The sequence below is a fragment of the Triticum urartu genome, chromosome 3 (assembly GCF_003073215.2).
Source record: "Triticum urartu cultivar G1812 chromosome 3, Tu2.1, whole genome shotgun sequence".
Taxonomy (NCBI): Eukaryota; Viridiplantae; Streptophyta; class Magnoliopsida; order Poales; family Poaceae; genus Triticum; species Triticum urartu.
In genome coordinates this window covers 381,189,386-381,261,474 of record NC_053024.1, presented here as the reverse complement: position 1 = coordinate 381,261,474, position 72,089 = coordinate 381,189,386, and positions in this window count along the sequence as shown.

Sequence of the window (72,089 nt, the reverse complement as noted above, 5' to 3'; positions counted from 1 at the left end):
AGCCGTTCTGGCACCCTACCGGAGGGGGAAACCATCACTGGAGGCCATCTTCATCATCCTGGCGGTCTCCATGATGAGAAGGGAGTAGTTCACCCTCGGGGCTGATGGTATGTACCAGTAGCTGTGTGTTTGATCTCTCTCTCTCTCTCTCTCTCTCTCTCGTGTTCTTGATTTGGCACGATCTTGATGTACCGCGAGCTTTGTTACTATACTTGGATCATATGGTGTTTCTCCCCCTCTATCTTCTTGTGATGAATTGAGTTTTACCTTTGAGGTTTCACTATTATCAGATTGAATACTATTATGGATTTGAGAACACTTGATGTATGTCTTGCGTGGGATACCCGTGGTGACAATGGGGTGTTCTATTGATTCACTTGATGTATGTTTTGGCACTCAACTCATGGATTCCCGAGGTGACATTGGGGTAATCTATGCATAGGGGTTGATGCATGTTTTCATCCTTGTTTCTCCAGTAGGAATCTTGGGGCACTCTTTGAGGTTCTTTGTGTTGGATTGAATATTATGAGTCTGAAGTTGTTTGATGCATATCGTATAATTGACCCACAGATACTTGTGGGGACATCGGAGTATCTAGGTGACATTAGGGTTGATTGATGTGTATCATATGGTGTTATTTTACTACGAACTCTAGGGTTGTTTGTGACACTTATAGGGATAGCTCAACGGATTGATCGGAAAGAATAACTTCGAGGTGGTTTTGTACCCTACAAACAAATTCATCTTATGTTCTCTGCGATAGGAACTTTGGAGTGACTTTGTCGCACGTTGAGGGATTTCCATATGATTCAATTTTGTTATCACTGTTGAGAGAACTTGCACTAGTGAAAATATGAACCCTAGGCCTTGTTTTCAAGCATTGCAATACCGTTTTCGCTCACTTTTACTACTAGTTACCTTGCTGTTTTTATATTTTCAGATTACAAAAACCTATATCTACCATCCATATTACACTTGTATCACCATCTCTTCGCCAAACTAGTGCACCTATACAATTTACCATTGTATTGGGTGTGTGGGGGACACAAGAGACTCTTTGTTATTTGGTTGCAGGGTTGTTTGAGAGAGACTATATTCGTCCTATGCCTCCCACAAATTGATAAACCTTAGGTCATCCACTTGAGGAAAATTTGCTACTGTCCTACACAACTCTGCTCTTGGAGGCCCAACACGAGTCTACAAGAAGAAGGTTGCGTAGTAGACACCAAGCTCTTTTATGGCGCCATTGCCGGGGAGGTGAGTGCTTGAAGGTATATCTTTAGATCTTGCAGTTGAATCTTTTATTTTCTTGTTTTATCACTAGCTTAGTCTATAAAAGAAAACTAAAAAAATGGAATTGAGGTTGCCTCATATGCTTCATCTTTTTAATGCCTTTCGTGAAAATGATAGAAAGGAAAATTGTGCTCAAGTGTTAGAAGAAGAAGAAGTCAGTAAAATGTTTGGCTCTAAATCGTTGAATGATAAACATGATTGCAATGTTGTTAGTGTGCTTACTATGAATATTCATGATACTAATGATGATTTCACTAGTCATGATAAAGAAGTTTCTTATAAGCATGTCAATTTTTGTGGAGTGAATAAAGTTTGTGAAGACATGCCTGATAGGGATGATAGATATTGTAAGAAGCATAAATATGATGAAACCAATCGATGGCTTAAGGTGATAGATAAATTTGCTACACAATTATGCTCTCTTCATCCCATTACTGGTGAACTTTGCAATAGAGTTGGTCATCTTAATTTTCAATGCATACTTTTTCATGATCGAATCGTGACCAAATATTGCAATAACTTGATCACCCTTGAACTTTATAATGAACTCTACTTATTTTTGTGGTGTGAAGAATTGTCACATAAAAATAGTTGGTTTGAAGCATTCATATTCACCGACCATGCCGAGACTACTCTCAAAGAAATCTATATGTTTTGCGTGGTAAATTGCAATGAGAATGCTTATATTGCCAATTATAGAAAGATGGGGAAACCAATAGAATATAAAAGAAATACTAATGAAAGGGTAAGGCTCTCCACTTTCCCTCCTATTGTCTCTCGTGATGAAACATGTTATGAGAATGAAACAGCACCACGCGCAAAGTTTCCCTCCACATCTCCAAAATTTTCGCCTACCGCCAAAATATCTACCCCCGCCCCCTTCCTCACCCCCTTTTCTCCCCGACCACAAGTAACATTTCCCATGTTTCCTCATTCCTTCCTTCCTTGCTAAGCTATAGCCGCTTCCTCGCTCTCGCCGTCTCGCATCCTACCGCCAGGGTCGACATGGTCTTCTTCAAAGACATCTCCAGCGGTTCCTCCTCCGGCGACTACTCCTTCACCACCCGGGTATGCCTCTCTTATATCTCTCGGGCTATGACCTGGAATGAAGGATTTTTACTCGGAGGTCGATTTGAGTCGTTTCTTCCTCTTGTAGCTCCCTAAGACCATCAGTGGCAACGAATGGAGCGGGGTGGCTGAAGATCTATCTGCTTGTTGTCACCATCAATCTCCATGCATGAAGCTAGTTGCGTTTGATTATGTGGACAGTGGGAGGAGGTTTCTGGCATGTGCAGAGAAGGTTAGACCCTCTTTCGTTGTTAGATATCATTTGTTAGATGTGATTCAGACACTTCATGGTCCCAACCCATTCATACCACACCTTCAACCAAACACATCCTAAGACAGTCTCACAGTTTGTACCTAGTATCTTAAATTGTTGTCATCTCATCAGTGGTGCCATTAGAAAATTATTTGGCACCGCTTCAGTAGTTTGTGCAGCCAACTTTGGTCCACACATCTGAGCAGCCAAGCAGTAATCTTTATGGCATGAAGGAACTGGGCATCGGAGCAACTACGTGCTCCGGAGTCCGGGTCCCTGATTTTTTTCCGCTACATCGGCTCGCCAGTGCAGGGCACTGGTGTGAGATGTAGGAATAGTTTTTTTACCCTAGTTTTGGCATACATAGTGGACGGCCTTAGTGCTATTAGTTCTATGTTACTAAATTTGTGCATGTACACACCTGTTAGTATCAATTTGCTGTCATCCAAACACTGTCGCTATGCTATTGCAGTTATATTTACCTTCCTCATAAAATGTTCAATTTGTTATTTATTGTACATGAGTAAGAACTTGTCGCATCGTTGTAGTTAATTATAGCTTCTGATGTTCCAGAATTTGGTTGTTGTCTCAGTACCAATTATTTCATTTGCACATTGATCTTTTTGAGAAGATATGTCATAATTAACATGTTTCTTCAGTTTTTCAAAATAAGCATTGGTGATTTTCTATATTGCTATAAACCCATTTCCCCTACAATTGGTACTGATCTAGTTTTAAATATTATAGGATGAACGGAAGTGTTCTTACTTGGAGTGGGTTGGTCAAGAGTGGCCACAGTCTTTGAAGATGTGCCTACCGAAGCTCTGGAGCATGTATGAGGAAGAGAACACACGTAGGCTTAGAGAAAGTCTTGTCAACACTGAAGCATATTCCAAGATGCGGGATAAAAAGTTGAAGGTGGAGAATGACCTCAGATTTTTTAAATCAGACTTTGCTAAGATGGTGTTGGCGAAGGAGGAGGCACTTTCCCAGTTGGCCCGTGCAAAACAGGTTCTTACTAAACTGAAAGCAGAGGTGGATAAGACGAGCCTCCATGATCTCGATTAGGGAAATGAATATATTGTTCTTATGAAGTTGAACTAGCTATATGTTGTACTGTGTTGTTTTCATGTAGCTACCGTACTGTGATGTTATAATATATTTATGTGCCTGATATGAAATTGGCAAACAGTTGTTCGATATGAAATGTGAATTTGCGTAATACTGGAATTATTAATTGTAAACAAATAAACCTGATAAATGTGTCATGGATCTTTGCAAACAGTTCTAGCAGTAAAAGTGCTTGCGATGGATAGCCCAATGCCACACAATTTTCTTCATCAAATCGTGTGTGATATAGTTGATAAAAGCAAATAGTTAACCAAGGAAGACCGTGTGTGATAGTTATACCTTTCAGACACGAGCCTACACATAAAACTGTGTGGGATGTACGCCCGAACGGAAACGTTTTCCCTGGATTGACTGTGTGGGATGTACATAAGAACGGAAACGTATTCCTTGGATTGACTGTGTGTGATATACATACGAACGGATATGTTTTTCTGGGATTCACCGTGTGGGATGTACATACCTATGGAAATGATTTCTGGGATTCACCGTGTGGGATGTACATACCTACGGAAATGATTTCTAGGATTCATCATGTGGGATGTACATACCTACGGAAATGATTTCTGGGATTCACCATGTGGGATGTAGATACCTACGGAAATGATTTCTGGGATTCACCTTATGGGATGTAAATACCTACGGAAATGATTGGGTTTCGATGCCTCACCCGATGGCATACGACCCCAGCCTGGTGTCCCAGGAGGGCCTATCCCCTATGATTTCTGGGTTGTGTGGGAAGGACACCCTATCGCACACACTCACTTGGCAACGGCTCCAAATGCCGTCGCGGAAAGGGGTTAAAAACCGTTTGTTTAGGACCGACGCGCACCAGTGCAAGGCTATCGATCAGATTCAAGCACCCAAGTGATACGTCTCCAACGTATCTATAATTTATGAAGTATTCATGCCAATATATTATCATTCTTGGATGTTTTACAATCATTTTATAGCAACTTTATATTATTTTTTGGGACTAACCTATTGACCAGTGCCCGGTGCCAGTTGCTGTTTTTTGCTTGCTTTTTACATCGCAGAAAATCAATATTAAACGGAGTCCAAACAACGCAAAACTTTTTGTGGACCAGAAGACTCCCGATGGGCCAAAGCAGCACCTGGGGGGTGCCCCGAGGGGGGCACAACCCACCAGGGCACGCCAGGGTCCCCTGGCACGCCCAGGTGGGCAGTGCCCACCTCGGTGGCCTCCCGTACCCCTTCTTTGCACTATAAATTCTCAAATATTCTGAAACCCCTCGGGGTTAACCTATATCAGAAGTTTCGCCACCGCAAGGCTTTGTAGGCACCAAAAACCAATCAAGACACTTTCAGGCACCTTGCCGGAGGGGGGAATCATCTCCGGTGGCCATCCTCATCATCCCGACGGCCACCATGATGAGGAGGGAGTACTCCACCCTCGAGGCTGAGGGTTTGTACCAGTAGCTATGTGTTTAATCTCTCTCTCTCTCTCTCTCGTGTTCTTGAGATGTCACGATCTTGATGTATCGTGGGCTTTGTTAATATAGTCGGATCATATGGTGTTTTCCCCTCTCTATCTTGTTGTGATGAATTGAGTTTTTCCCTTTGATATTTTTTTGTTATAGGATTGAATACTTTTATGGATTTGAGGACACTTGATATATGTCTTGCAATTGTATACTCGTGGTGACAATGGGGTATCCTATTGATTCACTTGATATATGTTTTGGCACTAACTCGCAGATTCCCGAGGTGACATTGGGGTAATCTATGCATAGGGGTTGATGCATGTTCTTGTCTTTGTTTCTCCGGTAGAAATCTTGGGGCACTCTTTGAAGTTCTTTGTGTTGGATTGAATATTATGAATCTGAATTTGCTTTGGTGTTATTTTAGTATGAACTCTTGTTAGATCGATAGGAAAGAATAGCTTCATGTTATTTTAGTACGAACTCTAGGATAGATTGATCGGAAAGGATAGCTTTGAGGTGGTTTTGTACCCTACAAACAATTCCGTCTTATGTTCTCCGCTAGATAGGAACTTTGGTGTGATTCTTCGTTGCATGTTGAGGGACGGTTATATGATCCGAGTATATTAGCATTGTTGAGAGATTGCACTAGCGAAAGTACGGACCCTGGGCCTCATTTTTAAGCATTGCAATGCCGTTTTTGTGCCCATTTACTATTTTCTACCTTGCTGTTTTTCTTTATTCAGATTATAAAAATACATTTCTACCATCAATATTACACTTTTATCACCATCTCTTCGCCGAACTAGTGCACCTATATAATTTTCCATTGTATGGTGTGTGTTGGGGACACAAGAGATTTCTTGTATTTGGTTGCAGTTTTTTTTGAGAGAGACCATCTTCATCCTACACCTCTCACGGATTGGTAAACCTTAGGTCATCCACTTGAGGGAAAATTGCTACTGTCCTACAAAACTCTGCGCTTGGAGGCCCAACATGTGTCTACAAGAATAAAGTTGCGTAGTAGATATCAAGCTCTTTTCTGGCGCCGTTGCCAGGGAGGTGAGTGCTTGAAGGTATATCTTTAGATCTTGCAATCGAATCTTTTAGTTTCTTGTTTTATCACTAGTTTGGTTATAAAAAGAAAAGTACAAAAAATAGAATTGAGGTTGAATCATGTTATTGACCATCTTTATAATATCTTTCATGAAAATGATAGTTCGGAAAATTGTGCTCAATTGTTAGAAGAAGAAGTCAATAAAATGTTTGGCACAAAATATTTGAATGATGAGCATGACTGCAATGTTGTTAGTATAAATTCTTTGAATATCCAAAATGCTAATGATGATTGCACAAGTCATGAAAAAAGTGTTTCTTATAAGCATGTCAAGTTTTGCGGAGTGAATTGGGAATGCATTTGCACACCAAAAAGGGAAGATAGATTTTGTAAGAAGCATAAATATTTAGAAATGAAAAAGTTGCAAGAGAGGCTAGAAGATTGTGCTGAAAGATGTCATATTTTTCGCCATCCTTGTGAACTTTGCAATGAACGTGGTCATTTAAATCTCCAATGCAAATTGTTTCATGATCAAATCGTGCCCAAAAACTGTGATAACTTGATTTCCCTTGAGCATCATAAAGAGCTTAGTCTTATTTTGGGGTATGAAGAAATTAAACGTATAACTAAGGGTTTTCCAAATCCCGAGAGATTTCTTGATTTTGATCTAGAGGAAATTTATATGTTTTGTGTGGTAAATTGCATTGAGAATCCTTATATTGCCAACTATCTAGATACAAGAAAACAAATGGAATATGAAGAGAGTACTAATGAAAGGGAAAATATTTCCCATTACCCTCCTAGTGTTTATTATGATGAATCAGGTAACGAGGAGGAGCTTCCTATCCAATCAATCTCTTCAACAAAAAGCCTGAAAGAATTAATTAAACCCACACATGATGAGGTGAAGAAGAAGAAAAGAAGAAACAATAAAGATAAAAAGGTATGTCTCCCAAACAATGTTGCTCCTACCATTGTGCCTCATGAAAGTGAATCAAATATGTTAATGGAGGATGATGATATTGAGCATAATTTTGTGATACCTACTACTTTATGTAATGATTATGATTGGGAAGTCAACGATATCAATTATGATCTTGAAAATCTTTTTAGCACCTGCTTGGAAGAATATGATAATAATGTTTGCTATAATATTGGTGCCATTCATGCTATTGATAAGAATGATTGTGATGTTATGCAAAACCACAAGCTTGGGGATGCTATGTTTGAAGATTTATTTGCTGGAAATAATGTTTGCCCTAAGCTTGGGGATGCTTTGCTTAATGAATATGATCCTTTGATTCCTTCTACTTTCGATAAGAAAATTTACTATGACGATAGCATGCCTCCTATTTATGATGATTACATTGATGAAAGTGGGTTTGGAAGAGTGTCAACTCTAGGTAGTAGTGATCCCACTATTTTGGAGGGTGCTGAATCTTATTACAATATTGATGAAAGTGGATTTGGAGAGGTCATGACTTTATTTAGTGATACATCCACTATTTTGGAAGAGTTTTCAATTGACTATGACAATAAAGTTGCTATCTATGATGATCATTATGATGACATGTACGCCATAAAGAGTGATAAATCTTCTATGCTTGTGCATCATGAAAAGAGTGTTGTATGTGATAATTATATTGATGAATCCATTCATGATGTTTCTGAAAATTATTATGAGGGAGGAACTTATGCTCTTACATATCTCAATAATATCAAGTTTCTTCTCTATGTGTTGATTGCTTTGAAGTTGCACTTGTTTTGCCTTCCTATGCTAGTTGATTCTTGTTCCCATAAGTTGTTTGCTCACAAAATCCCTATTCATAGGAAGTGGGTTAGACCTAAATGTGCTAGTCATATGCTTCATGATGCTCTCTTCATGTTTCAATTCTTATCTTTTATGCGAGCATCATTGAAATCATCATGCCTAGCTTAAAAGGCATAAAAGAAAAGCGCTTGTTGGGAGACAACCCAACACTTTTACCTATTGTTTTTATGTGTTCACATGATTATGCTACTGTAGTAATCATGTTTTATTTATTTTTTCAATAAAGTGCCAAGGAAAGCCTTTAGAATCCTGTTGCGTGATAGTTGCTTTGATCTTACTGAAAAACAGAAACTTATGCGCTCACAAAATAATTCTTATTTCTAAGAGAAGAGTTCTTTTGAGTTGATTCTTTTTGCATAAGTTTAATATACAATTTTCCCACGTGGTCTTAATTTTTGTATAAAACTAACGCCCACATGTGTGGCATCTTGCACATCGCCCACACACCTCCTTTAGCACTCATTTTGCCACATGTGAACAGATAACATCAGCGGGAATCTTTTTCGGTTTCGGCTTAAAAATGTTTTATCTCCTAATTAAAAAATTAAATTAAAAAATCGTTTTCACTATTAAATCCGTCTCGACGAGATCGTCAAAACTAGACCCCATGTTGATATGTTTCGACGAATTTTTTTCTTCCCAAAAGTTGCCATGATGTTTACATTTTAGTTGCCATAGTGCTAAAACTAAAGTTGCCATGTGGCAGTTTCAGTTGGTAGAGCATGTCAATTTTAGTATTTTGATGATGGCAACTCCAGTATTTTGACCATGAAAATTATTTTTTGTATGAACCATGGCAATTTTAAGTGCATGTATCATGGCAATTTTAGTTTATGGTTCATGGCAAGTCTAGTTTCTTAATTTTACGTTTTATAAATGACAAAATTTACTTTTAAATGTAGAAGAAAATAGCTGAAACATATCATGGCAACTTTAGTGTAAACACCATGGCAATTCATGTGCAATAGACATGGCAACTTTTAACCAAAAAAATTTGTCGAAATATATTGATATGAGATCTAGTTTCAAAGATCTCATCACGAGGGATTTAATGGTGAAAACGGATCTTCAATCGGATTTTTCATTTAAGAGATAAAACATTTTAAAGCTGAAAATCCAAAAAATTCCCACATGCATGCATGCGGTGACATGGCGCAGTCTGTGTGTTATAGGACGTGTGGGCGGGTTTCGCTCCAACGATACGTGTGGGCGTTAGCGTTGTCCTAATTTTTCATAATTTTTGGAGTAGTAGAAGTATGGTTTGAGTATAGATTACTACAGACTGTTCTGTTTTTGACAGATTCTGTTTTCAATGCATAGTTTTCTTGTTTTCTAGTTTCTATGGCTTATATTGCTCAATATAAATTGTGGAAATGATATGCCATAGTAGGCATTGTGTGAGAACAATTATGAATCTTGTCTTTGACAGTACCAAAAGTGAAATGGTTTGCTCTTTATCATACTAACCTATCTCACAAAGTTGCGTTAAGTTTTGTGTGATTGGAGTTTTCGAGTTTTGGGTGAGATGTCAATATGAGGAGAATAAGGAGTGACAAGACCCTAAGCTTGGCGATGCCCAAGGAACCCCAAGGTAATATTCAAGGAAGATCCAAGCAACTAAGCTTCCGGGGCATCCCCTCTTTCTTCTCCAACATTATCGGTAAGCTCACTTGGAGCTATGTTTTCATTCATCACATGATATGTGTTTTGCTTGGAGCGTCAATTTATTTTGTTATGATTTTCTTGTTTCTATTTAGAATAATATTTTGCATCTTTATTTTCAATAAAAATTTCAAGTGTAGCCTTTGCCATGCTTATTTTGCAAATCTACATGTTGTTGTTTGAAAACAGGAAGTTTACCGATGTTGCAAAAATTCCCTAGAAAAGTCAGAATGTGATAAAATGTTGAAACTTTTCGCAAAATGAACTCTGATAATTTTTTTTACAGTGTGGTAAAGTTTCATAACTTTTGGAGTTAGGGAAGTATTAATACTCTTGCATTCTTTACAGACTATACTGTTTTGGTAGATTGCTGTTATGTTTGCATTGTTTGCATATGTTTGCTTGTTTAATGATTCTATTTGAGGATAGGACTATTAAATATGCAGAGGCATTTAGTGTGCAATGTTGAATAATAATTTTAGTGATTTGCTATGGTAGAGAATGATAAGGTTTTTACATTGGTTTATACTAACTTATCTCATGAGTTCTTGTTGAGTTTTGTGTGGATGAACCTTTTGAGATCTAGGAAAACCGTGATATGAGAAGAATTAAGGAGACACAAAAGCTCAAGCTTGGGGATTCCCAAGGCACCCCAAGATAATATTTCAAGAATTCTCAAGAATCTAAGCTTGGGGATGCCCCGATAGGCATCCCACGTTTCCTCTTCAACAATTATGGGTTAGTATCGGTTGAGCCTAAGTTTTTGCTTCTTCACATGAGTTGTGTTATTCTTAGAATGTCATTTTATTTTAATTTTTCTTGCTGTTTTAATAAAATACTTGGATCTGAAAGTTTTAAATAAAATAGAGTCCTCAAATAGTTGCCAAGGAGGCTAAGTAAGCGGCATTCACATCCCGTCAACGAAGCTCTTTCCCATGTCATTTACTCTTGTACTTAACTTATATCCTATGAGCAAATTGTTGAATAAATTGAATGTCATGAAGTTGAAATCATATCATGCCTAGTGGTAGCTTCACATTGGGTTTAGAAAGTGAAATCTTTTGAGGCTTGACAATCACAGTATTGGTCATACAAGCAATTCACGAATAATTAGTATAAGGAAGAGAAATTTCACATATAAATACACCATCGTGGAAATCTTTTGTGATTCTGAGCCCCCATCAAAATGTTATATGCCAAAATTGTTGACGTTGGACAAGGAAGACAATGTAATGGTTTATGTTTGTTCATATTCACATAGAAGTTATATTGTCATAGATCCTTCAACATGTGGTGCTTGCCCCCATCTTTGCTAGCCAAAAATTCCGCACCAAGTAGAGATACTACTTGTGCATCCAAAAATCCTTAAACCCAAATCTTATTTTCAAGAGTCCATCATACCTACCTAAGGATTGAACAAGATCCTTCAAGTAAGTTGTCATCGGTGCAAAAAGGTAATAAATATTGCTTCTAAAAATGTGAGATCATTTAGTGTAAGAGAAAATTGAGCGTTGCACGAACTTGTGATGGTGAATAATAAAAGTGATAGACTACATAATAAAGGTTGCTATCACCAGGGGCAATGTAATGTGACGTTCTTTTGCACTAAGGGATTGAGCATACAAACAAATAAGCGCATGGCAACCTCTGCTTCCCTCTGCGAAGGGCCTATCTTTTACTTTTATGTATTTACTTTTATGCAAGAGTCAAAGTTCTTCTCTCTATTCCTTTTTATTTTTCTCTTTTGGCAAGCATCATGTGGTGAGGAAAGATCTAGGCACATATATCCAGTTGGATATGGGTAGCATGAGTTATTATTGTTGACATCACCCTTGAGGTGAATACGTTGGGACGCGAAATTATAAGCCCCTATCTTTCTATGTGTCCGGTTGAAACATTTTGCTCATGTGTACGAGGTGAGTGTTAGCAATCATAGAAGACTATATGATGGTTGAGTATGTGGAGCTCTTACTTAAACTCTATTGAATAAGTTGAATTGCAATTGCTTGGTGACCGAGAACATAGGTTGTTGGGTTTCCAGAGAATTCACTGTTTGAACCTTAACATTTGAATTGCTTGCTAGTCTAACAAGGGAAGTTTTATAAGAAAGAATTGTTGTTATGATGCTAGGAAAAGTGATTGAAATTATCATTAATCAAAATTGTGCACTTTGCTAGCATTCACACTTCATAAATTATTTCTTTTATCATTTACCTACTCGAGGACGAGTAGTAATTAAGCTTGGGGATGCTGATATGTCTCCAACATATCTATAATTTATGAAGTATTCATGCCAATATATTATAATTCTTGGATGTTTTACAATCATTTTATAGCAACTTTATATCATTTTTTGGGACTAACCTATTGACCCAGTGCCCAGTGCTAGTTGCTGTTTTTGCTTGTTTTTTACATCCCATAAAATCAATATTAAATGGAGTCCAAACAATGTGAAACTTTTTTTGGATTTTTTATGGACCATAAGACTCTCGATGGGCCAGAGAAGAACCTGGGGGTGCCCCAAGGGTGGCACGACCCACCAGGGTGTGCCAGGGCCCCCTATCATGCCCAGGTGGGTCGTGCCCACCTCGATGGCCTCCCGTACCCCTTCTTTGCACTATAAATTCTCAAATATTCTGAAACCCCTCGGGGTTAACCTAGATCAGAAGTTCTGCCGCCGCAAGGCTCTGTAGCCACCAAAAACTAATCTAGACCCTTTTTGGCACCCTGCCGGAGGGGGGAATCATCTCCGGTGGCCATCTTCATCATCCCGGCGGACACCACGATGAGGAGGGAGTAGTCCACCCTCAGGGCTGAGGGTTTGTACCAGTAGCTATGTGTTTAATCTCTCTCTCTCTCTCTCGTGTTCTTGAGATGTCACGATCTTGATGTATCGCGGGCTTTGTTAATATAGTCGGATCATATGGTGTTTTCCCCTCTGTATCCTGTTGTGATGAATTGAGTTTTTCCCTTTGAGATTTCATTGTTATCAGATTGAATACTTTTATGGATTTGAGAACACTTGATATATGTCTTACAATTTAATACTCATGGTGACAATGGGGTATCGTATTGATTCACTTGATATGTGTTTTGGCACTCAACTCGCGGATTCCCGAGGTGACATTGGGGTAATCTATGCATAGGGGTTGATGCACGTTCTTGTCTTTGTTTCTCCGGTAGAAATCTTGGGACACTCTTTGAAGTTCTTTGTGTTGGATTGAATATTATGAATCTGAATTTTCTTTGGTGTTATTTTAGTACGAACTCTTGGTTAGATCGATCGGAAAGAATAGTTTTGTGTTATTTTAGTATGAACTCTAGGATAGATTGATCAGAAAGAATAGCTTTGAGGTCGTTTCGTACCCTACAAACAATTCCGTCTTATGTTCTCCACTAGATAGGAACTTTGGAGTGATTCTTCGTTGCACGTTGAGGGACGGTTATATGATCCATTTATATTAGCATTGTTGAGAGATTGCACTAGCGAAAGTACGGACACTAGGCCTCATTTTTAAGCATTGCAATACCATTTTGTGCCCGTTTACTATTTGCTATCTTGCTGTTTTTATTTATTCAGATTATGAAAATATATTTCTACCATCAATATTACACTTTTATCACCATCTCTTCGTCGAACTAGTGCACCTATACAATTTCCCATTGTATTGGGTGTGTTGGGGACACAAGAGATTTCTTGTATTTGGTTGCACGGTCATTTGAGAGAGACCATCTTCATCCTACACCACTCACGGATTGATAAACCTTAGGTCATCCACTTGAGGGAAAATTTCTACTGTCCTATAAAACTCTGCACTTGGAGGCCCAACATGTGTCTACAAGAATAAAGTTGCATAGTTGACATCACCAAGACAGTTAAGGACGTAAGGCGTTTGACTGGATGTGTTGCCACGATAAGGAGGTTCATTTCCTAGTCTGCCGAGTGTGCCTTGCCGTTCCTCAAAATCTTGAAGAAGGCAGGACCCATGGAGTGGACCCCGGAGGAAGATGCTGCGCTGCAAGATTTGAAGGCCTATCTTTCTTCTGTGCCCACTCTGGTTGCTCCCAAACCACACGAGCCATAGTTTATATAGTTAGCGGCAACTAATCAAGTGGTTAGCGCAGCACTGGTGGCATAGCGGGAAGTAGATGAAGCAGCAACCATAGCTCGGGAGAGGAAAGTGAACATGTCCCGACAAGGTCAGATGCAGTTCAAGACAAGGGAGAGCAAGCCAGTGGAGACAGTCCCAAGGTTGCAGCAAGGAAGAAAGAAGTGCAGCGCCTAGTGTACTTCGTCAGCTCCCTATTGCAGGGGGCTAGATCGAGGTACTCTGGTGTGCAAAAGTTGATTTTTGACCTCGTCATGGCCTCAAGGAAACTGCACCACTACTTCCAAGCCCATGAGATCACGGTTGTCGCGCACTTTCCTCTGCAACGGATACTCAGAAACCCTGAGGCCACCGGCAGGATAGTGGAGTGGGCCTTGGAGTTATCCATCTTTGGTTTGAAGTTTGAGAGCACATCAACTATTCAGAGCAGAGCACTAGTAGAGTTTATTGCAGACTGGATGCCAACCTCTGATGAAGAAGTGCTGGAGACAGTTAATCCCAACAAGGAAGAGCCCCAAGAATGGATTATGTATTTCGATGGTACCTTCTCCCTACAAGGTGCAGGGGCTGGCGTGCTTCTCGTTGCTCCCACTAGGGAACACCTAAAGTACGTCGTCCAGATACATTTTCCCTAGGAGAAGGCTACGAACAATACTTCAGAGTATGAAGGGCTCCTTGCTGGGCTTAGGATTGCAACAGAATTGGGGATCAAGAAGTTGATCATCCGCGGAGACTCGCAACTTGTGGTGAGACAAGTGAACAAGTATTACCAATGTCCATTGATGGAGGCATACGTTGAGGAAGTGAGAAAGTTGGAGGAGCGCTTTGACGGATTGGAAACAAAGCATGTACCCCATGCGGAAAGCAACATTGCTGATCATCTCTCAAAGTGCGTTGCACAAAAACTCCCTGTGGAACCAGGGAATTTTGTTCTCCATCTTACTCAGCCCTCTGTATCCCCGACAACAATGGCCAGAAATAGGAGGAAATTGGACTCCGACAAGCCTCTCCCGGCAGAACCTCCCGAGCCTCCCGATTGAGAGCTTGATGGGAACAACTCCCCTTTGGTCGCTGTGCTACACCCTCCCGCCAGACCACCAGTCCCCGCGGTCGAGGAACACACTCCACGAATGGGGGAGGTGCCACTAGTCCTTGTTGTCGAGCCTTAGGCTCCGACTTGGGCACGACACATAGTCCATTTCCTCCAAACTGGAGAACTTCCTGAAGAGCAAGAACAAGCTGAAAGAGTAGCCCGGAGGGCCAGTAATTATCAGTTCGTTGACAACACGTTGTACACAATAAGGCCCAACGGTGTGAAATTGAGGTGCATTTTCCGGGAAGAAGGAAATGAACTGTTGGCAAAGATACATAAGGGTATGTGCGGCTCACACATAGGATCGAGGGCTCTGGTTGGAAAAGCTTTCCGAACAGGATTTTATTGGCCCACAACCCTCCAAGTTGTAGTTGAGTTGGTCACCAAATGTGAAGCCTGCCAGTTCCATTCCAAGAATATCCATCTGCCTGCCCAAGCTCTTTCAGACAATCCCTTTATCATGGCCATTTTCAGTCTGGGCGCTTGACATCTTGGGCCCCTTCCCCCGTGCTACCGGGAGCTTTGAATTCTTGTTCATTGCAATCAACAAGTTTACAAAGTGGCCGAAACTAGAGACCGGAAGAAATGAAGCTATCAAGTTCTTGAAAGGATTGGCGTGGCAGGCGATGGATCAATGAGCTACCAGTGGTTCTTTGGTCCCTCGGAATGACACCAAATCAAGCTACCGGGCAGACACCCTTCTCCCTAGTTTACCGGGCAGAAGTAGTTATCCCCACGGAACTCATTTATGGGTCACCTCGAGTGCTTGCCTACGATGAAGTAGCACAGGAACATCATCGGCATGATGACGCTGTGCTACTCAAGGAGAACCGTCTCTAGGCTGCTACGTGTGTCGCACGCTACCAGCAAGCCCTACGTTGCTATCACAGCTGCAGGGTTCATGCCCGAAGTTTTGAGGAAGGCGACCTTGTACTTAGGCGTGTTTAGTCTGCCAAGGGTACAAACAAGTTGGTACCGAAGTGGGAAGGCCCTTACCAGGTAGTACGAGTAACGAGACCTGGCGCAGTCCGTCTGGAGACCAGAGATGGCATTCAGTTGCAAAACTCATGGAACATTGAGCATCTCCGTAAGTTCTACCCATAGGGCGTGGCTGTCGGGCCCTGCCCGGTAGCCACCCTTTTGTATAGGCCTTGCCAATGTTGCATGTAATCCCTTGTACAAAGCCAGGCCCAGACCCTGAGCAACAGAGAAATGAATGAAGTGCTTGGGGGCCCCGACAAATTGCATGCATGCATAAGCATAGCATGTTCATGTAGATAAGATCGCATGTGGCATCATTTTCATCTGCATTTAACTGCAGGCTCTTACCATGGACTTGGTCCCGAAGAAGAGAAGAGAAGAAGAGCCCACATTGCAATCCCCGGCAAGCCAAATAGATAAGTTCTTTTCTTATCCATACGTGTTCTATAAGTAGAGACTTGTGCATATGAAAACCCTGTCACCTTCGAAACTTGGGTGCTCCCACCCCTTGACTTGAACATTGCTTCAGTCAGGATGGTTGCAGTGGCCTTTGGAGAAAAGGTTTGGCGGGGGGCTGACCCCTCTTTATGGTTTATGCCTGGCAGGCCTAGCTCCACGTCAACAAACTGAGGGTACCGGCAGGATAGACTGCCAGGGAAAACTTGTTTACTTGAATGTGTAGAGGCGTTTCACCTCTGCATGCACACATTACATGCACAAGTACCCGATAAGGTTTGTCTTTTTCATTAATGTGCTGATTAAGAAGTACAGATCTTACAGAACACAAACATGGGTAGAAAAGATTACATAATTTAAACTAAAGTTTGGCAAGTGCCTACATATTTTAGATTGAAAAAAGATAAGTGCCCCGTAATCCTCCTTTCCGGTCCTTCTTCTCCCACATACTGCGGTGGGAGGTGAGGAGGCCAGGAGGAGCGCCTGAGTGGAAACCCGACCTGATCCCACCAAGAGCTTACCGGGCGCAGCCTGACAAGACTGGGAGTGGCGAGGCTGCGAAGGAGAGGGGCAGAAGGAGCAGCTCAGCGGTGCCCTGATCACCGCCTCCAGGACCAGCGAGAAGCCCCAACGCGAGCACCAGCAGGGAGAACCACCGGGACTCAGCTGGAAGACTGCTGGAGGAGGCGAAGGCACCGAGAGAGTGGCCCCCTCCCCAGCAACCAAGAGGCCGATGATGATGGTGTTGGGGAGGGAGGGGAAGAGCGGAAAGACGAGGGGTAGGTCGCCAATACGAGACGAAGGTGTCGGTGCCATCGTACTTCGACCTAACGCCCTGCCACCCACCTTCTCCGTCTTCCCTCGTTCTTTCTTCATCACCACCACTCCAGGAGGACGCCGGCTCCTCGAGCTGTCACCTCCCCCGGAGAAGCAGCAGACAATGGCAACATCTGAGACGCGCGAAGGGCATCGCTCCCCTCCTCGGGGGACAGGGATATGCCGCCGTCTTCAATGTTCGCCCCAACTCCACCAAAGGGAGCAGTGCTCGGATTACCACAGGCCCCGAGTGCCACACCCCAGACGGGCACCAAGGACCCTAGGGGCTCCGGCGTTAGTGTGCCAAGCCGCAGCGGCTCGCAGCAAGACCCAGCACTCCCCACTAGATGGGCGGACCGAGTGGAGGAGACAAGCATCCCACCATAATGGGAAAGCTTGATGTATCCTGCACTACAAGCGGCTCGCTCGCCGCATCTCCTCAGGGCCCGGACTAGACTCACTCCCCAAGCATCAATACAATCATTCAACGTCATCAACCCCAAGCTTGAGCCCGGGGCCTGGCGCCGGCCCCTTGCTTTTAGCATAATCAGAAGAAGGCGGGGAATGGAGGAGGAGAGGTGTGTGGGTAAACACTCCCTCTCCTTCCCCACCCCTCTTTTATAGGCCGATCAGGGCTGGGAGCTGATCCCTCGACGGGTAACCGCCGCTCTCCTCCACCAATCCAAGAAGACCGGGCCCCTGCCTTGACTCTCTCCCGCACCACTCGCCTCCATTTCCTACCCCACTCAATGCATGCGGCATGCGTGGCCAAGGATAAGAGCGTGGTGGGAAGAGTGAATTGGCAGTTACTCGCATGTGCGTTAAATTCATTCAAGAGCCATTACAAAGGTGGCCCCACTATAATTGGCGTTACGCGATGCACAGGAGAACCGGAAACTGACCAGGAATCAAGGTTAATGAAGAAGCAAAGAAGATCTCAAAGGACAAGCAACCGCTATCCTATTGCATGTGCACTGGATAGGGCCTACCCCGACGATGCCCGGCAGTGTCTTGGACCGGGGGCTCCTGTCGGTGCAACAAACCCTGGGTCTATCGCCTAGACCGCGCACATGCCTAAAGGGCAAGATTACAACATCCAAGACCAGACCAAGCACCAGATATCAGCTCTTTGAGGGATCAGAGTGCGGATCAAGAAGACCAAGTCAAGCCAAAGGAGCATGACATCGCTAAGGGGAAACCTCCCTTGCCAGGCAGGACAGCCTGGCGAGGTCAAGGTTACCCCGAAGGAAAGCCCAAGACCATCCTGGCAAGCCTGCCGGGCCCTACGGAGGCAAACTACCCCACCAAGGCTCCACCGCTCCACCTCATAGCGACGCAAGTCATCGATCGGTGCGGCCAAGCCCCCAAGTGACTAAGTGGTTGCTTTTTGCCACATGGTAGCCACTTCCTATGGAAATCACCTCCAAATGACACCCGTCCAGCGATGCGTCAAGCAGGAAGACAATAAAGTGGCAGAACATCTCGGCAAGGCTTGCCGGGCATGGCATGATGTGACAGTAAGCGGCGCATTTAATGCGCTCTGCCCTATTTGCAGAGTTAGGTATGATAGCATTGTTTGCTATCTAATTAGTGCACAATGACTGATTTGCCATTATGGTCACCCTTTGATCTGTAAAAGGAGGCTCGTGGCAACCATAGAAATGATTTGGACCCTTGTACACTCATACACCCGTAGCTGCCCTCGCCCCGAGGCAACCCTGCCGGGCTAGAGCGCTGTGCTTCCACCACAATCCACCATCAATCCACTAAAGCATGAGTAGGGTTTTACGCCTCGCAGCGGCCCGAACCTGGGTAAAACTACCCATGTGATCTCTGCCCTGCTATGCTACGCTTCTCCACTCTTTGTGCAATGTGCTCATCCCCCATGCCGAACCACAAGGGGCTCATGGCCCCATAGGTCGCCGTGGTTTCCCATGACATGAGACAACCCAATATTTACACCTACTATTTTTGCGAGTTCACATGATTAGGCTACTATAGTAATCATGTTTTATAGCTTTTGTTTCAATAAAGTGCCAAGTAAGACCTTTGAAATGGTCTATGGTGATAGTTGATTTGATCTTAATGAAAACAGAAACTTTTGCATTCATTGCCAGAATTTTAAAATTCACAGAAGCGTACTTTTGATCTGAATTTTTACACAAGATTGATATACAAATTGCCTAGATTGTGCTAATTTTTTAGAATTTTTGGAGTAGCAGAAGTACAGTTGTTGTTCAGATCATTACAAACTATTATGTTTTTCACAGATTTTGTTTTCAATGCATAGTTTGCTTGTTTTAGTGTTTAAATAGCTTATATTAAGTGATATAAATTGTCGAAATGATAAGGTACAGTAGGCATTGTGACAGTGTCCTGGACTAGGGGGTACTCACCACGTCGTCTCCCGGTCAGTTAGATTGGGCCGAGTACCCCTATGGCCGTATACTCATGGGCCAGTTCGGACAGCTGCTGCATACAAGGAAGATTCCACAAGACTTGGTGGTCACGACAAGGACTCCTCCCACACAGGCGTATTTCGCTAGGACTCTTGTTATCCTAGGCCTCTGGTGCATTATATAAACCAGGGCCAGGCTAGTCGATAGATATACAAAACAATAATCATATCATATGCTAGCTTCTAGGGTTTAGCCTCTATGATCTCGTGGTAGATCAACTCTTGTAATACTCATATCATTAAGAACAATCAAGCAGGACGTAGGGTATTACCTCCATTAAGAGGGCCCGAACCTGGGTAAACATCGTGTCCCCTACCTCCTATTACCATCCACCTTAAACTCACAGTTCAGGACCTCCTACCCGAGATCCGCCGGTTTTGACACCGACATTGGTGCTTTCATTGAGAGTTCCGCTGTGTGATCGGCAAAAGGGTCGATGGCTCGTCTGTAGGTCAACTGCAATGCCGGCATCTTCGTCGCCGACTCGACTGGTCACCTTAGCTCGACCGAGGACCGTGCTCCATCTCTGATCATCATGTTCGGACGAGGGCCTTCATCAACATCAACTTCGATCTCTATCAAGATCATGGAGGAATCATCTAGGGAGCTCGGGGGCTCAACGTCAACACTGCCCTTGGGCGACCGTGCTGTTTTTCCGAACAGCGAACTTGTATCCGCTGCCACCACCTCTTAGAGTGTCGCTTTGACGATCCCTTTGGTGAAATTGTGCGGAATTGAGTCTACAACAAGCATGCAAAATTTCGTCGGCTTCCGATGGAGGATTCTCCGGCAATCTACAATATACCGGAGCCCTGTCAAATCTGGACGGGAATCTGGACGAGTTTAGTGCGTGGTTTCCAGAACCTAGCTCGGACGTCCTTTGGAAGATCCAACCGTTGATCGGCTGCAGAATTCCTATATCTAACACCCCTCAAAATTTCAGCTCGATCCGACCGTCCAAACTCCGGGAACCTTCCGATTAGTGCATCACTTTTCGGGTCTGTTTTCCGCGCGAATACGAATCCGACCCGAATTCATGTTTTTTATGAACGTGATATGTGACAACCTTCTTAAAGGAATTTTCTCCTAGGGTATTGTGTGTTGTTTTTAAACACATGCCTATAAAATTTTAAGCCTCCTCTGAGGTAATCTTCACTATCATGCTGGTGTCAAACCAGTCCGACAATACTTCTCCACGGCTACCGACCTACGCTAGCCTCGTCGTCGCCTTTTGAGCCGAGCTCAACTTCTTCGGATCATCATCTCGGCGAGCGAACAAGAGTTCGGAATCAACAAGGATAAATCATCACCAACATCACCGCCCCACGGAATACACGGAGCGGGAGCACAGGCATCGCCGCATGGTCACTTCATCAAACTGATATTGACCGCGTCACAAGTTACGACCTGCGTCGGCATGGCCGCACTGTTGCTTATTCAAGCCGATGTCCATCACGTCGAACTGCTTCAACACCTCAGCTGACACGGCAGCTGCAACGTCTCCTTACCGACCTGCTCCGTCTCCTCGGCTAGACCGAGGGCTTCACCATCTCTTCATCAACTTACTTCGGAGACTTCGGCGTCACCAACCGACCAGCTTCATCACATTAGCTGGACCACGGGCTTTTCCTCGGTGAGCCAACCTTTGCTAGCATCGCGATGCCACCGCTTCATCATCCATCAGGCAATGTGTGTGCGGATCGAACCCCAATTCTGGGAGTAACCTTTCTCTAGATTGCTACAACAGATAAACCAGGTGCTATCAATCCTATTATTTTTTTCTTGCTTGGGTTTATTTTTCCCAAGCAATTATACTCCGGTTTGTTTCATCATCTATACACAGGTCTATCAAATGGTGGCCGCATTAACAACGGCCGTGTGGTGGTTCGGTCAGTTTTCGTATACAGTTCGGCGAATGCCGCATCTAGAACTCACAGCGGCCTGCGAATTCGGGCTTGGCCATGCCTTCACCGCTCACGCCGACGCCCTGCATCGACATGGCTTCGGTGCCAGGCCACATCTCTTTCAATAAATTATTTTTGCGAAAAGCAATTATCCTTTTTGGACCGCACTATTTTATGTGTGTAGGTTATCGACTCCGACTGTGTCACGTAGTCTCTTCGGCAAGCCGATGTCGTCGTCCCAATCGGCGTAAATCGGCTCACGTGATCACCTTGTTGGTCGTGTTGCCATACCGACGTGTTCGGTTGCCTCGGGGACTTTGGCATCGCCGAGAGAGATCTACCTCATCGATTGTTCGGCGCACATGCCATATTTCTTTTATTACTCACTTTGCATAAATTATTGATTATGCAACAATTTTTTTTATTATTGTTCCTATTATCTCTGGCTTGCACTATTTTCTGTGCATAGGTAGATAATCTGGGCAGCGCTGTCACCGCGGCGTACCGACGTACCATGTCTCCTCGGTTGACCGGGGGCTTCATCATCACTTCATTAACACACGCTAGGGGCTTTGGCGTCACACTGTCGGCCTGCTCTGTCGCCGTGGTCGGACTGGGGTTTTCACCTCGCCCATCGACTATGCTGCGTCACCACTTCATCAAGCCGAGGTTTTTACTCGGACATCTCGGGACCGGCTTGGGGGCTGGGATCTCGTCCCGCCACAATCTCGGCCTGCGCCATCAACATCGAGCACATTAACCAGCTAAGTCGCTTTCATGCTAAAAAACTTTTAGTTTCAAATTTTGTTCGGTTCGACCAAGCATTATACTTTTTGGCACAAAGTTGTTTGTGACTCGCATATTCAAATACCCCGTTTATTTGGGGGCTCCCTTGATGGAGCTTTTCCTCTTGCATATGATTATACTTGTACGGCTTCGTTCCTTGTTCGTGTATTACGCCACAATATGCACCATATTGACCTAAGCGATTTGCAAATTGGGTTGCCTCGCTCCTGTGTTTACCCCTACGTTCCCGATTGTTCAGCTAGGGAGTAAAGGGAGCACCTCTGCGATTGTCACGACCGGGTCATTCGAGCTCTGACCTCACACTGGGTGAAGCCGAAAGCTAGCGCTCTTATTGTTTTCAATCATGGTCGGCACACAACGGAACTCATGAGTACAAAAAATCTATTGCATAAGTCTCATAGTAATAATGAGCACCAAAGGAAGGTATCGGTGGGGGTACTATTTTCTTCGAAGATGCTTCTTACACTTCGTTAGTAATATAGCATAAGTTCCCTGAGCGCGCTTTGTCTGTTATAGCCTTATGGCCTGATTGCCTGGTCATCGGAAACACCATCGATACTCTCGACAGACGGAGTACATGACACTCTTCGGCCGAAGAGGGAGAAGCTGACGGTCGGTTAAGACGCGTTTAAAGTTCGGGTGAACACATATATGATATAAGTACTTCGGTACATACAATCATTATACATAAAATTCTTTTACCCAAGTCACTTGGGGGCTCTTAAAATTTATATATGAGCTGTAAATGTGTTTTCTTCTTGGTCGTTGTCAAAACACGACAGAAGCACTTTTTTCTCTTCCAATTTTCGGATTGGCACCAAACACTTGATCTTGTTCGGACGTCATGTTTTTACTGACTTTTTTTGGTTTTCCAAGCTTTTGGCACTTTTAAACTATTTGTGTGTTTTCAGCACAAGTCTCGCAGTGCAGCGCCGGACACCTTTAGAGATTCGACAAAAACATTCTCGGATATTGCTATATATGCATCGGTTTCAAATTGTGTCTTCGGTCAATAGTTGGGTTGCCCGGCTCCTGCGCTTGCCTCCTATGTTCCGCTTTGTTCGGCTAGGTGTGCAGAGGGAGAACCACTACGATTGTGCTTCCAGCTCACATGGTTAAGCACCTCAGTGGAGAAAGCCAAAAACTGACTGTCACAATAAGCGTAAACTGGTCAGTGATCCGATTACTATGTTAAATGATGGGCCATTCATAACATTGGCCGAAGTGTTTACGGCTTGACCTCGACTGTCGTCGAACGCTACCGGGGGCTAGTAACTGGCCTCCTAATCTAAATCCTCAATATTTTGCTCTTACATTAGAGCTGAGGTTTCATGATCATGCTTAGCATGACAACCCAAAGAAAGAAACTGATAGCGGGACTATTTTCTTTGGAAGACATTTCTTATGTTAAACAGTAATATAACATATCTCTCTGCGTACATTTGTTTATAAAACCATATTGCGAGACTGCCTTGTTTGTCGTAAATCTTTGCCCTTATAAAGGCTTTATAAAGTACGACAAACACTCTTCGGCTACTGGCCGAGGAGGTGGAAGCCGATGGTCGGTCAACAAAGTTTTGTACAATGTGGATCCGAGCATTAATGACGTAAAGTACTTGGATACATAGAGTCATTACACATAATTTGTGATTTTACTATGGATATCGATCCTTAATTCGGCCACCCGTGCCCGCATTAAGGCTCAGGGGCTACTGGGCTTCGGGCTTATTATTTACAAATATTAAAGGGGCACATCGATCCCCTGATCTGGTGTTGCCACCCGACCAGTGTCTCGGGAGCTACTGCATGGCCTGTCCAATGCAGAAAATTTTAAGTGCAATACAGTTTCCGAGGAGATTTTGATCCTAAGGTTGGTCGGCCGCACCCAACCTGAGTCTCGAGGACTGAGCATGCCGCTTTTTGTGTCCCGAAGTATTCTGTCGAGCTAGAGCTTAATCCTCAGGCCGATTTTGCAGATCAACCTGAGTCTCAGTGGCTACTGGGATCAGCGGTCTTATGTCATCCTTCAGGTGCATCTCGGGTTTTAGACCGATACACACCTTGAGGGCTACTGGCTATATATCTCGGCAGAGAATAAATTGCACCAATAAAAAATATTAACAAAAAATCGGCTCGCAGTCGGGGTGGTGCACCACCTCGGAAGCAGTCTGGCATAAAGCTCGGGCGCTAGTGGCTGGCTCCATAGAGGGCATTTCCGGCATTAAGCTCGGCTAAACTCCTTCAACTTTTTTGAACGAAGGTGATTTATGACACCTCAGATATAGTCCGGTGTTGGAACTTGGTCATAGTCCGGAGTTGGAGTTTGGATATATTCCGGTGTTGGAGCTCGGAAGCGGTCTGGCGTTGGTGCTCGTCTCCAAAAGATACCACAAATATAGTCCGGCGTTGGAGCTCGGACACAATAGGACGCTGCCACCCGGGAACAACTTCAAACCCGAGGTGTGGCATAAAAATAACAAGGCATTGATAGAGGCCAGAAACTTAAAGGGGCTCCTCGGATACCCGACGTATAAACTCTTCGGATGAACGTTGGTGATCCTCAAGATCGAAGAAGATTTGTTGAACTAGTTTTCAAGACCGACGACCGAAGATGAAGAACAGTTCAGATGAATCGAGGAGTGTCCCCAACTTGAAGACCGGTTCAGGGGGCTACTGACGATGTCCTGGACTAGGGGGTACTCACCACGTCGTCTCCCGGTCAGTTAGATTGGGCCGAGTACCCCCATGGCCGTATACTCATGGGCCAGTTTGGACAGCTGCCGCATATAAGGAAGGTTCCACAAGACTTGGTGGTCAAGACAAGGACTCCTCCCCCACCGGCATATTCGGCTAGGACACTTGTTATCCTAGGCCTCTGGTGCATTATATAAACCAGGGACAGGCTAGTAGATAGATATACAAAACAACAATCATACCATAGGCTAGCTTCTAGGATTTAGCCTCTACGATCTCGTGGTAGATCAACTCTTGTAATACTCATATCATCAAGAACAATCAAGCAGGACGTAGGGTATTACCTCCATCAAGAGGGCCCGAACCTGCGTAAACATCGTGTCCCCTGCCTCCTGTTACCATCCGCCTTAGACGCATAGTTTGGGACCCCCTACCCGAGATCCACCGATTTTGACACCGACACATTGTGTGAGAACAATTATGAATCTTATCTTTATAGTAGCAAAGTGAATGATTTGTCTTTATCATATTAACCCATCTCACGAAGTTCCGTTAAGTTTTCCGTGATTGAAGTTTTCAAGTTTTGGGTGAGATCTCAATATGAGGAGAATAAGGAGCGGCAAGACCCTAAGCTTGGGGATTCCCAAGGCACCCCAATTTAAAATTCAAGGAAGATCCAAGCAACTAAGCTTGGGGATGCCCCGGAAGGCATCCCCTCTTTTGTCTCCAACATTATTAGTAAGCTCACTTTGAGCTATACTTTTATTCGTCACATGAGATGAGTTTCCTTGCAACTCATTTTCTTTTATTAGGATTTGCTTGCTGTTATTTAGATTAATGGTTTTCATCTTTTAGTTCAATGGAAAGGTCAAGTATAGCCTTTACCATGCTTGTTTTGTGAGTTTATATGTTGTTGTTTTGAAAACAGAATGTTTTCTATCATTGCCTGAATATTTATGAATAGTTAGGCCATGATAAAATCTTGAAATTTTTACACAATGAGTAACAAGTTTTTTTCTACAGTGTGGTAATTTTTCAGAATTTTTGGGGTTAGGGAAGTATTATTCCTCTTGCATTCTTTACAGTCTGTTCTGTTTAGACAGATTGCTGTTATGTTTGCATGTTTAATGATTCTATTTGAGGATAGGAGTATTAAATATGTAGAGGCATTTAGTATGCAATGTTAAATAATAATTTTAGTGATTTGCTACAGTAGAGAATAACAAGGTTATTACATTGATTTTATACTAACTTATCTCACGAGTTCTTGTTGAGTTTTGTGTGGATGAAGTTTCTAAGATTTAGGGAAACCATGATATAACACTACTGCAGAATGCTGCTAACGCGACACTACGATCAGAGACCCTTTCACGAAATTGTGTGCGATGCATTAATCGCAAACGGGGATGTAAAAACCATCAAAAAAGGTGCAAAACATTTACGATGGAGGATGCATCAAACACGGTTCAGATTATAGTTGCGTGTGCGATACAGGGCATACGGTTCAGTTCAATGAACGGTTTGCGATGAGGAGGAACAAAAGAAATGGGCATCCAGATGAAGATGTGTGCGATATACATCATACGGTTCACTCGGATGAATTGTTTGTGATTAGGCAACACAAAAGAAACGGTCAGTCAGATGAAGGTGTGTGCGATATACGGCATGCGGTTCACTCGGATGAACTATTTGTGTTGAGATAAGAGAACATAAACGGTTCAATATAACAAGATGTGTGTGATACGCCGCAAACAGGTTTGTAATCAGAAATGTGTGCGAAGACCGATAATAACATAGACGGTTGCTGCTAATAAGACGTGTGTGTTGTGCGATGGGATTGCATACAGAACAACAACGTATATATACACACACTTATAAGGACATGGTTGCATAACCAAATTAAACATCCACTTACCTAGGTGGCTACTACAACCATGGCATTTGCAGACACCAAAGTAAACTATTACATGCATAATTACATAGGTGGCTACTACACACAAGACATTTCCACACACCAATAAAGTAAACTATATATTACATGCATGATTAACTAGCATAAACGATCATCTGATCATCATCTACTTCTTGTGAAGTTTGCTTTGCTTGTGGCTCGATCCGGGCTCATCGATTTGGGTAATGAGGCACTTCCTCATGTCAACAATCCTCCTGTGCATCTCGTAGCATGTCTACACGCTCTTAGCCGCGAGCCTGAGGTGAGGTTCATCCAATTTCCACATCCAGGCCCTGTGCCAGGATACAAGACTTGTTCTCTGGGCATCCTGCTTCATCTTTTCGTAGTAGGGTTTGATGATGGCCGAGGAGAGTTCAACCAGAGAGTCCTTCTTTGTGCTGCCCCAGACCCTGTAGTGCTCACCGATTTCGACAAGGTTCTCGCAGGCCAAGCCCGTAACCCTGAGCGCTTTTACATTGTTGGTGGTTTCCACCATGGCAAACTTGTAGTCGGTGGTGTTGGCAAACCTGTTGAAACGATCACAAGGCTTTATGGCCATGCAGTAGTGGTAGATGAGGACATGATGGCGCATGCACAACTGGGCGACGACAACCTTCCGATCTATGCCGGGATGACCGGCGGTGTACTGGAGGTCGATGCCGACCACCTTGTACTTGTCTCGAGCAAGCAACTGCTCAATGTTGTTGATGTAGTCGTCCACCACGACCGGGTCGATGGTGTACATGATGGCAACTAGAACTATGTTGATATTTCCCCTGAGAGGTAGGGATGATGCAGCACAGCGGCGGTAGGTATTTCCCTCAGTTATGAAACCAAGGTTATCGAACCAGTAGGAGAACCAAGCAACACAACGTAAACAACTCCTGCACACAAATAACAACACCTCACAACCCGACAAGTTAAAGGGGTTGTCAATCCCTTTCGGGTAATGGCGCCAAAAATTGTTGTGTGATGGTAAAAAGGTTGTAATAGATTGGATAAATAGATCGCAAATAAAATAAAGTGCAGCAAAGCATTTTTGGTTCAATATATCTAAAAATAAAAGCAAGGAAAAAGTAGACCGCAAAGGCAAATATATGAGAAATAAGACCCGAGGGCCGTAGGTTTCACTAGTGGCTTCTCTCGAGAAAAATAGCAAACGGTGGTAAACAAATTACTGTTGGGCAATTGATAGAACTTCAAATAATTATGATGATATCCAGGCAATGATCATTACATAGGCATCACGTCAAAGATTAGTAGACCGACTCCTGCCTGCATCTACTACTGTTACTACACACATCGACTGCTATCCAGCATGCATGTAGTGTATTAAGTTCATGGAAAATGGAGTAATGCAATAAGAACGATGACATGATGTAGACAAGATCCGTTTATCTATATGGCGGTAGATATAGATTTTGTCTTTTTATCCATAATAGCAATGATACATACGTGTTGGTTCCCTTTCTATCACTGGGATCAAGCACCGTAAGATCGAACCCACTACCGAGCACCTCTTCCCATTGGAAGATAAATAGATCGAGTTGGGCAGACAAAACCAAATATCAGAGAAGGAATACAAGGCTATAAGAGATCATGCATAAAAGAGATCAAAGAAACTCAAATACTTTCATGGATATAAAAACATAGATCTGATCATAAACTCGAAGTTCATCGATCCCAACAAACACACCGCAAAAGAGTTACATCATATGGATCTCCAAGAGACCATTGTATTGAGGATCAAGAGAGAGGGATGAAGCCATCTAGCTACTAATTACGGACCCGAAGGTCTACAAAGAACTACTCACGCATCATCGGAGAGGCACCAATGGAAGTGGTGAACCCCTCCGAGATGGTGTTTAGATTGGATCTGGTGTTTCTAGACTCTACGGCAACTGGATGAATATTTCGTCGACTCCCCTAGGGTTTTGGGAATATTTGGGTATTTATAGAGCAAATAGGCGGTCCAAGGGGCGCCCAAGGTGGGCACAACCCACCGGGGCACGCTAGGGCCTCCTGGCGCGTCCTCATGGGTTGTGCCCCCCTCGCCCCCCAGGTGCAACCAGGGCCCATCTGCTTCCTTTTGGCCCATAAAAATCGTTGTAAAGTTTCGTGCCATTTGGACTCCGTTTGATATTGATTTCCTGCGATGTAAAAAACATGGAAAAACCAGGAACTGACACTAGCTCTATGTCAATAGGTTAGTACCAAAAAATGATATAAAATGATTATAAAACATCCAAGATTGATAATAAAATAGCATGGAACAATAAAAAATTATAGATACGTTGGAGACGTATCAGCATCCCCAAGCTTAACTCCTACTCATCCTCGAGTAGGTAAGTGATAAAAATAGAATTTTTGATGTGGAGTGTTATTCATCAAGTCAGATCATATTCTTTTCCTTATAGCATGGACATTGGACTTTTATGTGATTCAAAGCAATAGTCTAGTTTTGACATAATAATTTAGATACTCAAGCATATGAACAAGCAACCATGCCTTTCAAAATATCAATGCAAAAATAGGTTATCCCTAGCCCATCATGCTCAAACATTGATCCATTCATGAAACACACTCGAATATTAACTACATCCAATACTTGAGCACAATCATATTGCCTCCTAGTTGGTGCTTTTTATAAGAGAAGACAGAGACTCAAATTTCAAAAAAAATTGCATGAAGTAAAAGATAGACCCTTCGCAGAGGGAAGTCGGGATTTGTAGAGGTGCCAGAGCTCAAAGCGAAAAACTTAGAGATAAAAACATTTTGGGAGGTGTATCCATCTCACCAACGAAAACGACTTAGAGTTCCGACCACTTTCCATACTAGATATATCATAGGCGGTTCCCAAACAGAAAATAAAGTTTATTCCTTTTTCCACCATAACTTTCACTTTCCATGGCTAACCGTATCCACGGGTGCCCTCCATACCAACACTTTCCAAGGAATTTATTATTTGACAACATAAAGTAATTTCATTTCTTTTTGCATTTCGGGACTGGGCATCCCTAATACCTTGCCTTACTCTCGTGCAATGACAAGTGAATAAACACTCATCTTGAGAATAACACATCTAGCATGGAAAATATGAGCCACCCCTCACCGCTTCGCAAGCGAAACAAACACACAAAAGAGAAGTTTATTTTGAAAATTAGAGATGGCACATGCAAATTTGCTTAGAACGACAAAAGAATACCGCATATAGGTAGATATAGTGGACTCATGTGGCAAAATTGGTTTGAAGGATTTTGGATGCACAAGTAGAGGTCATACTTAGTGCAAAATGAAGGCTAGCAAAAGATTGGGAAGCGACCAACCAAGAAACGAATAATCTCATAAACAAGCATTAAGCATAATTAACACTGAATTATGGACCACAAGTAGGATATAATTTTCATTGTATGACTATTGACTTTCGTACTTGCATAGGGAATCACAAACTTTAACACCCATATTCTTACTAGAACACAATTACTCATCAAATGACTCAGATATCACATCATCATATCTCAAAACTATTACTACGAATCAAGTTTATTTTGTCCAATGATCTTAATGACATTTTCTTAACATTATCCTTCTTGGATATCTATCACTTTTGGACTAATTTTCATGAGTTGCTTTTCATAAGCTCAACCAAATATAAGTGAAGATCATGAGCATAACAATTTTTCATTCTCTCAAAATAATTTAAGTGAAGCAAGAGAGAATTTCTTCAAAATAACAAAGCACACCGTGCTAAAAAAGATATAGGTGAAGCACTAAAGCAAGTCCTAGCTCATAATAGATTTATGTGAAGCATGGAGAGAAATTCTAACAAGTCATGACATAACTTTGGCTCTCTCAAATAGGTGTGTCCAGCAAGGATTGATAACTTAAAACACAAAATAAAACAAGCAAAGACACGTATAATACAAGACGCTCCAAGCAAAACACATATCATGTGACGAATAAAAATATAGTCTCGAGTAAATACTGATAGTTGTTGGAAGAAAGCGGGGATGCCACTCGGGGGCATCCCCAAGCTTAGTTGGTTGCTCATTCCTGGATAATAGCTTGGGATGTTGTAGCGACCAGACCTCAAACAGTCTGATCTCTGTGCTCCGGTGTCATCCCTGGATCAGTAATGCTGACACCACACAGTACTCGGAGGATTTATAGCAGAGTAGCAATCACACACTTATTACATCGAGTGTCTCAAAAGAGAACTTATTACAATAAATATGGCTTAAGGCCATCTAGTGACGATAACAGCGGAAGGCTTGGAAGATAAGTGAGTCCATCAACTCCAACGGCATCACTGAGTATAGAACCACGACCTAAAAACTCCTTAATCGTCGTCTGAAAAGTCTGCAACATTAACGTTGCAGCCCGAAAACGGGTCAGCACATGGAATATGCTGGCAAGGTAACACATAGAGAATAATGGAATGCAACAGCTATACTATATGCATATTTGGCTGGTGGAAAGCTCTATGGTTACAGTTTTTGCGTAAAGCCAATTTTTTCCCTACTTCAAAGGAATAAATTTAATTACTATCATGGTGGTTGTTAAACATTGAGAATGGTTGACAGCATTCTCAATCCCAATTAAAATAACATCATTAACCCAACAAAATTAACTTTAGAGTAACATGTTGAGATTCACATGATAATCCAGGTACTAGATACTCAAGATGTCCATAACCGGGGACACGGCTAACCATGATTATTTTGTTACACTCTATAGAGGTTTGCGCACTTTTCCCCACAAGACTCGATCGCCTCCGTTTGGTTTCTCGCACTACAGGGTGTTTGAGAAGACGGATGACCGAGACATAGTCTTTTAGAAGCGCTAGCACCTTACGATCGGGTAGACCATACCACCTACATCCCCTACATCTGCTAGTCTACCACTGTAAGAGTTCGCACAACTTAGTCAACTATGCCAGAGCCCATAATGGCTTGTGGCTGCACACGGAAGTTTCTAGTATGAATAATCTCATGATCCCTTTGAGCCTGGGTGGCGGTCCAAAAGAAAAACAGGCAAGTCCTGGAAACCCCAGGTGCCTCAATCCACCCAGATGTGTATTAGGTTGCCACCTTAGATAAACCATTAATTAACAATCTCACATCTTTCATGGATATCACTCACGCAATCCACGTCTACTAGCATAGCATGGCATAATAAGCAAACGTAGAAGTAACTCCCAAAGGTTTGATAATAAACAGGTAATAGGTACTACCTCATCTACTTCCCATCCCACAATTTAATTAGATCCTAATCATGCAATGTGTGAGGATTGATCTAATGCAATAAAACTGGGTTGTAGAAAAGGTATGATCAAAGTGTTACTTGCCTTGCTGATGATCCGCGAAACCTAGAGATTCGAAGTAACAGGCGGCGCACTCCGGGTATTCTATCGTAGACAAATAACAAGCATACAATAAGTACTCATCTAATGCACAGGTAAAACTCAAATAGAAGATCTAACCAGAAAGTTCAACTTAAGAACCCTGGTTTGCAAAAAGAATCAAATCGAACGATGCAAAAGAAATCAAACGGCGAAAGAAAACAACTTCGCTCTAGTAATCTGGATCTAGGGCAAATTTTACAGTAGCAAAAACATGTTTAAGTTGATTATTCGGAAAGAGGGTTTCGAGACGAAACTCCAGGCGCTTGAATCGCCTGATTACGACAAAGGAGCGAAAAGTTATACTAAAACGAAAATCGGATCAGAAATCGCGATCAGAAAATAACCGCGAAAAATCCGACGAAAAAGAAAAACGACGAACAGATTTTTTTTTAAACAGCACGGAAAACGGGGCGGCGGCGAACCTCGGGCGGCGTGCTGCTCCGGCGAGTCGGCGGCGGGGCGGCGGCGGCGGCTGGCTAGGGTTAGGGTTTCGGGGCTGGGCGGCTGGGCTCTCTCTCGGGCCGGGGCGGCGGCTTATAAAGCCTCGGCCGGCGGTGTCCTGGCCGAGTACGGCCCAAAGTCGGTTCCGCGTTTTTTTTAATAATTCCGCTCGGAAGAAAAATAGAAAGAAATACTAAACGGACTCCAAAAATCACGAAATAAATTTTGCCGGGTTTCTAAAATCAAGCCCGATAAAGTGAACATTTATCTGGGCCCAAACTACAATTTGAAAAACGCGCATTTTTCCTAAATTCAAATAAAAATACCAAAAAACTCCGAAATAAAACTTATTTGATTTTTTTTTATTAAATCCTCAATATTTCTATATTTTGGGAAAGTCATTTTATTCCCTCTCTCATATTTTTGTAATAGAAATAACTGATGATAAAATAAATAAAATCAAATGATCCTGTTTACATAATTTGAGAAAACTCAAATATGTAAATAACGAAATCCCCAACTCTCTCCGTGGGTCCTTGAGTTGCTTAGGATTTTCTAGGATCAAAACCAAAAGCAAAATAAAATATGATATGCATGATGATCTAATGTATAACATTCCAAATTGAAAATTTGGGATGTTACAGATGCCGGGGCATCCCCAAGCTTAGTTGGTTGCTCATTCTTGGATAATAGCTTGGGATGCCGGGGCATCCCCAAGCCTAGGCTCTTACATCCTTCCTTCATCCATCGTAAGTTAACCCAAAACTTGAAAACTTCAATCACACAAAACTCAACAAAGCCTTCGTGAGATCCGTTAGTATAAGAATAATAAACCACTACTATAAGTGTTGTATCAAACCAATTAATATTTTGTTTTTGTATTATATCTACTGTACTCCAACTTTTCTATGGCAAAAACTCATCAAAGAAAACCATAGAGCCATCAAAATAAGCACACAACACAAAGAAAACAGAATCTGTCAAAACAGAACAGTCTGTAGCAATCTGACTATTTCGAATACTTCTATAACTCCAAAAACTCTAAAAAATTAGGATGACCTGAGAAATTTCTATATTGATCTACTGCAAGTGGAATGGGTATTTTATCACTCTCTGGTAAAAGATGAAAATTAATTTCACGAGCGTAAAAGTTTTTGTTTTTTCAGCAAGATCAAACAACTATTGCCCAAGAAGATCCTAAAGGCTTTACTTTGCACAAACACTAATTAAAACATAAAAAACACAATCATAACAGCAGCATAATTGTGCTAACACACAAGAACAGGAAAAAAAAAGCAAAAAAATAAATTTATTCATTGGGTTGCCTCCCAACAAGCGCTATAGTTTTACGCCCTTAGCTAGGCATAAAGCAAGGATCTAAGTTTTGTCATCCTTCTTCTTATTAATTTTCTTGGGGGTATTTTTATCAGGAGTTTTTATGAACACAACAGTAAACCATATTATCCATAGAAACTTTAGCATTCCTTAGTTGATTTTCATCATAACCCCTTTGATTTCCCGCTACAATCCAAGAATAGTATTGATTAACATTATTAAAAACTTATTAGATTATATCTAGAACGGGGACCTCCTTTTAAAGATTCTCATCAAAGATCTTATTATCCCCAAGAAAATGCCTTAGTGCATAGTCACTATTGTAAAGAATTTTGTCTATCATGAGTTTTTCACGATTCATACCATAAAAATCAAAGATTTCCCTAGCTTCCCGAATTATGTAGTCAAACTCGTTCATAAGAACGAGAGTGGCCAACTTTTTGGCTCTAGGATTCTTTATTTCTGGAAGCTAAAAAAACAATCTTTGCAAAGTAGGATGAGTGTGGATAAATTTTCTTTCAAGTTTCAAAACTAGTACTGAAATAGCATCCGCATAAGATCTAGTAGTTTTAAGTATAGGAGCATCATCAAGACTCAAATTTCCAACACAATTGAAGAATTCTTGGAGACGTTCTTTTCCCATAACGTTCCCTTGCCCCAAGATAAAAGTTTTAGCATCCAGATTGTCTGTACGTCCCATCTTAGGAGTCATGCAATCATCTGTTGGTGCCATACCTAAATCACTCATGATTGCAAGCATAGAATAGAGCTGACAAGAAAACGGCGAACGGAAAAAGAGAGGCGAATAAAACGACAAATTTTCGTGAAGTGGGGGAGAGGAAAATGAGAGGCAAATGGAAAATAATGTAAATTGCAAGGAAATGAGATTTCTGATTAGGAACCTGGTTATGTTGAAGATCCTCCCCGGCAACGGCGCCAGAAATTCTCCTTGATGGCAGCTGGAACTACGTCGGTATTTCCCCGGTGAGGGAGGGATGATGCAACACAGCGGAGGTATGTATTTCCCGCAGTTATGAAACCAAGGTTATAGAACTAGTAGGAGAACCAGGCAACACGACGTAAACAGCTCCTGCACACAAATAACAACACCTTGCAACCCGACGTGTTAAAGGGGTTATCAATCCCTTTCGGGTAACGGCGCCAGAAATTGGTGTGTGACGGTAAAAAGGTTGTAATAGATTGGATAAATAGATTGCAAATAAAATAAAGTGCAGCAAAGTATTTTTGTATTTTTGGTTTAATAGATCTGAAAATAAAAGCAAGGAAAAAGTAGATCGCAAAGGCAAATATATGGGAAATAAGACCCGGGGGACGTAGGTGGCTTCTCTCGAGAAAAATAGCAAACGGTGGGTAAACAAATTACTGTTGGGCAATTGATAGAACTTCAAATAATTATGACGATATTCAGGCAATGATCATTACATAGGCACCACGTCCAAGATTAGTAGACCATCTCCTGCCTGCATCTACTACTATTACTCCACACATCGACCGCTATCCAGCATGCATCTAGTGTATTAAGTTCATGGAAAAACGAAGTGATGCAATAAGAACGATGACATGATGTAGACAAGATCCGTTTATCTATATGGCGGTAGATATAGATCTCGTCTTTTTATCCTTAGAAGCAACGATACATACATATCGGTTCCCTTTCTGTCACTGGGACCAAGCACCGTAAGATCGAACCCACTACCGGGCACCTCTTCCCATTACAAGATAAATAGATTGAGTTGGCCATACAAACCCCAAATATCAGAGAAGAAATACGAGGCTATAAGAGATCGTGCATAAAAGAGATCAAAGAAACTCAAATACTTTCATGGATATAAAAACATAGATCTGATCATAAACTCGAAGTTCATCGATCCCAACAAACACACCGCAAAAGAGTTACATCATATGGATCTCCAAGAGACCATTGTATCGAGGATCAAGAGAGAGAGATAAAGCCATGTAGCTACTAACTACAGACCCGAAGGTCTACAAAGAACTACTCATGCATCATCGGAGAGGCACCAATGGAAGTGGTGAACCCCTCCGTGATGGTGTTTAGATTGGATGTGGTGTTTCTGGACTCTGCGATGGCTGGATGAATATTTCGTCGACTCCCCTGTGGTTTTGGGAATATTTGGGTATTTATAGAGCAAAGAGGCGGTCCCAGGGGCACCCGAGGTGGGCACAACCCACCGGGGCGCGCCAGTGCCTCCTGGCGCGCCCTGGTGGGTTGTGCTCCCCTCGGGGCACCCCCAGGTGCAACCAGGGCCCATCTGCTTCCTTTTGGCCCATAAAAAATTATCATAAAGTTTCGTGCCATTTGGACTCCATTTGATATTGATTTCCTGCAATGTAAAAAACATGGAAAAACAGGAACTGGCACTGTGCACTATGTCAATATGTTAGTACCAAAAAATGATATGAAATGACTATAAAATGATTACAAAACATCTAAGATAGGTAATAAAACAACATGGAACAATAAAAAATAATAGATACATTGGAGACGTATCAGTACACCACCGAGTGATCCATCTCCCTCGCGTTGGTCTCCACTCTATGCTCGCCGAACTCCATTGGAGCGCCGCCAGATATCCCCTCTCTATGTGTCGTCGTGGGTGTGCTTGTTGTGTTGTGGGGTGCGATCGAAAGGTTGAAGAGACTAAGGTTATAATAGCTGCCGGAATTAAAGGGGAAGCCGGACGGTGATACGTCTCCAACGTATCTATAATTTTTGATTGCTCCATGCTATTATCTATTTTGGATGTTAATGGGCTTTATTTTACACTTTTATATCATTTTTGGGACTAACCTACTAATTGGAGGCCCAGCCCATATTGCTGTTTTTTGCCTATTCTAGAGTTTCACCGAAAAGGAATATCAAACAGAGTCCAAACGGAATGAAACCTTCGGAAACATGATTTTCTCAACAAACATGATCCAGGAGACTTGGAGTGGGCGTCAAGAAACAATCGAGGAGGCCACGAGGCAGGGGGGCGCGCCTACCCCCTGGGTGTGCCCTCCACCCTCATGGGCCCCTTGTTGCTCCACCGACGTACTTCTTCCTCCTATATATATCCACGTACCCCCAAACATCCAGGAGCACCACGAAAACCTAATTCCACTGCTGCAATCTTCTGTACCCGAGAGATCCCCTCTTGGGGCCTTTTTCGGAGCTCCGCCGAAGGGGGCATTGATCACGGAGGGCCTCTACGTCAACTCCATGGCCTCTCCGGTGATGTGTGAGTAGTTTACTTCAGACCTTCGGGTCCATAGTTATTAGCTAGATGGCTTCTTCTCTCTCTTTGAATCTCAATACAAAGTTCTCCTCGATCTTCTTGGAGATCTATTCGATGTAATCTTCTTTTGCGTTGTGTTTGTCGAGATCCGATGAATTGTGGGTTTATGATCAAGTTTATCTATGAACAATATTTGGATCTCCTCTGAATTCTTTTATGTATGATTGGTTTATCTTTGCAAGTCTCTTCGAATTATCAGTTTGGTTTGGCCTACTAGATTGATCCTTCTTGCAATGGGAGAAGTGCTTAGCTTTGGGTTCAATCTTGCGGTGCTCGATCCCAGTGACAGAAAGGGAAATGACACGTATTGTATTGTTGCCATCGAGGATAAAAATATGGGGTTTATATCATGTTGCATGAGTTTATCCCTCTACATCATGTCATCTTACTTAAAGCATTACTCTGTTCTTATGAACTTAATACTCTATATGCATGCTGGATAGCGGTCGATGTGTGGAGTAATAGTAGTAGATGCAGAATCGTTTCGGTCTACTTGTCGCGGATGTGATGCCTATATACATGATCATACCTAGATATTCTCATAACTATGCTCAATTCTATCAATTCCTCGACAGTAATTCATTTACCCACCGTAATACTTATGCTCTTGAGAGAAGCCACTAGTGAAATCTATGGCCCCCGGGTCTATCTTCCATCATATTAATTTTCCAACACTTTGCTATTTCTATTGCCGTTTATTTTACTTTGCATCTTTATTTATCTTTATCATAAAAATACCAAAAATATTATCTTATCATATCTATCAGATCTCACTCTCGTTAGTGACCGTGAAGGGATTGACGACCCCTTTATCACGTTGTTTGCGAGGTTCTTATTTGTTTGTGTAGGTGCGTGGGACTCGAGCATGATCTCCTACTGGATTGATACCTTGGTTCTCAAAAACTGAGGGAAATACTAACGCTACTTTACTGCATCACCCTTTCCTCTTCAAGGGAAAACCAACGCAGTGCTCAAGAGGTAGAAAGAAGGATTTCTGGCGCCGTTGCCGGGGAGATTCGCGCCAAGTCAAGTCAAGATTTGATTCCCGACAATGAGCCATTTCTGGCGCTGTTGCCGGGGAGTCTACGCATAAGTCAAGACATACCAATTTTGTGTTGTGAAGTTTTCAAGTTTTGGGTAAAGATTTGATGGATTATGGAACAAGGAGTGGCAAGAGCCTAAGCTTGGGGATGCTGATGGCACCCCAAGGTAAAATTCAAGGACACCAAAAAGCCTAAGCTTGGGGATACCCCGGAAGGCATCCCCTCTTTCGTCTTCGTCTACCGGTAACTTTACTTGCAGCTATATTTTTATTCACCACATGATATGTGTTTTGCTTGGAGCGTCTTGTATGATTTGAGTGTTTTCTTCTTAGTTTACCACAATCATCCTTTCTGTACACACCTTTTGAGAGAGACTCACATGATTTGAAATTTATTAGAATACTCTGTGCTTCACTTATATCTTTTGAGCTATATAGTTTTTGGCTCTAGTGCTTCACTTATATCTTTTAGAGCATGGCGGTGGTTTTATTTTATAGAAATAATTGATCTCTCATGCTTCACTTATATTATTTTGAGAGTCCTTTAGAACAACATGGAAATTTGCTTTTAGAAATAATATAAAAACTTTCATAGAAGTGCATTGAATACTAAGAGAAGTTTGATACTTGATGATTGTTTTGAGATATGGAGATGGTGATATTAGAGTCATGCTAGTTGAGTAGTTGTGAATTTGAGAAATACTTGTATTAAAGTTTGTGATTCCCATGGCATGCACGTATGGTGAACTTTTATGTGATGAAGTCGGAGCATGATTTATTTATTGATTGTCTTCCTTATGAGTGGTGGTCGGGGACGAGCGATGGTCTTTTCCTACCAATCTATCCCCCTAGGAGCATGCACGTAATACTTTGTTTCAATAACTAATAGATTTTTTCAACAAGTATATGAGTTCTTTATGACTAATGTTGAGTCCATGGATTATACGCACCCTCACCCTTCCACCATTGCTAGCCTCTCTAGTACTGCGCAACTTTCGCCGGTACCATAAACCCACCATATACCTTCCTCAAAACAGCAACCATACCTACCTATTATGGCATTTCCATAGACATTCCTAGATATATTGCCATGCAACTTTCACCGTTCCGTTATTATGACACGCTTCATCATTGTCATATTGCTTTGCATGATCATGTAGTTGATATCGTATTTGTGGCAAAGCCACCGTTTATAATTCTTTCATACATGTCACTCTTGATTCATTGCATATCCCGGTACACCGCCGGAGGCATTCACATAGAGTCATATTTTGTTCTAAGTATTGAGTTGTGATTCTTAAGTTGTAAGTAAATAAAGTGTGATGATCATCATTATTAGAGCATTGTCCCAGTGAGGAAAGGATGATGGAGACCATGATTCCCCCACAAGTTGGGATGAGACTCCGGACGAAAAATAAAAAAATAAAAAGAGGCCAAAAAGAAAAAAAGAAGGCCCAAATAAAAAAAATTGAGAGAAAAAGAGAGAAGGGACAATGTTACTATCCTTTTGCACACTTGTGCTTCAAAGTAGCACCATGATCTTCATAATAGAGAGTCTCCTATGATATCACTTTCATATACTAGTGGGAATTTTACATATAGAACTTGGCTTGTATATTCCAATGATGGGCTTCCTCAAATTGCCCTAGGTCCTCGTGAGCAAGCAAGTTGGATGCACACCCACTTAGTTTCTTTTGTTGAGCTTTCATACACATATAGCTCTAGTGCATCCGTTGCATGGCAATCCCTACTCACTCACATTGATATCTATTAATGGGCATCTCCATAGCCCATTGATACGCCTAGTTGACGTGAGACTATCTTCTCCTTTTTGTCTTCTCCACAACCACCATTCTATTCCACCATAGTGCTATATCCATGGCTCACGCTCATGTATTGCATGAAGATTGAAAAAGTTTGAGAACATCAAAAGTATGAAACAATTGCTTGGCTTGTCATCAGGGTTGTGCATGATTTAAATATTTTGTGTGGTTAAGATAGAGCATAGCCAGACTATATGATTTTGTAGGGATAACTTTCTTTGGCCATGTTATTTTGAGTAGACATGATTGCTTAGTTAGTATGCTTGAAGTATTATTATTTTTATGTCAATCTTAAACTTTTATCTTGAATCTTTTGGATCTGAACATTCATGCCACAATAAAGAGAAATTACATTGAGAAATATGTTAGAAAGCATTCCACATCAAAAATTCTTCTTTTATCATTTACCTACTCGAGGACGAGCAGGAATTAAGCTTACAGATGCTTGATACGTCTCCAATGTATCTATAATTTTTGATTGCTCCATGCTATTATATTATCTATTTTGGATGTTAATGGGCTTTATTTTACACTTTTATATCATTTTTGGGACTAACCTACTAATCGGAGGCCCAACCCATATTGCTGTTTTTTTTTCCTATTTTAGAGTTTCGCCGAAAAGGAATATCAAACGGAGTACAAACGGAATGAAACCTTCGGGAACGTGATTTTCTCAACAAACGTGATCCAGGAGACTTGGAGTGGGCGTCAAGAAACAATCAAGGAGGCCACGAGGCAGAGGGGCGCGCCTACCCCCCTGGGCGCGCCCTCCACCCTCGTGGGCCCCTCATTGCTCCACCGACGTACTTTTTCCTCCTATATATATCCACGTACCCCCCAAACATCTAGGAGCACCACGAAAACCTAATCCCACCGCCGCAACCTTCTGTACCCGAGAGATCCCATCTTGGGGCCTTTTCCGAAGCTCCACCGAAGGGGGCATTGATCACGGAGGGCCTCTACGTCAACTCCATGGCCTCTCCAGTGATGTGTGAGTAGTTTACTTCAGACCTTCGGGTCCATAGTTATTAGCTAGATGGCTTCTTCTCTCTCTTTAAATCTCAATACAAAGTTCTCCTCGATCTTCTTGGAGATCTATTCGATGTAATCTTCTTTTGCGGTGTGTTTGTCGAGATCCGGTGAATTGTGGGTTTATGATCAAGTTTATCTATGAACAATATTTGGATCTCCTCTGAATTCTTTTATGTATGATTGGTTTATCTTTGCAAGTCTCTTCGAATTATCAGTTTGGTTTGGCCTACTAGATTGATCTTTCTTGCAATGGGAGAAGTCCTTAGCATTGGGTTCAATCTTGCGGTGCTCGATCCCAGTGACAGAAAGGGAAACGACATGTATTATATTGTTGCCATCGAGGATAAAAAGATGGGGTTTATATCATATTGCATGAGTTTATCCCTCTACATCATGTCATCTTACTTAAGCATTACTCTGTTCTTATGAACTTAATACTCTAGATGCATGCTGGATAGCGGTCGATGTGTGGAGTAATAGTAGTAGATGCAGAATCGTTTCGGTCTACTTGTCGCGGACGTGATGCCTATATACATGATCATACCTAGATATTCTCATAACTATGCTCAATTCTATCAATTGCTCGATAGTAATTCATCTACCCACCGTAATATTATGCTCTTGAGAGAAGCCACTAGTGAAACCTATGGCCCCTGGGTCTATCTTCCATCATATTAATCTTCCAACACTTTGCTATTTCTATTGCCGTTTATTTTACTTTGCATCTTTATTTCTCTTTATCATAAAAATACAAAAAATATTATCTTATCATATCTATCAGATCTCACTCTCGTAAGTGACCATGAAGGGATTGACAACCCCTTTATCGCGTTGGTTGCGAGGTTCTTATTTGTTTGTGTGGGTGAGTGGGACTTGAGCGTGATCTCCTACTGGATTGATACCTTGCTTCTCAAAAACCGAGGGAAATACTTACGCTACTTTACTGCATCACCCTTTCCTTTTCAAGGGAAAACCAACGCAGTGCTCAAGAGGTAGCAGATGGCCAGGTATATCGACAGGCCCTGATGGCAGTTCTAATTTGCAACACGTAACTCCATCGTGCCACACATAACTGCATCGCGTGGCACAACCACATGCATATGGGGCCCCGACGTGATCGTGCGCACGCCCAAACACTGGCAAAGCGCGTGCGGAGGGACGCCAGCAGACCTCTCCGCGGTCGCCTCAACGGTGAGCAACCAAAAGCTGTCCATAGCCGAGCACGTCGACGGACGCGAGAAAAGCGTGCCACGGCGCCTAGCGGCGAGCACAGAGCGCGGCGGCGCCTAATGGCGAGCAGAGCTTGCCGAGGGACGCAAGCAGAGGCCGACATAGTGATATGTGGCAAATAAGATGAACTGTGTGAGCGATGTCAGAGACATCAAGCACAAATCAGATTAGAGTTGTGTGTGTGATATGTGGCATACAGTTGATCTATCCGAGCTGTTTGTGATGGAATAAGCCAAGTGTGTTGCCGGCAAACACTTGCTGGTATATAACCTTAAATTTAACCAAAAAAGTGTTAATGCATGTTACAAATATTGTATAGCTGGAAACTATGTTCAAATACGAATCCAATGATATAATCTTTGGCGACATGCATTCGTATTTTATTAGTTAAATTCTATTTATAAACCAGGATGGGGGTATAGTAGGTAATTAAATTGCAAACCTTTTTTTGTATTAACCGTATGTGTACATGTCCTTTCATCCTACTCTCGCACGTCTTGTCACCCCGCTGCCGCAGACGGCTTATAGCCAAGCTTGCGTAGCATGCAGGGGTGTTCTTTTGGCCAAACGGTGGTGCCAATGAATCATCGGTGAGCCCGTTCCCGTGCAATCTCGCAGGTTCCCGCGCAAGCTTCCCGCCCGACTCAGTGAAATCCCCCAAAATCCCAATGCTTACTGGCCTGCTATATAAACCCTCACGGCCAGCGAGTCCTGCGTCGCATTTTCCCCTCCCTCCCTGTAGCTTATCTCGTCTGCTTCTCCCACAATCGCCAATGGCACCGGTCCATCGTCATCGCTCAGCCACACCTCCATCATCAGAGGACAACTCCAGCTGGGAGGCTACACCGCGGCGGCGCCTCAGTCCCCGACGTAGTGTAGTGCATGTGGCATCCCTGTTCGGTGTGCGCGGAACACCCACCACATGCTCCGCCGCCGGTGCCCGTCGGCAGCTGTTGCCTCTACACAACCGTCGAAAGCCAGGGCCATCGCCCGCTCCGCCGCGGCGGCCCAAAGGCGGGAGGTGGCTGTCGTGGCCGCCAACCCACTGCCGTCCATCACCCGCTCTGCCACCGCGGCACAAATTCTGGACTCCAGGGATATTCTTATATCTCTCAAAACGCTCTCCAATTCCTTTGTGCTTTTGTTCTTTTATTTCTGTTTGAAGAAATAGAAAAGGAAGAGCAGCAGCAACTCAGCGCAGCCGGGAGCAGCCCGGCAGTGGCCCATCTTCAGCGCACCCGCACCAGCCCACCTAGCCCTCCAGATCCTTTTTCCACCTGAAACTCACATACCCCTCTCTCTCACTCGTCCCACGTGGCATAGCTGGACCCACGCGTCAGTGGCTTTTCTGTAGCACTAACCCATCTTTCTCCTACCTCTCCCCTGTCCTTTACACGCACGCCATGGCCATCGTGGCCGAGCCAGCCGTGCCCGCGCCCCCTATTTAATCCCAGCCGTGCCCTAGGGTTCCTCCTCCTCCCTCTTTCTCCTCCGCCCGCCGCCACAGGTAAGGAGCTCGCACGCGCCCGCTGCCTGGCCACCCGATCGCCATGTCCGAGACGTGCGAGAGCTCGTCTCCGCCATAGGAACTCCCGCCGACCACCTGCTTCCTTGACGGCGCCGCGGGACGTCAGTATGCCGCGCCAGCATCCTCTTCTTCCCCTACAACACGGACGCCAAGTCGGAGGCTGTTCTCTGCTCGCCATCATCTTCGTCTTCTTCCTCGGGTGAACTTGTCGACGGCCGAGTCCGTTGCTCCTTGTGTCCCCAAGCTAGAACGACTCCTTCAAGCCCCTCAATGTGAGCAGTCGCACCTCCTCATCAGTTCTTCTCATCCGATTATACCCTGTTTCGTCCATCTCTGTCGAGCCCGAGCGCTCCTCCGTCGGACCTCGTCTCCGGCGAGTGTTCCGACCTCTCCTCGTTGGCTGTGTGCATCCAATAGGGACGAAACGTTCTGTAGAACCGATTCCCTCCTTTCAGCTTGCCGTTTTGTTCCTTGGTGCATCGGGCCCGACCTCCTCCACCGCTCTCTGTGCACAGCGCCGCCGCCTCCCCTGTTTTACTCTGCTTCGCCCGCATGCCTCGCGTCGCCGCACCGCGACCACACCACGGCAGTTGCACGCCCGAGTCGAGCCCGAGCTCGTGCTCGAGCAGCGCCTCAGCGCACGTATGCATCTGCACCCTCCCGCACACATTCGACCCTCTCCGTTTTCGTGCAATAGCCGCAAAGCACCACCCACGCGGCTCCGGTCTCCTTCTCCTCCATGCCCGGGACGAGCTGTAGGTCGTGCTCGAACGCCTACGCAAACGGCACACCTGCAGCCACCCCGCTTGTAGGCCAGCAGCCCCACCTATTTCCGCACCCCCGCCGTCGGCCTGTGATCGAGATGATCGCCATATTTCTTGCCGGCGTCGTCACCTAGTTCTTCTGCGATCCATGGAGAAGCAGGCTCTTGCATTTGGATTATTCATAAGTTCCGATCTCCCTTTCTAGCCACGAACAAAGCACCAGCGCAGTGGTGAGTGCCCAACGCACACACCAGGAGGTCGTGGGATCGAATCCTTTAAATTGTGCACACACCACGCACACTTGGGCTACTTTCGCTGCTGGGCCACTGCACCGTGATGCTTCTGGCCCAAGTATGTTTTTTTTCTGCTTAGGGTTTTATCATTTTCCAGTGCAATCATAATTACATCATTTTGCCACTGTTTTGCATTGTTAATAACTAATTAACCGTGCATCGGTTTAAAACAACTTATATATAAAATATGCTTAGTTTTTCATCTAGTTTCATAATATGTCTTTTTCATCCATGTTTAAAATGCTTAAGATGTTGTTTGTTTAAATTTGCTTAAATAACTTGCTAAAATGATTTAATTCATAACTAAATAACTGTAACTCGGATTTTAATAAACCTTATATGTAAGCGGGGTAGAAAAATGCCTAGTTTAACATGATGCACTCACCTAGCATGTTTGACAACTCTAAAATTATGTTTATGGCAGAACAGTAACAAACTTAATATATGCATATGAGGAGTTTCCGGACTTGTTGTTTTGTTGTTCCGGCCTCATTTAAACTTGCCTAGATTAGATAGTTTCATCATGTGACACCTCTTGCCATGCTAACAACATTTAATCTTGTTGGGTACCTAAACGAGAGAGAACTAAATAATTGATGTGGTGTTTCGTCAATATGCAACGGAGTTGCATATTGAGCTCCACTTAATTTGTAGGATTGCTTGTGCACTTTGCCATGCCATGTATCTTTAAACTGGACATGCATCATATTTAGTTGTGCATCATGCCATGTTTATGTGGTGGTTGTTTACTATGTTGGTTGCTTCTTTCCGGTGTTGCTTCTTCGGGTTGGTTCCGATAACGTCGTGTTTGTGAGGAACCGTTCGACTACGCCCGTTTGTCTCCTTCATGGACTCGTTCTTCTTCCTTGCGGGATTTCAGGCAAGATGACCATACCCTCGAAATCACTTCTATCTTTGCTTGCTAGTTGCTCGCTCTTTTGCTATGCCTATGCTGCGATACCTACCACTTGCTTATCATGCCTCCCATGTTTTTAAGCCAAGCCTCTAACCCACCTTGTCCTAGCAAACCGTTGTTTAGCTATGTTACCGCTTTGCACAGCCCCTCTTATAGCGTTGTTAGTTGCAGGCGAAGTTTGGAGCTTGTTCCATGTTGGAACATGGATATTTTGTTGGGATATCACAATATCTCTTATTTAATTAATGCATCTATATACTTGGTAAAGGGTCGAGGGCTCGGCCTTATGCCTGGTGTTTTGTTCCACTCTTGTCGCCCTAGTTTCCGTCATATCGGTGTTATGTTCCCGGATTTTGCGTTCCTTATGAGGTTGGGTTATAATGGGAACCCCTTGACAGTTCGCCTTGAATAAAACTCCTCCAGCAAGGCCCAACATTGGTTTTATCATTTGCCACCTAGCCTTTTTCTTTCCCTTGAGTCGGCCGGCTCAAGAGTCATCTTATTTTAACCCCCCGGGCCAGTGCTTCTCTAAGTGTTGGTCCAAACTGAACGATGTCCGAGGCTACCAGGGGCAACTCTGGGCTAGCTTACCCGATGTCTTGCTCATTCGGTGTGCCCTGAGAACGAGATATGTGCAGCTCCTATCGGGATTTGTCGGCACATCTGGGTGGCTTTGCTGGTCTTGTTTTACCATTGTCGAAATGTCTTGTAACCGAGATTCCGAGCCTGATCGGGTCTTCCCGCTAGAAGGAATATCCTTCGTTTACCGTGAGAGCTTGTGATGGGCTAAGTTGGGACACCCCTGCAGGGATTTGAACTTTCGAAAGCCGTGCCCGCGGTTATGGGCAGATGGGAATTTGTTAATGTCCGGTTGTAGAAAACCTGAAGTTGACCTTAATTAAAATACATCAACCGCGTGCGTAACCGTGATGGTCTCTTCTCGGCGGGGTCCGGGAAGTGAACACGGTGTTGGAGTTATTGAAAGTGCAACTATCCGTAGGTGGTTTTGGTAATTCATAACAACATATAGCTCATTGAGCTAATGCTATTCCAAGATGATTATTTCAGGAAAGCTCAATGATTGGCATGGCATGGATGTGAAAGTGGAACCCTCAAAATGCTAAGGACAAAGGATTGGCTCAAGCTCAAAAGCTCAAGACTCTTCATTTTATATTTTAGTGATCCAAGATCACATTGAGTCTTTAGGAAAAGCCAATACTATCAAGGGGGATGAGGTGTTGCTTAATGAGCCTCTTGCTTCATGTGCTTAGTGATATGCTCCAAAACCCTCAACTACTTTCCCATATCCACATATGTCCTAAACCCTAAGCCAAACTCGGTCCTACCGATTCTTCCTATCCGGCGCCACCGAGTTCCACTTGTCATAAGCCACTGCCAAACCCTAGCAATTCGGTTCTACCGATAGGGATCTCAGTCTCACCGAGATGGGATTGCAAACTCTCTATTTCCCTTTCGTAACTTTTCGATCTCACCGAAAGAGCGAATCGGTCCCACCGAGATTGCAATGTAAATTCAGTGTTTCCCCTTTGTAACTTTTCGGTCTCACCGAAAGAGCAAGTCGGTCCCACCGAGTTTGCGTGACCAACTCTCTGGTTAGCTAATTACCATATTCGGTCTCACCGAGTTTGTGTAATCGGTCTCACCGAGATTACGTTATGCCCAAACCCTAACCATATCGGTCCTACCGAGTTGCATGTCAGTCCCACCGAAAATCTCTAACGGTCACTAGGTTTACATTTTCGGTCCGACCGAGTTTGTTGATTCGGTCCCACCGAGATTGGAAAACTGTGTGTAACGGTTGGATTTTGTGTGGAGGCTATATATACCCCTCCACCTCCTCTTCATTCGATGAGAGAGCCATCAGAACACATACACCATTCCAACTCATATGTTCTGAGAGAGAACCACCTACTCATGTGTTGAGACCAAGATATTCCATTCCTACCATATGAATCTTGATCTCTAGCCTCTCCAAGTTGCTTTCCACTCAAATCTTCTTTCCACAAAATCCAAATCCTATGAGAGAGAGTTGAGTGTTGGGGTGACTATCATTTGAAGCACAAGAGTAAGGAGTTCATTACCTACACACCATTTGTTACTTCTTGGAGAGTGGTGTCTCCTAGATTGGCTAGGTGTCACTTGGGAGCCTCCGAAAAAATTGTGGAGTTGAACCAAGGAGTTTGTAAGGGCAAGGAGATCGCCTACTTCGTGAAGATCTACCGCTAGTGAGGCAAGTCCTGTGTGGGCGATGGCCATGGTGGGATAGACAAGGTTGCTTCTTCGTGGACCCTTTGTGGGTGGTTGGTTCTTCGTGGACCCTTCGTGGGTGGAGCCCTGTGTGGACTCGCGCAACCGTTACCCTTTGTGGGTGGAGCCCTCCGTGGACTCTCGCAACCGTTACCCTTTGTGGGTTGAAGTCTCCATCAACGTGGATGTAGGATAGCACCACCTATCCGAACCACGGGAAAAACATCCGTGTCTCCAATTGCGTTTGAATTCTCCAAACCCTTCCCTTTACATTCTTGCAAGTTGCATGCTTTACTTTCCGCTGCCAATATACTCTTTGCATGATTGCTTGAATTGTGTGATGATTGCTTGACTTGTACTAAAATAGCTAAAATCTGCCAAGAACTAAAATTGGGAAAAGGTTAAGTTTTATTTGGTCAAGTAGTCTAATCACCCCCCTCTAGACATACTTTTGATCCTACAAGTGGTATCAGAGCTTTGGTCTCCATTTGCTTTGATCTCCATAGCTTTTGGTGGTCATAGCCTTGGTTTCACAACCTAGGAGAGTATGGTGTCTAGCGAGGGAAATTATCACCATAGAGGTCCCTACTTTGATGGTACTAATTTTGCTAGCTGGAAGCACAAAATGAAAATGCATATTCTTGGACATAAACTCGCCGTTTGGGCTATTGTGTGTGTTGGTTTGCAAGGTGACTTCTTTGATGGGAGAGAACCAAACCGTGAAGCTACCGCGGATGAGTTGAAGATGTTGCAATACAATGCTCAAGCTTGTGATATTCTCTTCAACGGATTGTGCCCCGAAGAATTCAACAAAATCAGCCGTCTTGAGAATGCGAAGGAAATTTGGGACACTTTGATTGATATGCACGAAGGTACCGAATCCGTCAAGGAATCCAAGTTGGATGTGCTTCAAAGCCAACTTGACAAGTTCAAGATGAAGGATGGTGAAGGTGTCGCTGAAATGTACTCTAGGCTTGCTCTCATCACAAATGAGATTGCCGGCTTAGGAAGTGAAGAGATGACCGATAGATTCATCATCAAGAAGATTCTAAGAGCCTTGGATGGAAAATATGATACCGTGTGCACATTGATCCAAATGATGCCCAATTACAAAGATCTCAAGCCAACGGAGGTGATTGGAAGAATTGTTGCTCATGAGATGTCACTTAAGGATAAAGAGGAACTTCACAACAAATCAAGTGGTGCCTATAAAACCTCATGTGAAGCCCCTACATCATCAAGTGAGAAACAAGACTTCAATGAAGAATTGAGCTTAATGGTGAAGAACTTCAACAAGTTCTTCAAGAGTAGAAGCAAACATAGAAGCTTCAAGTCAAGGTCCTACAATGACAAAAGATCTTTTAGTCGAGAGCGAAACTGCTACAGTTGTGGAAGACCCGGACACTATTCCAATGAGTGTACGGCTCACTACAAGAGAAGAGAAGATTCTCCAAAAAGAAGAAGCAAAGAATCACCACCAAGAGAGAGAAGGAGTAGAGATGATCGTTATGAACGAAGATACTCACGGAGAAGCAAGGATTTGGAAAGGAAGGAAAAATTATCAAGGAGCTACACAAGACGAAGACATCAAGCTCATGTTGGTGAATGGTTATCCGGCTCCGACTCCGACAGCCACTCCGAGAGAAGTTATCACTCCGACTCCGAAGATACTCAAGATGAAGGTGTTGCCGGTGTAGCACTTGTGTCAACCAACTCCTACGATATATTTGACTCACCAAATGAAGGAATTGGAAGATGCTTCATGGCCAAAGGTCCTAAGGTAACACACCCCGAGTATGTTGATTTCAATAGTGATGAAGATGACTTGTTAGGTGATGATTTGCTTATTGACAACTCTAGTGATGAATACTATGATGAAATGTCAATTAATCATGCTAATCAAGATAAAACGAATGAAAATGACAAGGAAAAGATTGAGGCTCTAACTAAAGAACTAAACACTCTTAAGTTAGCTCATGAAACTATCTTCGAAGATCATCGAGAACTTTTAAGAGCTCATGAGAAATTACGCTTTGAAAAGCTCAATCTTGAGAAAGAGCATGAGTTCTTAAAAGCAATCAATGATGATCTCCGCAAGAAAAGTTCTTCTTACATTGCCAAGCGTTTACTCTTATCCACTTACATGCCTCAAGTCAAGTCTAGTAACAAGAACAAGAAAGATTCTTCCTCTAGCAGTAACAATGATCATGCTAAATCCAATATTGTTGCTTCTAGTAGTTCTCTTGATTCCACTAATGACTCTCTTAGCCAAGTTACACTTGAGCAATAAAATAGCTTATTGAAGGGAATTATAGAGAAAGGAGTTTACAAAAGACTTGCCGGGAGCAAGCAATTCGAGGAAATTGTGCGCAAGCAAGGAATGCACCGGAAGAATCAAGGCGTTGGTTTTGAACGAAAGTTCAATGCCAATGGAGTTGAGTGGGAAGAAGATCAATACCCCAAGACAAAATTTGTTCCTCAACAAGAGAAGTATGATACTTCTTTCAAGGGGACACAAGCTCAAGATGATCTTCCGCCACAAGACTACAAGCAAAAAGGCAAGGACAAGCTTCAAGAGGAAATTGACGCATTTGAAGAAGCTCCTAAGACCTTAGTCAAGTGGATTCCCAAGACTACTTCAAGTTCCACTTCATCAAGTACGACTACAACTCCAAGGATTCCCATCAAGATGATGTGGATCCAAAAGAAGAAGAACTAGAGAGTCCTTGAGGGTGACTCCGCCAACATACTTCACTCTTATCATTTTGGCAAGAACAAGTGCAATCAACTTCCACATCCTGCACTAGTTCAAGGAGTCACAAACCCTCTTGTTGGTAAGACAAGGGACAAGGTAACCTAAAAGTTTTCATGGACATCATCTTGTGTGTGCATCACTCTATGTCTATGGATATCCTTGTTTGTTCCTTGTGGGACTAACCCATGTAGGTATTGAAAGTGCAATTCACTCAAATGGATAGATCCAAGTGATCTAAATCAACATTGAGCATCCACATCTTCAACATCTACATGAAGTCATCATCGACGAAACCCAAGGTTAGTTCATCCCTCCAAGGGGGGATATCACATCTAGGGGGAGCTCTACTCTAAGACTTGAGCTAAAGCAACTCTAAAGATGTGAACACAACAATGCTTTATGTAAAAGTGGTAACCCCACTTGAGCTTAAACGATGAGTATGACCTATGATCAAGTGTTCTCACTTGACTCCTAAGTCAATATACTCATATATAGATGACCTTGTCATCGCAAATTGCTTGATAGATGCTAGAATTGGTTGTGCATGCCTTGCCACATATTTCATTTGCCATCTTATTGTGTGAGCATGCTGGTTGCATATTTTACTCATTCGAGGACATCCACTTGTTGTTTTGATCGTTTGGGTTTATTTCCTTTGCCAAGTGGATGGACAAGAATGCCTAAGAACCTCCTCTAGCTATCTATGCTTTTCTCGTCTCAAACTCTATTCATGCTGCATCACAAAATTTGATCAAGTCAGATTCGAACCACTCTGTGTGAGGAGCGCTCGGAGTCCCCGATTCGTCATAGACTTAAACTTCCAAAACCTCTTTATGATTCTCGGTCTGACCGATACCCCACTTTCGGTCCTACCGAGATCATTAAGTTGATCTAGGTTTTCGATCTCGGTGCAACCGATTTGAACATTTCGGTCACACCGAGTTTCAGTAACTGCATGCAGTTATGAATCTCGGTGCCACCGAGTTGTTCCACTCGGTCACACCGACAGGGTCGGGCTATATATAGTCACGGGCAAAATTTGGAAATTTCTCTGAACCCCTTCGCCCGCGCGATAGCCTGCTCTGCCAACGTGGTCTCCGGATCATCTTCTCGCCGCCAGCCGCCTCCAGTCGCTGGTCTCCGTCGCCGTCAACGGGAATTCTGCCCCGCCGTTGCCGCCGTAGCGAGTCTCCGCCGAGCTAGGGTATGGACTCGATCTTTGTGCTATTCTCCAATCCAATTCTCAGCACTTTGTGATCATCATGATTCTTGCCACGATTGAAACACTCCTATCCAGTCAATACGCCCGTAGATTAGCTTTGATTCGAAAATTTTAGGGTTAGGTTTCCGCCGAAACCATCTCGGACCCACCGAGTTGAAAAACTCGGTCCCACCGATTTGGCTTATGCCATTGCACAAGTGAGACTCGGTCTGACCGAGAATTACTTATCGGTGTGACCGATTTTGGAACTCTGTGAAACCCTAGCAGTCTCGGTGCCACCGAACTGTGACTCGGTCCAACCGAGTTCACTAGTTTAGGTTCCAAAACTGCTTCGGTATCACCGAGTTTAAAAATCGGTAGATCCGAGATGATTTCAGTGGGAAACTAAAACTAAATTTTTGGATCATTCTTTTGCAAAAATCTCTGCATTTTGTGATGCTCATCTATTCTACCTCATCTATAAAGTATTCACAGGGTCAGCAGTCAGAGCTTGCAACATGTCTGATCAGAGTGACAGCCAGAACTTGTCAGAGCAGCAAGTGCAGATGAGTGAGGGCACTAGTCCCTCCAGCTCTTCAGATGATGGCAGCAGAAGTACCCCAAGCAATCTGCCAAAAGCTGCCACCAGACAGAGGAAGAAGAGAACTTCAGACTCCGAAGGTGAAGATTATGTGGCAGAGGAAGAGGCCACATCAAAGAGAGTTGAGCCATCTCAAGGCACAAAGCCAGGTCTAAAGATCAAAAGGCCAGCAGGCAGGCAGCCTATGTCAAAGGCTAGAGCCTCAACTGAGAAGCCCACTCCCAAAGAGCCAGTTGCTGCAGAAGGCAAGAAGAGGAAGGAAAGGGTCAAGAAGACCGTAGCCAGAGTGTTAGGAAAGGCTTCCATCATGGAAGAGGAAGAGGAAGAAGAGGTAGCTGCACCAGCACCTAAGGCACCCAAGCTGATGGGTGATGCCATAAGATCAGGGGCTACTGCATCTAAGCCCAAAGCTACCTCCAAGCCAAAACCAAAGATGAATACAAGGAGCATTCCTGCAGCTGAGAAGAACAAGGCCCCAGTGCCTGAGACTGTTGCTGAAGAAGAGGATGAAGAGCAAGTTCTTAGAAAGCTCAAGCCCAAGATCCCAGACCACAACGATGCTCATCCTGTGGCTGAGGACATGAAGCTCAGGAGAGATTCAGGGCTGAGGAAGTGGAGAGAAGCAGACCCGTATGCTTCAAGGAGAAGGACTGCTGTGGATTACAGATTTCACACCAAGGAACAACAGGACTTCTATGAGACAGTGCTGCTAGATAAGAAGCCCATTGTTTGTGACATGAGATGGGTCGACTGGACTTACATGAAGGAAAATGAGGAACACTACCCTGGAGTGTATGACAGCTTTAGTGCTTGTGGAGTTGCTGACTTTGTTGGGCAGAAGCTCACAAAGTGGAACGAGGAGCTTATCATGCCATTCTACTCCACGGCACACTTTTATCCAGATGGGAGGATAACTTGGATGTCTGACGGTACGAGGTACCAATCTACAGTTGCTGAATGGGCTCAACTGATCAATGCCCCAGAGGAGCAAGCAGATGACTTGGACATTTATGCCAAGAAAAAGATGGATCATAACTCAATGTCCAACATGTACAAGGAAATTCCAAATGAAGCTCTTGACACTTTCAAATTTGGCTCAGTGCACTATCTTCTGTCAGGGCTGCCAGCCATCAATTGGATATTGAGGCACACCTTATTGCCCAAGTCTGGATATCACAAGATGATCAGAGGCCATGCAATCAACTTGCTTCACGTATTTGATGTGCCACAGAAATTCAAGGTCATGAGCCTCATAGTAGAGACTATCAAGAGGACTCCAGCAGATCAGAAGAGGAGCTGTGGATATGCACCTCAAATTCAGGAGCTCATCAACTCTAAGATGGGCACGTGCATATATTTATTGGACAAGGAACACCTGCCCATCCATCCAGATTTTGAGGACAATCAAGTTGTCATGACTGAGAATGAGCCATCGTCTGCCCAAGCACAAGCAAAGAAGGAGAAGGCAAGGAAGGAGAAAGCTGCCAAGATGCCAACCCAAGAGGAGGCATCTGAGTATTTCTTGAAAACTAAACAAGAGCAGCTTGGTTACCTGATTGCATCCACCCTGCGGATTGAGAAAGGACTAGCCACCCTAAATCAGAACCAGGCAAGCTTAGAGAGGATCATGGAACAAAAGTTCTATGACTTGGATGTCAAGGTGACAGAGATTCAGACTGCAGTGGAGCAGCTCCAGGATGACATGCAGGAGAGGAGAGGCAGGACTACCACTGATGCCTTTGCCAGAGTGCCATGAGGTCCGAGGTCGTCTGCCGTGCCAGTTGCTGCCACCAGAGCCACCACCTCAGCACTAGCTACAGCCTCAGTTCCACCAGCTCCAGCATCTACTTCAGCTCCAACTCCAGCGTCTACTTCAGCGTCTACAGAAGCCTTCGTCCTTGGAGTGATCCGGACTCCACCACCACCAGAAGATCAAGCCTGAGCGTCGATCTAGCACTATGCATTTTCTAGGAACTTTTTGGTAACTTGTTGCCAAAGGGGGAGAAGATGTATAGATCATAGGCTTCGAGAGAGAGAGAGAGTGTTGTTTTTTTCTCTCTTGCTTTATTTGGTGGTTTTTCGACTTGTTTGCTTTTGAGTGCTTGAGATACTATGTCATTGCCTGTGAGACATTGATGATCATGTGTTTGATCATTAGCTACACTTAATGCTTGCTTAATGCTATTATCTTATCTATCTTATGTGATCATTCACTATTCTTGGTGATGAGTGCATGTATTTCATTCTTATCATTTTAAGCGCTCCACCAAGATGTATGTGACATGGAAGAGTAACCCATGACTCTAACTCCTTGTGCATTTGCAGTCCAAAGCAAATTTTAAATATGCACAAACTTAGGGGGAGCTCTTACTTATCACATACTTCTCAAAGCGACGATATATTTCATGCTTATTATCATTTGTCGAAGCTTTGATCTATATGTTGTCATCAATTACCAAAAAGGGGAGATTGAAAGTGCAACTATCCCTAGGTGGTTTTGGTAATTCATAACAACATATAGCTCATTGAGCTAATGCTATTCCAAGATGATTATTTCAGGAAAGCTCAATGATTGGCATGGCATGGATGTGAAAGTGGAACCCTCAAAATGCTAAGGACAAAGGATTGGCTCAAGCTCAAAAGCTCAAGACTCTTCATTTTATATTTTAGTGATCCAAGATCACATTGAGTCTTTAGGAAAAGCCAATACTATCAAGGAGGGATGAGGTGTTGCTTAATGAGCCTCTTGCTTCATGTGCTTAGTGATATGCTCCAAAACCCTCAACTACTTTCCCATATCCACATATGACCTAAACCCTAAGCCAAACTCGGTCCTACCGATTCTTCCTATCCGGCGCCACCGAGTTTCACTTGTCATAAGCCACTGCCAAACCCTAGCAATTCGGTTCTACCGATAGGGATCTCGGTCTCACCGAGATGGGATCGCAAACTCTCTGTTTCCCTTTCGTAACTTTTCGGTCTCACCGAAAGATCGAATCGGTCCCACCGAGATTGCAATGTAAATTCAGTGTTTCCCCTTTGTAACTTTGCGGTCTCACCGAAAGAGCAAATCGGTCCCACCGAGTTTGCCTGACCAACTCTCTGGTTAGCTAATTACCAAATTCGGTCTCACCGAGTTTGTGTAATCGGTCTCACCGAGATTACGTTATGCCCAAACCCTAACCATATCGGTCCTACCGAGTTGCATGTTAGTCCCACCGAAAATCTCTAACGGTCACTAGGTTTACATTTTCGGTCCGACCGAGTTTGTTGATTCGGTCCCACCGAGATTGGAAAACTGTGTGTAACGGTTGGATTTTGTGTGGAGGCTATATATACCCCTCCACCTCCTCTTCATTCGATGAGAGAGCTATCAGAACACATACACCATTCCAACTCATATGTTCTGAGAGAGAACCACCTACTCATGTGTTGAGACCAAGATATTCCATTCCTACCCATATGAATCTTGATCTCTAGCCTCTCCAAGTTGCTTTCCACTCAAATCTTCTTTCCACAAAATCCAAATCCTATGAGAGAGAGTTGAGTGTTGGGGAGACTATCATTTGAAGCACAAGAGCAAGGAGTTCATTACCTACACACCATTTGTTACTTCTTGGAGAGTGGTGTCTCCTAGATTGGCTAGGTGTCACTTGGGAGCCTCCGACAAGATTGTGGAGTTGAACCAAGGAGTTTGTAAGGGCAAGGAGATTGCCTACTTCGTGAAGATCTACCGCTAGTGAGGCAAGTCCTGTGTGGGCGATGGCCATGGTGGGATAGACAAGGTTGCTTCTTCGTGGACCCTTTGTGGGTGGTTGCTTCTTCGTGGACCCTTCGTGGGTGGAGCCCTGTGTGGACTCGCGCAACCGTTACCCTTTGTGGGTTGAAGTCTCCATCAACGTGGATGTAGGATAGCACCACCTATCCGAACCACGGGAAAAACATCCGTGTCTCCAATTGCGTTTGAATTCTCCAAACCCTTCCCTTTACATTCTTGCAAGTTGCATGCTTTACTTTCCGCTGCCAATATACTCTTTGCATGCTTGCTTGAACTGTGTGATGATTGCTTGACTTGTCCTAAAATAGCTAAAATCTGCCAAGAACTAAAATTGGGAAAAGGTTAAGTTTTTATTTGGTCAAGTAGTCTAATCACCCCCCTCTAGACATACTTTCGATCCTACAGTTATGCTTGACGTAGGTTGTTCTAGGATCACTTCTTGATCATAGTTGTTCGACCGTGCTTTTGCCTTCTCTTCTCGCTCTCTTTTGCGAATAGGTTAGCCACCATATATGCTAGTCGCTTGCTGCAGCTCCACCTCATACCTTTACCTTACCCATAAGATTAAATAGTCTTGATCGTGAGGGTGTGAGATTGCTGAGTCCCCGTGACTCACAGATACTTCAAATACCAGTTTGCAGGTGCCGATGAAACCGTGCAGATGATGCAACCAAGCTCAAGGAGGAGCTCTTTGAAGATCTTGTCCTTTAAGTAGTTTCATTCTAGTTGATCAGTAGTGGAGCCCAGTCGGGACGATCGGGGATCTGTGTAGCATTTGGGGTAATCTTCCTTTTTTTTGTTCCTTAGTCGGACCTTGATTGTATCTGGTTGATGTAATGTTTTTATTCATGTAATTGTGTGAAGTGGCAATTGTAAGCCAACTATGTACCTCTTTCCCTTATGTATTACATGGGTGGTGTGAAGATTACCTCACTTGCGACATTGCTTTCAATGCGGTTATGCCTCTAAGTCGTGCTTCGACACGTGGGAGATATAGCCGCATCGAGGGCGTTATAATACCCAATATGACAGATGCAAATCTTACAAAATTGTTTGTACATGGTTGCACACGAGTCATCCAAAACAACCATTTGCGTTGAAGGGATGCACAAATCCTGCGCTGTGAATTTTCCCTCGACTTAAGGGGGAAGACCATAGCTCTCACTTTGCATACGGATGTTCTATCTAAAACGTTTGCGATCAAGAGCTGCAGAAATCCCGCTCGACACATTTTCTCTTGGCTTGCTGGGGAAGCTGTCGGTTTGCATACGGGTGTTGTAACTAAAACATTTGCGATCAAGAGCTGCACAAATCCTGCTAGGCACATTTTCCCTTGGCTTCCTGGGGAAGTTGTCAGTTTGCATACGGGTGTCCTAACTAAAACGTTTGCGATGAGTGTTTTATATTTAAAAACCGTATTAAACTGCGACTTGGGCGCCATTAATGGAGAGTATGCAAGCAAGGCAGGTGGCCAAGGAAGTCAAAGGGCTCGCTTCCTGGTGAGCCTGCGCGGCGTACAACTCACACGCTTCCAAGTGAGCCTCCGCATTGGAGTACAGCTCGCACGCCTCCTGTTTTGTCAAGCACTCAAGCAACTGTCCGCACGATACCTCCTAGTCATTAAAATAGTGAGGCATGGCGTCACGTGAATGGTTAACAGAACGCACACACTTTAAATTATACAAAACGTTTGAGATGTTACAGTAGCAACTATTTGTTTCAAAATGCCTTTGTTGGCTGTTATTTGAGTGCGCCTTTTCTCAAAATGGATACGAAAAATACCACAACATGTCGGGTGCCAATCCATTATAGCATGCCAAGTTTCATGAATTTCACACGAGTTTTGGATTTACTAGAATTTAAAAATAAAGTATCTCAACATTTTGCCGGCAATCAACAGTGCCCTAGTGTTTGAAATTCATTCCCATTTCTTGCATGGGACCTAAGCATGCACCGAAGGACACATATTTGATTTTTTAACCAATTTATATGCACTGGAGCATGTGCATGTAGTTCAAATTTTAATTATGCACATAAAATGCCTAGAAAACCCAGTTAATGTATAAAAATGTCCAAACGAACCATGAAAAAATCCAAAACTAAACACAACACTCCTGTTGTTCTATGTTGACACTAGAAATTTTTTGAAAGCAATAAGAGGCAACAGATATCGTTTCGTCCCCAAAGGTGGCACGTTCCCTACCGAAACGATCACGCTTGTTGTGAGAAGCTCTGGTTTGTGAGAAGCTTATACGAAACCTGCCCCAAATGGGACAATTTTTTTACCAAGGCATGTTGATGCCGCTCCGTGATAGCATGCCAAGTTTCATGAATTTCAGACGAGTTTTGGATTTACTAGAATTTAAAAACCAAGTATCTCAATGTTTGTGGTCGAGTGACAATGGCAGGGTGTTTGAAAGTCATTCACATTTCTTGCATGGGACCTAAGCATGCACCGAAGGACACATATTTGATTTTTCAACCAATTTATCTGCACTGGAGCATGTGCATGTAGTTCAAATTTGAATTATGCACATAAAATGCCTAGAAAACCCAGTTAATGTATAAAAATGTCCAAACAAACCCCAAAATATTCCAAAAGTAAACACAACAATCCTGTTGTTCTATGTTGAGACTAGAAATTTTTTGAAAGCAATAAGAGGCAGGGGATGTCGTTTCGTCCCCAAAGGTGGTACGTTCCCTACCGAAACCATCACGCTTGTTGTGAGAAGCTCTGGTTTGTGAGAAGCTTATACCCAAACCTACCCCAAATGGGACAATTTTTTTACCATGACATGTTGATGCCGCTCAATGATAGCATGCCAAGTTTGATGAATTTCAGACGAGTTTTGGATTTACTAGAATTTAAAAACTGTGTATCTCAATGTTTGCGGTCGAGTGACGGTGGCAGGGTTTTAAAATTCATTCCCATTTCTTGCATGGGACCTAAACATGCACCGAAGGACACAAATTTGATTTTTCAACTAATTTGTATGCACTGGAGCATGTGCATGTAGTTCAAATTTGAATTATGCACATAAAATGCCTAGAAAAGCCAGTTAATGTATAAATGTCCAAACGAACCCCGAAAATTCCAAAATTAAACACAACACTCCTGTTGTTCTATGTTGAGACTAGAAATTTTTGAAAGCAATAAGAGATAACGGATATTATTTCGTCCCAAAAGGTGTCACGTTCCCTACCAAAACCATCATGCTTGTTGTGAGAAGCTTTGGTTTGTGAGAAGCTTATACCCAAACCTGCCCCAAATGGGACAAAAAATTTACCACGACATGTTGATGCCGCTCGATGACAGCATGCCAAGTTTCATGAATTTTAGATGAGTTTTGGATTTACTATAATTTAAAACCAAGTATCTCAATGTTTGCGGCCGAGTGACGGTGGCAGGGTGTTTGACATTCATTCCCATTTCTTGCATGGGACCTAAGAATGCAACCAAGGACACATATTTGATTTTGCAACCAATTTATATGTACTGGAGCATGTGCATGTAGTTCAAATTTGAATTATGCACATAAAAAGCCTAGAAAACCCACTTAATGTATAAAAATGTCCAAACGAACCCCGAAAAATTGCGAAATTAAACACAACACTCCTGTTGTTCTATATTGACACTAGAATTTTTTTTAAAGCAATAAGAGGCAACGGATATCATTTCGTCCCCAAAGGTGTCACGTTCCCTACCGAAACCATCACGCTTGTTGTGAGAAGCTTTGGTTAGTGAGAAGCTTATACCCAAACCTACCCCAAATGGGACAAAAAATTTACCACGGCATGTTGATGCTACTCCATGATAGCATGCCAAGTTTCATGAATTTGAGACGAGTTTTGGATTTACTAGAATTTAAAAACCAGGTATCTCAATGTTTGCGGTCGAGTGATAGTGGCAGGGTGTTTGACATTCATTCCCATTTCTTGCATGGGACCTAAGCATGCAACCAAGGACACATATTTGATTTTTCAACCCGTTTATATGCAATGACGTGGATGACCACTGAAACCAGGGAAATTTGAACCAAAATTGTTGATGTTCAAACTCATCACACACGGGTTAAGCTATCTGAATTGTTTGTGATGTTCACATATCATACATAGTTCTGAATAAGGGACCATGTCTAATGACAGATTGCGTGCCAGTTTTTTCACTGAAGAGATTCCAAATTTTCGGATTCCGTGGAAATATCTACCTCCCCCCTCCCCCTTACCAAAATCCACATTTCCCCTGTTTCCGCCTTCCTTTCCAAGTTGAAACCTTCACTCCTTGCTTGCAGTGCCGCCTCCTCGCCGGTGACCCTCCTTCACGCTGCTTGGCCTCGCCTATCCAGGCAGGTAATCCACACTTGACCCCCATCCTCCTCCTCCTTCCACATCCCACATGCCCCGACCGCCAGCGCGACACCTTCCTCCCAAATCACCGACCCCTCCACCAAATAAGTGCCGCCCTAAGCCATGGTGCACGCAGTATAGCTAGGATCTCAAGGAGCATTTGGCAGCGGAGAAGCAAATCGTGGCCACACACACGGATGAGGTCGCGATGGCTGCCTTTCGTGCCGACCCCCAGATCTTGGAGGAGCACCTCGCCATCGAGGCCATCGTTGACGCCTCGCGCGCCGACACCACGACGCAGTTGGCTGCTTTAAACCATAGTTCGTGGCATTTTCTCAAGGCCACCATCGGTGCTTTCGATGAAGACTGCGAGGTGTTTTCTCAGCGTCCATGTGCTTACCTCATCTCGAGGGCCAGCAGATTGGTGCCCGGAGCGGCTCAAGCAACTCACCACTATAACGAGGGCACCCACGATGCGGAGGCCTCGCCCTCTTCCATGTCGAAGGAGCCAATCGTCATCGATATCTTTGACAATGAGGAGTAGCTTGTCTTATTAGCTCACTATAAGGACCAATGTTCAGTTTGCTAGCTACTGCCTTTCCTTAACAAATTCTAGTGAATTGTGTTATCTACTTTTACCATGCAATCCTCTGCTCTAGTCTATATGTTCTATATGTCGTGCAATGTGGTGTTCAGTTAACTATTTGGTTCAATTCTGCAAATGTGATGTTCAATTCTTCAGGGTGGAATTTTCCAAGTTGTCAAGCATGCTTGGTTTGGTTAACTGTCTGATCTTCTATTAGGAGTAATGTTATATTGTGCAATGTGGTGCTCAGTTAACATTTGGTTTATTTGTTGTGGTGTTTAGTTAACTGTTTTGTTTGGTTTAATTCTGCTATGCGATGTTCAATTGTTGTGGGTGCATTCTGTTATTGTATACCATGTGAGGAATAAATTGAATTTGGCTGTACTAAATACATGAGAAACAAATACAATAGCTATATTTCCAAGTTGTTAAGCATGCTTGGTTTGCTTAACTGTCTAATCTTCTATTAGGAGTATGTAATATTATGCAATGTGGTGCTTAGTTAATGTTTGGTTCATTTGTTATGGTGTTTAGTTAACTGTTTGGTTCAATTCTGCAACGCGATGTCCAATTGTTGTTGGTAGAATTTTGTATTGTTGTGCATGTGAGGAATAAATCGAATTTGACTGCACTTAATACATGAGAAACATATACAAGTGCTATATTTTCTAGTTCTTAATCATGCTTGGTTTGGATAAATGGGTTTTCCATGTGGCTTTAATTAATCTGATGAATCTGCAATGTGCTTATTTTTCATCAACATGTTTTACTAATAGCATGTGAACCCTCACTTAACCTGATGACTAACTACCTTATATGTGTTGTAGGGAAACAATGGGAAGCACCGAGGTTTACAATCGAGGTTTGCACATGCATGGTCCTTTGTCTAATAGCACATTATTGTGCAATTGCAGGAAACATTCTAATATTTAGGTTTTTAATAATTCGGTCTTGCACATGTAGGTCCTGCTATCAGAGGTTTTGACCCACTGTTCAACCCTTTTTGCATATGGGGAAATGAGTTGTCCATGAATATTAGTCAAGTCAAGAAACTCAGAAAGATTGTTAGGATAAAGAAATTAGCAACAAAAAACAACAAGATCTTTGTCTGCACAATGAAGAAGACATCAGTTCACTACATGACTACCTTTCCTTTTTTATTCCTTTGCCCCATTTCCAATATACAGAAGGTATTTTATGCACATCCTTGTTTTCAGGGCTTTCCAAAATCAGTGCACTGATGATTACCTCTCAAACCACCTGTATTGTCAGGAGGTGAGGAAGGTATTCATACAACACCCACGGTTCAATATTGAAGTCCTCCTGAAGAGGATGAAGGGTGGATGGTCAATCATCCATAGGCACTAGCCTAAAGTTGCAAAGACCTTCAACATCAATGAAGGCTCAATATTCGCCTTGTGCTTCAGCAGTTTTCCAGATGAGATACATCTGTCTATGTACCGTCTATGATGCTAATTTTGAAAGGTTGTGTGTGATGTACTTCAGAACATAAACATTTTCCTTGGAGCGACTGTGTGGGATGTATATATGAACGGACACGCTTAGCAGGGACTGGCGGTGTGGGATGTACTTACGACCGGTAATGATTTCTCCTGTATAATTGTATTTTTTGAGCACTACTATACGTATAACCGTATTTGGCGCTCGCCGGTCGCACATGACCTCATTTTGCCGAGCATGTGTGCCAAGAGGGCATATCCCCGACGGTTTCTAGGTCGTGTGGGAAGGATCCCCCTATCGTCTCACTAGGCGACGGTTCCAAATGCCGCCGCGGAAAGGGGTTAAAATCCGTTTGTATAGCACCTCACTGTACTAGTGTAAAAGGAATTAAGGAGAAACAAAAGCTCAAGCTTGGGGATGCCCAAGGCATCCCTAATTAATTTCAAGAAGTCTCAAGCATCTAAGCTTGGGGATGCCCCGGTTGGCATCCCACCTTTCTTCTTCAACAATGATCGGTCAGTTTTGGTTGAACCTAAGTTTTGCTTCTTCACATGATATGTGCTATCCTTGGAATGTCATTTTATTTTGTTTTTCTTGCTATTTGAATAAAGTACTTAAGATCTGGAATTTTATTTGTGTGTGTGAGAGAGAGAGTCTTCACACAACTATATAATTATTCAACTACTCATTGATCTTCACTTATATCTTTTTGGAGTAGTTTGTTAGTTTCAAGAAGGATACAATAAAAACTTCATAAAGAGCATTGAGTATATGAGAAGTTTGATTCCTTGAATTTGTTTTGAGATATAAAGATGGTGATATTAGAGTCATGCTAGTGAGTAATTGTGCACTGGTAGAAATATCTGTGTTTAAGTCTGTGATTCCCGAAGCATGCATGTACGGTGATTCGTTATGTGATGAAGTTGGAGCATGATTTATGTTTTGATTGTCTTCCTTATTAGTGGCAGTCGGGGACGAGCGATGGTCTTTTCCTACCAATCTATCCCCTTAGGAGCATGCATGAGTACTTCGTTTTGATAACTAATAGACTTTTGCAATAAGTATATGAGTTCTTTATGACTAATGTTGAGTCCATGGATTATACACACTCTCATCCTTCCACCATTGCTAGCCTCTCTAGTACCGCACAACTTTCACCGGTGCATTAAACCCACCATTTACCCTTCCTCAAAACAACCACCATACTGACCTATACGGCATTTCCATAGCCATTCCGAGATATATTGCCATGCAACTTCCATCGTCCTGTTTGCTACGACACGTACCATCATTGTCATATTGCTTTGCATGATCATGTAGTTGGCATAGTATCTATGGCTTGGCCACCATTCATATTTTTATACATGTCACTCTTGATCATTGCACATCCCAGTACACCGCCGGAGGCGTTCATATAGAGTCATATTTTGTTCTAGTATCGAGTTGTAATTCTTGAGTTGTAAGTGAATAAAAGTGTGATGATCATCATTATTAGAGCATTGTCCCATGTGAGGAAAGGATGATGGAAACTATGATTCCCTCACAAGTTGGTATGAGACTCCGGAGTTAAAAATAGAAGAGGCTAAAGAGTCCAAAATAAAAAAAGAGGCCAAAAAGCCCAAACATAAAAAATGAGAGAAAAATGAGAGAAAAAGAGAGAAGGGACAATGTTACTGTCCTTTAGCACGCTTGTGCTTCAAAGTAGCACCATGTTCTTCATGATAGAGAGTCTCCTATTTTTTCACTTTCATATACTAGTGGGAATTGCCCTAGGTCTTCATGAGCAAGCAAGTTGGATGCACACCTACATAGTTTTCTTTTGAGCTTTCATACACTTATAGCTCTAGTGCATCCATTGCATGGCAATCCCTACTAACTCACATTGATATATATTGATGGGTATCTCCGTAGCCCGTTAATATGCCTAGTTGATGTGAGACTATCTCCTTCTTTTTGTCTTCTTCACAACCACCATATTCTATTCCACCTATAGTGCTATATCCATGGCTCATGCTCATGTATTGCGTGAAAGTTGAAAAAGTTTGAGAACATCAAAAGTATGAAACAATTTCTTGGCTTGTCATTGGGGTTGTGCATGATAAAATACTTTGTACGATGAAGATGGAGTATAGCCAGACTATATGATTTTGTAGGGATAACTTTCTTTGGCCATGTTAATTTGAGAAGACATGATTGCTTTATTAGTATGCTTGAAGTATTGTTGTTTTTAAGTCAATATTAAACTTTTGTTTTGAATCTTATGGACCTGAATATTCTTGCCACAATAAATAAAATTACATGGATAAATATGTTAGGTAGCATTCCACATCAGGAATTAAGCTTGGGGATGCTTGATACGTATCCAACGTATCTATAATTTTTTATTGTTCCATGCTATTATATTATCTTTTTTGGATGTCTTATATGCATTAATATGCTATTTTATATTATTTTTGGGACTAACCTATTATCCTAGAGCCTAGTGCTAGTTTATGTTTTTTCCTTGTATCAAACGGAGTCCAAACGAGCTAAAAATTTACGGCGATTTTTGTTGGACCAGAAGAGACCCACGGGGCATCGGAGATGGGTCAGAAGAGTCTCGAGGAAACCACAAGGGTGGAGGGCGCGCCCCCCTAGGGCGCCCCCCTTCCTTGTGGGTCCCTCGAGAATCCCCTTGATGTGAGACCGATGCCAAAAATTCCTATAAATCACAAAACGCCCAGAAAGAAACTGAGATCGGAAGTTCCGCTGCCGCAAGCCTCTATAGCCACGAAAAACCAATCGGGAGCCCGTTCCGCTGCCCTGTCGGAGGGGAAAACCATCATCGGAGGGCATATTCATCATCCCGGCGATCTCCATGACAAGGAGGGAGTAGTTCACCCTCGGGGCTGAGGGTATGTACCAGTAGCTATGTGTTTGATATCTCTCTCTCTCTCTCGTATTCTTCATTTGGCATGGTCTTGATGTACCGCGAGCTTTGTCTCTATAGTTAGATCATGTGGTGTTGCTCCCCCTCTATCTTCTTGTGATGAATTGAGTTTTACCTTTGAGGTTTCACTATTATCGGATTGTATACTGTTATGGATTTGAGAACACTTGATGTATGTCTTGTGTGGGATACTGTCGGTGTCAAAACCAGTGGATCTTGGGTAGGGGGTCTCGAACTGTGCGCCTAGGCCGGATGGTAACAGGAGCCAAGGGACACGAAGTTTTACCCAGGTTCGGGCCCTCTCAATGGAGGTAAAACCCTACGTCCTGCTTGATTAATATTGATGATATGGGTAGTACAATAGTAGATCTACCACGAGATCAGAGAGGCTAAACCCTAGAAGCTAGCCTATGGTATGATTGTTGATGTGTATGTTGTCCTACGGACTAAAACCCTCCGGTTTATATAGACACCGGATAGGGTTAGGGTTACATAGAGTCGGTTACAATGGTAGGAGATCTGAACATCCGTATCGCCAAGCTTGCCTTCCACGCCAAGGAAAGTCCCTTCCGGACACGGGACGGAGGCTTCAATATTGTATCTTCATAGTCCAGGAATCCGGCTGAAGGTATAGTTCGGCTATCCGAACACCCCCTAATCCAGGACTCCCTCAGTAGCCCCTGAACCAGGCTTCAATGACGACGAGTCCGGCGTGTAGATTGTCTTCAGCATTGCAAGGCGGGTTCCTCCTCCAAGTACTTCATAGAAAATTTTGAACACAAAGATAGTGTCCGGCTCTGCAAAATAAGTTTCCACATATTGCCATAGAGAGAATAATTTTTACACAAATCTAATCTGCTGACGTACTCCGTAGTGTGACATCACACCACGGCCAAGCTTTTATTCGAACGGTTTTACTGTCCCATCTTAGCGCGTTATGCGAGGCGGTTTCCTTGGCACCTCTTGTTAAAGCAGAGACCGTGTCCCCTTATTCCGGGGTTCTCATCAATACAGGCGTGGGTAACCCAACGGTGCCATTGATTACGACGCTTGGAGATAAGTGAGTTTTACCAGGCTGGTGGGGACACGTAGTTGCGTCCACCCATATAAGGTGATAAGGATCCACCTTTTCACCCACGCCTTCTTCCTCCTTTGCCTATCCATTCTTGCGCACTCGAGCTCTAGCACCCAAGTCCGCACTACCACCTCAACCTTCTCCAGTCATGTCCGGAGCGGGAGGCAAGTGGATGGTCTCCTCCTTCATGGAGGGACACATCGAAAAGCTGAGGAAGGCCGGATATCTGGCTAGCGACATCGCGCACCGGCTTCCCGAAAAGGGGCAGCTCATCCCCACTCCTAGGCCCCATGAGAGGGTGGTATTCCTCCCCCATTTCCTCCGCGGACTGGGCTTCCCTCTGCATCCATTTGTCCGGGGGCTCATGTTCTACTACGGCCTGGATTTCCACGATCTGGCCCCGAACTTCATCCTCAACATCTCGGTGTTCATCGTCGTGTGCGAGGCGTTCCTCCGCATCCGCCCCCATTTCGGCCTATGGCTTAAGACTTTCAACGTCAAGCCAAAGGTGGTGCGCGGCAGCCAGGCTGAGTGCGGCGGTGCCATGGTTGGCAAGATGGCCAACGTCCTGTGGCTCGAGGGCTCCTTTGTGGAGACCCTGAAGGGGTGGCAATCATGGTGGTTTTTAGGTCACCGAGCCACACGACGCCGAATGGGTCGCACCCCCTGAGTTTCGATCCGGCCCCCCTACAGGGCTCACCTCCTGGAAGGAGACAGGCCTATCTTGGGGTAAAAAAGGAGAGCTGACCGAACTCCAAACATGCATCCATACCCTGGTGAACAAGAAGCTCAAGCTTGTCAACGTAGTCCAGGTTATGCTCATCCGCCTGATCCTCCCGTGTCAACGACGGGCCTTCAATCTGTGGGAGTTCGACCCGGCGCAGCATCAAACTCTAAACAGGCTCTTCGACACGACGTACGAAGATGCCTGGAGGATGCTTTTCAAGGGCGCCGAGGCTCCGGCATCTGCCACCGAGGATCGCGGATTCAGCGCGCAGCGTCACGCGCTCGCGGTAAGCTGTTTTTTTCCTTATACAGGGTATCAGTTTTCCATAGTTTGACTCTATGCGGGATCTAAACTCCCTTACCTTTGACAGGATTGGTAGGTGACGTCCGGACAGATCAACTGTCCGGCTCCTTTGCCCGAAGGCCCAGTGGACGCTCACTTGGCGAAGCTGCTGGTTCCGGCTCCCTATGTGGTGCCGGAGAAGAAGGTCAAGAAGAAGGCCACGGGGACTCGAAAGAGTGCCCAACGCCCGGAGGTGTCGGATTCATCATCCGACGGATCCAAGACGCACTCCTCCCGTGAAGACGACGAGGAGGAAGAAGAGACCCCTCCCCCTCCAGCGGGGGAAGGGAAGAAAAGGAAGGCCGCCCTCTCTGAGGAGGCCGGGGGGTCCAAGATGGGGAAAACCCTTCCTCCGGACTACTCCGCCGACGCCGACGACGGCGGAGATGAGTGGCAGCCCAGGGCCAAGCCCCTGGCAAAATCGTAAGTATCTGGATACCGGAGTAATTCATAGTATTCGTTTATTGCACAACTTTCCCTTATGTCGAACATACTTATGCAGCCCACCCAAAGACCGGCTCGACGCGTCGTCAAGCGGCTCACTGGACTCGTCGAAGGTGAACTCGCTTCCGACGGCTTCCTCCCCCTGCCCTACGGACAACACCGAGGTGTTGTCCCAACAAGTTCCAATCCGGGAGGAGGTGGTCCTGGAGGCACCGCGAGGCGACCTCCCGGACTCCAGGAGTAAGGGGGATGAAACCCCCCAGGGCTCCAAGTCCGGCCCTAGGCCGGACACCGCTCCGGAACCTTCAAAGGTTCCAGAGTCCAGCGGGGGACCTCCTTCCAAGAGGAGCAAGCCCGCCATGCTGGTGACCTCCGTCCATCCGGAGGCACCGGACAATATGTTGGAGGCGCTCCAAGGCACCTCCATCGACGAGGGGCACCGCACTATTATGAGTGCGGTGATCCAGAAGGTTCGGTCCGCCAAGAGCGGACTGACTGAAGCTTGTACAAGCCTTTTAACAGGCTTTGAGGTAAGTAAAGAAAGTGTAAATAATAGTACCGCATAGACAGTAGCCCCTGATGCTCTGTTTGGCGTTCGGGAAGAAAGGCCGAATAGAGGATCAAATAGAATTCACATGAGTCTAACAAAAATGAGTCAATAAGCATGTGCAGGCTACCCTGCTTGCGTCCGCCGCACTGACTTCGGAAGTGGACACGCTAAAGCAGGACCTCGAAAGGTCCGAGCAAGAGCTCGAGCGTGCCAAGAAGCAGCTCGAGGACAGTGAAGGTAAGAAATACCTTGTTAAATATATATATATATAAGGTGCAATTGCAAAAAATGACAGGATTATCGTGGCTATTGTAGGGGCCACGTCTGAGGTGGCGACCCTTAAGCAAGCGCTGGACGAGGCCGAGAAGAGTTCGGCTTCGGAGCGCACCGAGCGGGAGAAGTATGAGGCCAAGGTTGGCAAGGTGCGGCAAGAGCTCCAGGCTCTCATGGAAAACATGAGAGTTTGGAGCGTGACTCGAAGACGCAAGCGTCCGAGCTTGCGGTGGTTATTGAAAATGCCAAATCTGCCAAGGCCGAATCCTAGAAGACCCTCCAGGAGTTGGATGAGGTGAAGAAGATAGCGGTGGGTAAGGCATTCTTTATGTAGAGTAAACACATAAATGTGAGTTACTTGATACTTACCCGAATCCGGAGCTCTCCAGGAGCGTTCGCAGATATCCCCCGGAGTGTGTCCGATGCTGCTGCATTCTATCAAGCCGAGGAGGGCGGCTCGACAGAGAAGGTGTTCTGGTCTCAGTACGCTGAGGCCGGACACCCCGTGCCCCTGAGCGACCAGCTGAAGCAACTGGTCGAGCTCCACAAGGCGGCCGAACAGGCCATGAAGGGCCTCATAGTTCGGCTGTGGCCTGGAGAGACTCTGCCTGGGAGCTATTTCGGGCTGGCGCGGCGGCTGGTGGAGGCCTGTCCAAGGCTTGAAGACATCAAGCGCTCCGTCTGCATTGAAGGTGCCCGTAGGGCCCTTGCCCGTGCTAAGGTGCACTGGGGCAAGCTGGAAGCGGAGAAGCTTGTGAAGGACGGGCCACCGCCGGGGAAAGAGCATCGGAAGCCCGAGAATTATTATAAGGATGTTCTGAAGGGTGCCCGCCTTGTTGCGGATGAATGTACCAAGGATGTATTTTTTGAGTAAAACCCGCTCGTGTTATCCTGTGCGCTGAAAACTTGTTCATATGCGCTAAGCAATGCTGCTTGAATTTAAAATATTACCTTCTGTGCGGCTGTTTATCAATACTGAGAGATGGCGAGTCGTCGGCTTCTGCCCCCTTGCCGCTAGTGCTGGGGTGTTCGGGGATAAACCTGGGCGCTCTTTTGCCCATATTTGGGTCCTTCGAGGGAGGCGCTCAGCCCAACGAACGAGGCAATCGGACTATAATGTGTGAACACTCTCACTTAGCCATAGAATTCTATAATTTTAAATTTCGGCGAAGCCCCTAGTATTCGGAAGACCGAGTTCGGGGCGCTATCCACGCCTTGGCCGGACAGAGCCGACTCCTCGCCCTAAGCAGCATAAGTCTTTAGGGACTCGAAAAAACCTCTCGAACAGCGACCAGCTCTCGCTTCATCATGACAGTCAGTTTTAGCTTTCTCCACTGAGGTGCTCGGCCCAGCTCAACTGGGGCACAATCGCAGTGGTTCTCCTAGGGCTACCTTAGCCGATATAGCGGAACGTAAGGCACCAAAACATAGGAGCCGGGCAAACCCAACTATTGACCCAAGACATGATTCAGAGCCGATGCATATAGTGCTATAAGTTCGGGGTGCCGCACTTGTGAAAGTGTTCGAACTTCTCACACCATATTGAGGGGTACTAAATCCCCTGGCGTATTTTGGCTGTACCAACGTGTACGGGTGCAACATGTCGTTAAGGAACATATAAAAAAAGGTAATGCAAAAAATAGACAAAAGATATGCATTGTTTATTCAAATAGCTGCAATCAAAGCAGAACGATACAAGTAATGCGATAAACGAAAAGTTGGACTATTTAACATGTCTGCTCCAGGGGCAAGTTGCGGAATAGTATGCGCAATACTCCTCGTGATAGAGTCCACCTTGGATTTCCGTAATGCGGCATGGCTTGTCTGCTTCCCTGGTCCTTGCATCATTTGTGCGGCAATTGAACTGCTGAACAGGCCTTCCAAAGAGTAGAGTCCTGGAAGTAAGAGAAAAGTAAAAAATCGGCAGCCCCTGGTGCGGTTTAAGCCGTGTTTTGGGCGTGCCGTGATGGTGCCCCTCCCCCTATGCCCATGGTATTTCCAGAGCGTAGTTATGGACGTGAAGTACTGGCGTTGCCTTTTTGCGAGGGTTGGGGTTGGGGCCGCATTGCTACGCCTGCTCGGAACGTGCCAGGCAGTTTTGTTGTAGGTTACTCCGGGCGCGCTTGACGATGTCCGGACGTTTAATGGCCGGACTGGAGAACTGCCTAGAGAGGCTGCTTTGTACTTTCGCTACAAGGGCCGCCGTGTGCTCCTCCATTCGGAGGGAGCGTTCGGTGTTTCCATTGACCATAATTACTCCTCGAGGGCCTGGCATCTTGAGCTTAAGGTATGTGTAATGCGGTACCGCATTGAACTTAGCGAATGCGGTTCGCCCGAGCAGTGTGTGATAACCACTGCGAAATGGGACTATGTCGAAGATTAACTCCTCGCTTCGGAAATTATCCGGAGATCCGAAGACCACTTCAAGTGTGACTGAGCCTGTACAGTTGGCCTCTACACCTGGTATTACGCCTTTAAAGGTTGTTTTGGTGGGCTTAATCCTCGAGGGATCGATGCCCATTTTCCGCACTGTATCCTGGTAAAGCAGGTTCAGGCTGCTGCCGCCGTCCATGAGGACTCTAGTGAGATGAAATCCGTCAATAATTGGGTCTAAAACCAATGC